The sequence below is a fragment of the Coffea arabica genome, chromosome 5c (assembly GCF_036785885.1).
Source record: "Coffea arabica cultivar ET-39 chromosome 5c, Coffea Arabica ET-39 HiFi, whole genome shotgun sequence".
Taxonomy (NCBI): Eukaryota; Viridiplantae; Streptophyta; class Magnoliopsida; order Gentianales; family Rubiaceae; genus Coffea; species Coffea arabica.
This window is the reverse complement of record NC_092319.1, coordinates 8,450,687-8,522,775: the sequence shown is the minus strand read 5'-3', so window position 1 is coordinate 8,522,775 and position 72,089 is coordinate 8,450,687. Positions and strand designations below refer to the sequence as shown.

At 35.7% G+C, this 72,089-nt stretch overlaps 1 long non-coding RNA gene across 1 annotated transcript; it reads left to right on the top strand.

Moving 5' to 3' along the window:
- The first annotated feature begins 55,863 nt into the window (after positions 1-55,863).
- On the top strand, positions 55,864-60,087 carry LOC113689970 (uncharacterized). Its single transcript, XR_011814971.1, has 3 exons — positions 55,864-56,348; positions 58,978-59,033; positions 59,855-60,087. It is a non-coding gene; the product is annotated as an uncharacterized lncRNA (long non-coding RNA).
- The last annotated feature ends 12,002 nt before the right edge of the window (positions 60,088-72,089 follow it).

Genomic DNA, 72,089 nt, shown 5'->3' with positions numbered 1-72,089 from the left:
CGTGAATTAACTTTTCTTAGTCTATTATTAATCATTCTTAATTCTCCAAAATTATTACACTCTCGGATCAAATACTGCTTCTAAAAATGTGTACTCGCTATTTCTCACTAAACGAGCCTCCGAAAAATTAAATTTGCTAACGGAACGTTTTAAAAATATAAGTGAGACATCGTTCTATGTAAATGGATTTAAAATGGTTGAAATAAATTATTCGAAAAAAACGGGTGAATAAATAATTAAATAACCCAGTAAAATAAGATAAAAAAAATAAAAAAATTTTCGGGTCCTCATATCCATCCCCCCTTAAAAGAATTTCGTCCTCGAAATTCATATCTTGGTCTAGGAACAAACTCCGGATATTTCTTCTGAATTATTTCGTCTACTTCCTAAGCCGCTTTTCCCCATTTCATGATTTCTCCATAAGACCTTCACTAGGGGTTTTGCTTGCGTCTTAACTCCTTCACTTTTCGAGCAAAAATCTTTACCAGTCTTTCTTTATATAACAATTCTCATCAAGTCCTACTTCTCCCATTCAAACTCACACTTATAGACCGTAACAAAAGTTGGTGCTCTCTCAAAATTTTCAAAATTATCCTCAGGTGCCGTTGATGATCTTATAACAGGTCTAAAAGTGTGGAACAACAAATTAAATAAACATATATGCGGTAAAATCAATTAAAGCAAAGTGGATTTTTCATATATTATAAAATATCATAATAGTTACATCGAGTTAGGATAGTTTTATCAAATCATTCCAAAAGAAAGGGAAAACAATAAGATCATAGGAAAACGTGCTATGTCGCAATATGCAAAACAACAAAAGAATATCATCTCCTATACAAAAGATTACAGCCTCTAAAAGTGCCTGTCTAACTTAGGGTAAAACTACAATCCCTATTTATCGAGTGGGGTCAAATCCATCCCTACTCGTAGAGTTTCCACTACTAGGATCTCTCTTACAATCATTAGTTTTAATCACTCCTTCAGGCACTCAGCTGATTTGCAGCGGACCTAGCAGGTTGTTGAGAATTTTCTCCTCCCTTAGAAGCTCTAATGCAATTCGAAAACTTATACTCGGTACTACCATACCTCAGACATTTTCCTTGATTTCTTTAGTACTCGGCCTTAGTATGGTTAATCTTGCCACAGTATTCACAAGGTACGTGAGGAGTCACGACTTGACCAATTTGAGAATTTTTCTTTTGTTGACCTCGCCTACCCTGATTTCCTTTTGGCGGGGCATCGCTTGATGGAGTTTCTCCAGGTTTTTCAGGCATTTTCATTCCTCCAGCCCCTTTTCCCATTTTAAGGGGTTGGGTAGATCTCTCTGACTGCTCAGGGGTATTGCTTGATTTACCCCTCTTTCTAGCATGAAAGACCTTAAATTGAGACTTAGCATTCTATACCCTCTGTGCCTTATCCAAGGCATCCGTAAAAATGGTAATCTGGGCGGCTGCTACATATTTTTGGATTTCTATTTAATTCTTGAATAAATCTCCTTATTCTTTTGCGCTCCGTGATCACTAGCTCAGGATTAAATTTGAAAAGTTTAGTGAACCGCTCCTCATACTCTGCCACACTTAGTAATCCTTGTTTCAATTTAATAAAGTCATCCTTCCTCTTTTCTTGTATAATTGGCAGGATGAACTTGACATTAAATTCCCTCTCAAATCCAAATCCAAGGTGTTTGTTCTCTTTTCCATTTTGCCCTTACAATATTCCACCACGAGCGTGCCGCTGCTCCCTCAAACTGGAAAATAGCAAAATTCACTTGTCTTTTCTCGGCATAATCTAAAGCAGCAAAAATCTCAACCATCCTCTCAAACCAATTTTCTGCTACCTCGAAATTAGACCCTCCTTGAAACCTAGGTGAAGTAAATTCCAAGAATCGCTATAGGGCTCTATCCTCACCTCTCTTTTGATTCCTAGACTGGTTAACTGGCTCTGGGTCTTGGCGCTCAACTAAGTGCTCGAAAACATCAATTATGCGGTTAAGGGCCGTAGCCACTTGGTCATTCCCTTCATTCCTAGAGTTTTGATTTAGTCCAATCGCAGATCCCTCAGCTCTCTTGGGAGTGCGGGATTGTCGAAACCCACGCCCATGTCCCCGTTCACGTCCTCGCTGATCCATTTAATAGGATTCTAAACACATAATAAAAGATGAAAATATAAGCGCATAAATTGAAAAATATGTACACATTGCATGAGCACTTTAAATCAAAGCGTAGATATTTACATAAGTTAGAAGCCAAAGTGCATACAACGAGTTAATAGTATCAAATACAGGGTATAGGCAACTATGTACCACAAAATATAGGAGTACATATGAGCAATATATAAAAAGTCTCACGGCGTGCACCACCCCTACTATCTTAGGCGGGATCAAAAAAAGAAATCATAAGCCTAGGTAGGGACAGAATTAGAAGAATCCACGATACCAAACCCCATCATTCGTTAAAACATCAAGCACTTCACTTTAATTAAACACAAACACTTCAATATTACTCGCTAAAACATCAAGCACTAAGGTCATATTGCACTTAATACATAATCAAATCCCACAGTCCGGCATCTTAAACTTTTAAACCTAAGATACACTACAAAGATGTGAAATCTAAGTTCTGATACTAACTGTGATGACCCCACCTCCCCATAAGGCGAACCAAAGAGTTCAGCGAACCGCCTGCCCAACTCTCGCCGGAACTCACTCCAATCCTTAAATGAAAAATAGACCAGTTCTAATGATTACATCTAAAATGCCAAAATAATACGACTATAATATTTAATTGCACAAGTACATCCAAGGGTACAAATCTCAAGTCAACTACATCGAGTTCCAAATCTCACAATTCCCAAAGGTCAATTACAAAATACCAAACTATACAAAAGACTAGCCTTCACTAGTTTCTTCCAATCGCTTCTTTCACGTCACTCTCATTTTAAAGAATAACAAATGGAATGGGATGAGCTAACGCTCAGTGAGACTAAGAAAAACATGCAAACACATAATCAAGTAGCAATAACACTTATGAGAGAAATAAAGCTATAATATTCAAGCAATTCACAATTTAAAATATACACACTCAATAAGGTTACGGGAGGTTTCGCCGGCTCAAGTTACACGGTTGGCCAATGGATCGGGACACCTCCCAGAAGTATAAGTGGTCGATAAGATATCGCTCCCATCGATTTAAAATTTTTTTTTACAGTTCTGAGTTGACATAAGAATTACCTCCCACCCGAAGCGGTGCGGTACATGCTATCGTTCTGAGAACTAATTATTGCACTGAGACGGTATGAGATGCACCTCCCACCCGAATAGGGTGTGCTACATACATCCGCTCAGAGTTCACAAGTAAAACATATTCATGTACAATTACCAATTATATGTATAATTACCAATCATTGTTTATGGTTCTGAGCCGACTCGAATTGGTGTGCTACATGCTACTGCTCAGAGGACCGATTATAGCGTTGAGACGGTATGAGAGGTACCTCCCACTTGAATTGGTGTGGTACATACATCCATTCAGAATTGTTTATGGTTCTAAGTCGACATAAGAGGTATCTCTCACCCGAATTGGAGTGGTACATGCTATCATTTAGAGAACCATTTATAGCACTGAGATGGTATGAGAGATACCTCCCACCCGAATTGGTATGGTACATGCATCCACTCAAAACTCACAAGTTAAACATATTCATGTACAAGTTTTAAATATATGTATTCATGTAACAAGTATCACGCAATTAAAAGAGAGAGAGGACGAGGGCGATAAAGTACACTCTCGCATCGGCGAGTTTACGTATCATGTATAACACTTGTACAATTAACATTTCAATCACGTAAGCATTTTACATGCACTTGACACTCACCACAAGTCTAGGGCAAGTTAAGAGTGAAGCGAGTTGTTGAACGAGCTCTTCAGCATCTTCGTGACCACCTGAGACATGTGCAATCATAATTACCTAGGTGCTCGACTAAGGTTACAATGAAAGACATTTTCTCGCTACTCACTCTCCAAACCAATTTTCTGCTACCTCGGAATCAGACCCTCCGTGAAACCTAGGTGTAGTGAATTTCAAGAATCGCTCTAGGACTCTATCCTCACCCCTCTCTTGATTCCTAGACTGGTTAACTGGCTCTGGGCCTTGGCGCTCAGCTAAGCGCTCGAAAACATCGGTTATGCGGTTAAGGGCCGTAGCCATTTGATCATTCCCTTCATTCCTAGAGTTTTAGGTTGCCGAAACCCAAGCCCATGCCCCCGCTCATGTTCTCACCGATCCATTTAGTAGGATTCTAAACGCGTAGTAAAAGATGAAAATATAAGCGCATGAATTGAAAAATATGTACACATTGCATGAATACTTTAAATCAAAGCATAGATACTTACATAAGTTAGAAGTCATGTCACATGTCAAGGTGCATACAACGAGTTAATAGTATCAAATATAGGGTATAGGCAACTAAGTGCCACAAAATATAGGAGTACATACTAGCAATTATGAAAGGTCTCACGGCGTGCACCACCCCTACTATCTTAGGCGGGATAAAAAAAAAGAAATCATAAGCCTAGTTAGGGACAGAATTAGAAGAATCCACGATACCAAATCCCATCATTCGCTAAAACATCAAGCACTTCACTTTAATTAAACACAAACACTTCAATATTACACGCTAAAACATCAAGCACTAAGGTCATATTGCACTTAATACACAATCAAATCCCACAGTCCGGCATCCTAAACTTTTAAGTTTAAGATACACTACAAAGATCTGAAATCTAAGCTCTGATACTAACTGTGACGACCCCACCTCCCCATAAGGCGAACCAAAGAGTTTGGCGGACTACCTGCCCAACTCTCGCCGAGACTCACTACAATCCTTAAATGATAAACAAACCAGATCCAATGATTACATCTAAAATGCCAAAATAATACGACTATAATATTTCATTGCACAAGTACATCCAAGGGTACAAATCTCAAGTCAATTACATCGAATTCCAAATCTCACAATTCCCAAAGGTCAATTACAAAATATCAAACTATAGAAAAGACTGGCCTTCACTAGTTTCTCCCAATCGTTTCTTTCACATCACTCTCCTGTTAAAGAATAACAAATGGAATGGGATGAACTAACGCTCAGTGAGGCCAAGAAAAACATGCAAACACATAATCAAGTAGCAATAGCACTTATGCGAGAAATAAAGCTATAACATTTAAGCAATTCACAATTTAAAATATACACACTCAATAAGGTTACGGGAGGTCTCGTCGGCTCGAGTTACATAGTTGGCCAATGGATTGGGACATCCCCCAAAAGTATAAGTGGTCGAGAAGACATCGCTCCAATCAATTTAGAATTTGTTTTATAGTTCTGAGTCGACATGAGAGGTACCTCCCACCCGAATCGGTGTGATACATGCTATCGTTCTGAGAACTAATTATTGCACTGAGACGGTATGAGACGCACCTCTCACTCGAACAGGGTGTGCTACATACATTCACTCAAAGTTCACAAGTAAAACATATTCATGTACAATTACCAATTATATATAAAATAACCAATCATTGTTTATGGTTCTGAGTCGACATGAGAGGTATCTCCCATCCGAATTGGTGTGCTACATGCTACCGCTCAGAGGACCGATTATAGCACTGAGACGGTATGAGAGGTACCTCCCACCTGAATTGGTGTGGTACATATATCAGTTCAGAATTATTCATAGTTCTAAGTCGACATAAGAGGTATCTCCCACTCGAATTGGGGTGGTACATGCTATCGTTTAGAGAACCGCTTATAGCATTGAGATGGTATGAGAGGTACCTCTCACCTGAATTGGTGTGGTACATGCATTCACTCAGAGCTCACAAGTTAAACATATCCATGTACAATTTTCAAACATATGTATTCATGTAACAAGTATCACGTAATTAAAAGAGAGAGAGGACGATGGCGATAAAGTACACCCTCGCCTCACTTGTATAATTAACATCTCAATCACGTAAGCATTTAACATTCACTTGATACTCATCACAAGTCAAGGGCAAGTTAAGAGTGAAGCGAGTTGTCGGACGAGCTCTTCGGCATCTTCGTGACCACTTGAGACATGTGCAATCATAATTACCTAGGTGCTCGACTAAAGTTACAACGAAAGACATTTTCTCGCTACTCACTCTCCAAGTCACAAGTTCGAGCTAAATTAAAGAAGATTTTCTAGCTAAATCGTTAAAATAATGTTCAAGAGAGATCAAAGGTGGTCTTTGATTCAATTCGTGATAAGAAATCTCAAATCCAAAGATAGCACCGTTTTCACTTTCGGCACGAAAATCGAGAAAAAGAAGTAAATGGTTCTCGTTTTTTCCAAAAGTTTAAATCTCGTGTCCAAACTTTGTAAAGTAAAGAGTATTCACATTTTTCCAAGCTAATGAAGTCAGGCATATCCAAAACTTCACTCATTTCATAGAAAAAATATCAAAGCTAAGATTCTAAGGCTCAAGTATAAAATAAGGTGTCATTAACCAAGAAAGTGGAATAACCAAGAAAATGCATTTGGAAAGGTTTAACCTTCGAAATGAAGGTTTAAAGTTCTAATGGAATCGTGTATTCCATCATTAAATTGCACCTAAAACCGTCCAACAATTGCAAAGGAGGATGGAAAGTTCTTAAAAGTTTATTTTCTAAGAAATCAAGAATTTCAGCTTTGCGCGACAAAATTGGTAAAATCAGAACTTGAGTTTCGTATGTCCAAAAATGGAAAAATTTATACCATTGGAAACTAGATCCAAAGTATTAAAAGTTCCTTGGAGACACTTTTACATGGTTCTAAACAGAAAGCATTCATTTTTCAACTCCAAGTTACTGATTTGAACAAGCAAGACAGAACCAGTCTTTTTTTTGGCGATATTTGAAAATTCGGAAAAATTCATAGAAAACGAATCAGCCTTTAAAATTCATAACACAATAAGAGTTCCAAACAAGGTTTCAAACACAATAAACGGAACTAAATTCAGAGTTTTGAGCAACAAGATATAACAGTTCAAAGTCGGTTGGTTTTCACTACATGAACAGTGAATTTTCAGATTTGAAGAGCCATCTTTGGGGCATTATTTGGGTATCGACCCACCAAATTTGGTACACTTAAATATCCATAAGTGGACTACCTCTCCATCAAATTTCACACAAAAACTCATGTGGGAAGGCAGTTAACAAAACTACCAAAGTTCGAAAAATGTTTCAAGGACAATCTGCCTTCTTGCTTTTATTTCTTTTCCAAACATTTTGCACAATGAAATCAGTCCAAATTCGATCCATTTTTGAAACCAAGGTCCTAGAAACCTTTAATAAACATTGATGGTTGATTGACATCAAAATTTTCTAAATAAAACATCCCACGATGACTAGACCAGTCGGCCAGCTAGAAGGAAAAGCTTTCCAGTTTTCCAGCTTTATCGCACTTTCAAAATCAGGCCATATCTCACTCAATACAACTTGAAATTGAGAATAGTTGGTGGCATTGAAAACTAGGTTCAAAATAATTCATTTCATCAGAAAAATTCGGGCCAAATTGGCCGAAATCTTGCTAGAACCCCATTTTTCAAACTTTAAAACCTGGATCTTTATATATACACAAAACGCATGATGTTACGAACTCAAATAAACATCAAACAAGGTCCCAAAAGCCAAATATTCTAAAAAAAATATAGATCCAAGTTTCTTGAACATAAACTCTCATAAACACACTCAAATCTCTTGCATGAACGTTGAATAGGGTAAGAAAAAGTCATGGGAATACCTGAGGATGATTTTGGATCAGATTATAACATGAGAAATGTGAGGGAAGCAAATTTGTTGAAACTTCAAGCAAAATTGCAGCAAGCACAGTGACAGAGTGGCAGCAACTTTGGGGCCGAATTTGAGGCTTTCTAGATGTTTTTTGTGAAATGTTTCTAAATGAAATTGCTCTCCCAACTTCCTAGATTGTGCAGAAATCGAAAGCTTGTCAAATGAAGCTATATTGAAGAAGCAAATTAGGTCGAAAAAGGGTTGAAGAGTCAACCTTTTCCGAAAAAATGTTGCAGAAAAATTTCCTTTCCTCTCCTCTGTTTTTCTTTCTTTTTGCTGTCTCTTCCTTTCTGCCGTTTTTTCTTACCCTCCTCTCCTCCTTAAGACTCCTTCAAATGGAACAAAATTGACCAAAACCCTCAAAGGAAAGGCTGAGATGATCTGGGTTTTGTGGCCACATTTTTGGTCCCTAGGATCAATTTTTCTGCTATTCTCTGGATAAGAATTTGAGACTGAGATGTTCGAATAAAGCTTGAAAGGCAAGAAAAATCCGAAGCCAAAGTGGATTTGGATCTCTCAAAACCCAGCTAGTATCTTGTATTATTGCTTTGGTTTTGGTACGAATGAGAAAAAGATAACGCGCGCGTGCTGAAGCAGCAAAAAAATATTTTTTTTTTTTGAAAAAACTACATGTTCTTCATTTTGTTTTTCCTTTTTTTCCTTTTAGATTTTCCTACAAAAACCAATTAAATAAAAATCAAATAAGATAAAATGATTTTTTTAGAAAATGAAATAGAAATAAATAATAAATAAATAAAAATAAAAGAAAATAATAAAATGAATTAATTAAATTTTTTTTTTGTGTCTACAGTGATAAGTGAATAGTTTATCACTTATTTTTAGGAGCAAATTTTGCCTACAAAATTCAGTGCCACTTAATTAATTCAGATGTTCAATTTTTTGTTATTAAACGTATCTGAACATATTAAGATATGAATCTATTAAGGTTAAGTGCTAAATTAAGTTATAAAATAGGGCCTAAGAATGAATAACATACGTTAGCATGGATATTAAATCATCCACTCGAAAGGTTGATTTAGGAGAATAGTTAAACTGAATGACAGACAGTGGAAGTTGTTTACCTCTGTAACAGTCCAAATTTTAGCAATATGTTCCCGACAAAGATATATTTGAGCAGAACAAAATCAAGAATTATCACCACAACAAACACCAAATTTTTAAAAATTCAAAACTAAGGAGCAAACCACGAAGCATACACATTCAGTGTCTGCCTCATGAGCTTCATCCATTATAATTATTAATTACTGAATATTGATTCAACTTTTGGGTGAATGAATTTGAAAAAAGAGAGTCCACCGTTTAAGTATCTGCACATACCAAAGCCTTCTATTTTATGATTACTAGTACTTGATACATTTTTATTATAGTACCCAATAAAACCAAAAATCTGGGAAATCTCGCATTTCTATGGAGAGTGGGTTTTCTTTGGGTATGATGCAGAATTGGCGTTTTCCACAAATTGTAGACAATTGCAATGGCTTGAAACAATTCAATAATCACGATTAAAATTTGCCAATACTTGATATATTTAAACGGACATTTAGGTGGACAGTACATATTATAGCTGAAAATTGTTTTCATGTTTATATTTATAGCTGGTTTTTATATAATCACCTATAATCGATATTAACAATTATTGATGCAATGGATCGCAAAAGGTTTATAGCAACATTGGTAGACGTGATTCTATCATTTTACAAGTAGGAAAATTTTACGGTCTCTTCTAGAAACTGTTTCTTAGATTTGTATCCTTGATGTTAAAGGCGATTTATATTTTAAATGATTGAAATTATCATCTTATAAAAAAAGGGTAAAATACCAAAAAAACTCCTTGTGGTTTGATAAATGTTCAATTAAACTCCCTCTAATTTGAAAATCTACACTATAACTCCCTGTGGTGTTGAATAAATTGAAAATTGGACAGAAAGCATCCAATCTGACGGTTGTGAGAAATATCAATATTATCCCTACTATATGTTAAGATGTTTTCCATTCAATTCTCAATTTAGTCGAAATCACAGGGAGTTATAGTGCAATTTTTCAAACTAGAAGGAGTTAAATTGAACATCCGACAAATCATAGGGAATTCATTTATATAGGGGCAATAGTGATATTTCACATATAACCATTAGATTGGATGTTTTCCGTCCAATTTTCAAATTAGTTGAAACCACAGGGAGTTACAGTGTAGGTTTCCAAATCAAAAGGAGTTAAATTAAACGGGAAAAATCCACTTTTCATCCTCAAACTTTGTAACGAAGACACATTTGGTCCCTAAACTTTTCGTCAGAACACATTGATGTAGACACCAAATTTTGGTGTAATTTCATTTACCGTTTATTTTTAGCTTTTTATTTGTCGTGTTAGCTTTGTTCGTTTTTTAGTTTTTAGTTTCTAGTTTTATTTTTATTTTTAAGTTTTAACATAGAATTTCTTGAAAAAAAAAAGAGAAAAAAAAAACATTCAAAAAAATATGATTTAGTCGTTTGTAATTTAAATTCAATGATTTCTTGAAAGTGAAAAAATAAAAAAAAAAGTGAAAAAATGATGAAAAATGAAAAATGAAAGGAAAAGATTGAAAATAGCAATTTTGTTGTTTTAGTTTGTTTATTGTTTTTTATTTATTTATTTATTTATTTTATTATTATTACTTAGTTTTTATTATCATTTTTGTTAAATTACTTTATAAAAAAAAAAAAAAAGGAAAAAAGGGATAGCCGCGGCAAGCTGCATTTGTAGCAGCTTGCAAGGAAAGTTTGGGACGGCTCCTTGGGCTGCAAATACAGAAGATGGCTGGGAGTGTTTAGGGTTGTGAGGTTTCTGGTATAAAAAGCAAAGGAGAAAGCCAGCCGCAAGGGAGAGATTTTTTTGGAAAGAGGAGAGTTACGGGAGAGAGTTACAAAAAAACAAACAAGGAGAGGGGACCAAAAGACTGGCGGCGGGATGTTTCTGGGCAGCAAGAAAGAAAGGGAAAGAGAGCTGGGTAGAGTAGTGGCTGAAATCTGGGAGGAACGAGGGAGTGAAACAGAGGTGAAAGGGGAGATAGAAAGCTGAAGGATTGGAGCTAGGAGCAAAGAGGCAAACGGAAGAAATTGCTGGTAGCTGTCGGTTGTCTTCCTGAGGAGCGGCTGTTTTTTTACTGAGAAGCTGTCGGCGCTCCACCACGTTTTGCTAACCCAGACCATTGATAAAAGGACTGTCACCGTAAGCCCTTTTCCCCTCCAAACTTTGATTGCAAGTGCTGATTCTTTAAGATTGAAAATTTCTGAACCCAAAACTGTTAAATTTCATGCTATCTGGTTCGTTGTTAGCTTCAAAATTCGTTCCTTATGTGTCTGCTGTGGTCTTGTATGATCAGTGGGGAAAGTTTGAAGCCCATTTGGGTTTTGTTGCTAGACTGAAATTCAATAGCAATTTACTAACATTTGCAAAGGAAGGATTTTCTGGCCTGTTCGTTTAATTTGTGAAGTACAATCGTGAAAGTTTCCTGTCTGTGTTGTGTTTTTTTTTTTTTTTTTTTTTGTTGTTTAGTTCATATGTTCACATGTTTGCCCTGACCAAAATTCGGATGTTTAGTTCCAGTTGATGAGATGCAAAGAGGGCCACGGCAGTTTTTGTTTTTGCAGAAAATGTCGTGTGATATCTTGCCAAATTTCTGGTCACTAGATCGTGATTACTATGAATTTTATTGCTCAGTTTAAGGTTGTAATTTTGAGATGAAATATCTAATCAAAGCTGTGCATTGGAGTCAAAAATCTGGTCTTCATGATGAAGGATGGAAAGAAAGGCTATGACTGAAATTTTGTTGCAAGCTTCATTCGTTTCTTTTGCTGCATTTATGTTCCGTTGTTTAGACTGGATTTTCTGAAAAAGTTTGAAGCTCTGTATCATGACTTTAGGTTATTAACATGATAGTTTCTGTCTAAGTTGTTTCACATAGGACTTTTGGGTAATGAAGTTCATTTCAAAGAAAACCCAAGACTGGATTAATTTGTTGTCACGGCACTTGTCTCCCATCAGTTTCTTCATATGCTTTCCTTCATTTGATCTTTAATAGTTCATGGTACATACCTGGATTTTGTGAGTGAAGTTGTTTACATGTTAAGTGGTGTTGAATGATAGTTTTGCTAGCTCATGTCCAAATGTCTACGGCCAAAGCTGATGCATCCACTTATCTTAATTTCCTTTCCCGTGGCTGACCTCCCAGCATTTACATGACATGTTTCCCAGCATTGGCAATGTTTGTTTTTCTTCTCTGTTTCGATTTGTTGGAAGGTCTAAGTTATGCATTGTGTTTGTTTGACTCAGAGCTTGAGTTTTGATTTGAGAGAACTTGTCCAAAGTGTGCGTTAGTTTTCTTGTCGAAACCTGGTTGAAAGTAAAGCTTGCAGCAGTTTCATGTTTGTTTTTTTTTTTTTTTTTTTCTTCTTCTTTTCCAGATTTTTGCATGAGATCTTTCCTAAGTTTTTGCATGTTTGGATGATGACAACAATGTAATTGGTTATTTAGTTTAAAAGTTGTGAATTCGTATTTAAATTGCTGCTCCTGAATAGCAAGTGGTATGTTTGAGATTTGGGTTTCGGTTGGTGAAAGAATAGCAGAAACATTACAGAGACGTGTTTTTTTCGTGAGATTGCATGCATTTGCATGAAAATGTTTTCCAGAAATTGCACTTTGACCCCCCAAGTCTACCCTTATGCCACTATGGCCCAAGTAATTGGAACATTTAATCAATTTGATCCCTCTAAGTTTCTCTTTGTGCCGCAATAGCCCAAGCATGTTTTAGTATCTTGTAATTAAGTCCTAAAATCATTGCAACTTCAATCATTGTTTGGCTCTTTCTTTATTTTTGGAATCTTTGAAGTGCTTAAACGATTTATTTGGACTTGAATGTTTGAGTAATGCTTGTTTTGGGTCATTAGTAGATGCTATATTTAGAAATTGAACGGGTTATTCCGCTTTCTTGGTCTTTAAGCATTTTTTGAGCTCATTCAAGTTGCAATTAGGTGGGTTTTGATGTTTTTGCTTATACTTTACTTTTAAATTGATACCTTGACCCCTTTATTGTTTTGAAGCCATTTTCCCTCATTTGCTTACCATTAGGGGAAGGTATAATTTCTTTTATCTTTTTAGTCTCTCCTATGTGATCCAATGTGCTAAGTGAATTGCATGACTACTTTGCTTTCTTTACATTTCTTAAATTCCTTTCATTCCTTTCATTTACTTTTTGCTTTATTAAGTTTTTTCTTTTATGGGGTATGTGTACACCTCTTGGCTTGTAATAGATAGGGTTTGAAGGAGCATTCGATGAAGAGCTGTTGAAGACTTGTGCCTAGCTAGCAAATGTAATAGTTAGGGCCTTAATCACCTTATGTGTCTTGCATGTCTATGTGCTATATGTTTAATCGTTTTCTTAGGTTTTGGCATTTAGATATGCATGCTAAGTGTTATGTGCTATGTGATCGACATGTCTACTCGCTTTCCATATCCTTGAATGAATGTGATGAATGTACGTTTCCACTAGTCCAACGCTAGTCGGAATTCATAGAATGGGCTAGTCCAAAGCTAGACCCTTAGGGATTTTCCTCGTTAGTATATCATTTGCTTGTTCACCACATATCACGCATTTTCCTTAGTTTTATCATTTGGCATGATCCTCAAACCCCTTCCCCTTCACTTTAGGACTTGCATCTCATGCTAGTTAGGGTTCATTTGCGTGAAAATCCCCTCTTGATAAGGGAAACGAGCGAGTGTGGCTACTCGATAGCCTTAGCACGCTAGTTTTACCTTCTAATCCGAGGGAAAATCGAAGTCGAAAAGTTAGGAGTCAACCCCCGTACCCGACCTGATGCATTCCTTTAGGTTCATTCATTCTCAATTTTTCACTTACTTTTTCAATTCACATTTCCTCATTACTTTTCCTTTCTTTATTGTTCAATTTTGGTTTCCACTTCACAAAATTGCACTTAATTACGATCTATATACACTTATCACTATATTTCATACACTTGCACACAAACACTTGGATTTCCATACAATTGCACACATGCACCTTTTTATACACTTGCACACTTGCACTTGAATCATCATTTGCATTAATCGACCTCTATAAGGTTTTCTTTCATTGGCCGTCACAATTCATGTGGTTGGGACCAAAAACCTTACAAGAGACATTTTAGAATTTAGGTTTGCATTTTTTCTTTCTTTTGCATTCATGTAGTGCATCCAAATGTAATAAATTCTTTGGTTAAAACAAGAAAATCTTTGATTAAATCATGCAACTAGCCTTGGCTAGGTCGAAGGGGTGCCTTGGATTTTTATCCTTGCCTTCCCCTTCGTCAAATGTGACTCCCGAACCTTTTTCATTGGTTTACGTGGACTAGGAGTCGTTTAAAAGGGGTTTCTTATAATTTTTTCCTAAAAAATTCATTTTTAGGTGACTTGGTACACCTTAACTCATTACCAAGTGGCGACTCCGATTTTGATTTCAAAAACCCTTTTTAAACTACATTTTGGGTCAAATCGTCGCATTCTCAAAACCCCATTTAGACCCATTTTTCTTTTAAATCTCAATTCATTTTTCAATCATCACAAAATCCATTTTTCAAACCATTTATTTATTTCATCAAAAAATGGGGCGCGACAGTTGGCGACTCCACTGGTGAATTTCGAGAGTCCGAGCAAATTTGATTTAATCAACCTTTTTCTTCTTTTAACCTTTTCATATATCACATTTGGGTGTTTAGGGTTGCATTTTTTTTCTTTTTTAGGATTTTGCATTTCACGCGTATCCAACTAATCCCTCGACTCATGAATGCATGTTTGAATGAATGTTTACTTGTTATCTCGCGCTTGCATTGCATTTTGGGAGGTATGGGTCACCCTAGAGCCTCGCGTTGGTTCTTGATCCCTCCCCTCCAAACGAGCACTAGCATACGCGCATACGCTTTATTATTCATCCCTCTTTATTTTTCTTTTAGTGGCTTGTCACGCCACTCCACCCTGTTAGGATTAGGAGACCCACTTGGACGTGTGATCGTGACACGACGTGTGCGTAGCACGATCCAATGGGTCACTCACTCTTCCGCTTTAAACTTTGGGTTAATATCCTTAGTTTTTAGTCGAAGGTTGAGGTTTTTCATAAATTCACTCAAACATGCGGCCGTGACACGACGTGTGCGTAGCGGTGTTTGGGGAATCGCTCGAGCCACCGACAAAGGGCCATGGAATTGATGACCCTTGGCCCTAAGTCTGAAGGCTTGGGGACCTGAGCTTATCGAGTTAGATGCATTAGTGAACCCTAACCTCATGCATCCATATAGTTCACCTAGGGTAGAGTCTGCCTTACCCTATTAGGGACACCATTCACGAGGGGAGGGATCCCATCCTTTTCCCTATTTACTTTTCCTGTTTTTTATCATTTAATTGTCCAACGTGTTATGTGATTATATGTGGAACTAACTTTCCTTGTTTCTTGTTTTTGCATTCACAACCCTAGCAAATAAGAGGTCTGGCATGACCTTCATTTAAAAAGCCTACCCGTGTAGATAGGATATGGCACGTTTAAGAAGTTTTTGTATATTTTTGTGCATAAATAATAATGTCATGTCATTTTAGGCCTACCCTGGCAAATCAAGGGTCCTTTAGGTCATATTGCATATTTTACTGCTTTAATAAATGGCATCACGCATAAACCATAGAAAGGGAATGCCACATAGGGAATCCCGTTTTAGGAATAAACCACCTCTTGTCTCGGATACTTAATCCAAAGAGACTTGCACGTTTACCTTTTTCGTACCATCCAAAGGGGTAGTGCATAAGGTAAGGTAAGGATCCGATCCTTTTGAAGAGAATAAAGCAATTTTTGCACATTAGAATATGAGCGTCTAGAAATCACTTTTTGGCCATTTTATCAAAATTGGTAAAATTCTCTTGCGTAAAAGGACATTAATTTGAAGAAATTCACAAATAATTCCTCACTATTGAGATGATAAATTGAGGCCAAATCGTGATTTTAGAAGGCTCATAGATTAATTTTTTTTAAACTACCCAATAGGTAGATAATTCAATCATTTTTGAATAAATCATTAAAATCATCAATTCATTTGACCAATTTACCCTTTTAGGGTGATTTGGCCAATTTTTGAATAAATCATTAGCTTCATTTCATTCATTTGATCAATTTACCCTTTTTAGGGTCATCCGGTCGATTTTTGGATAAATCAACTTCATTTGACCAATTTACCCTTTTTAGGGTCGTCCGGTCGGGTTTTGAATAATCATCAATTCATTTGATCAATTTACCCTCTTTTAGGGTTATCCGGTCGATTTTTGAATAAATCATCAATTTCATTCAATTCATATGACCAATTCACTTTTTTTTAGGGTCACGTAGTCGATTTTGACCAACTTACCCTTTCTAGGGTCATCCGATCGATTTTTGAATAAATCGTCGATTCATTTGACCAATTTGACCTTTTTTTTTAGGGTGATTTGGCCGATTTTGAATAAATCATGTACATTTCATTCATTTGGCCAAAATTTTCAAATTATTTTTCACTCAATAAGTTGGTTGGATCCGTCAGGTATTGTATAGTGCATGCTCTGGAGGACTGCATTTTCATTCTAGGCCTACTCTTGGCACAAAAAGGGCTCCCTCAATAGGACATGCATCCGAATTTTTTGGATATTTACTAACTCTTGTCTTTTTCTTTTTTCTTTTTCTTTTTTCTTTATTCTTTTGGAAAAAGCTAAGCGAGGGCTAAAATCTAAAAGCAAGTCATCTCATATTTTCAGGTAATATTTAAATATAGCTACCCGAAAAAGCCCCGTTATCACTCGATCACGTAGCCGAGCTTCAAGAGATAGTGTAAACATGAGTACCCATCCAGAGTCATCTGATAGGCCTGCAACCACATCACCGTTTGACTTGGCGAATCTGGGAGCTCAGCTGAGTGAAGTTTTCAGCCGATTTAATGAGCTGAGCGTTGAAATGATGACCCAACGGCGCGTAATCGATCAATTGGTCACTGGAGGGGCTAGCGGTGAGCAGCAACATGAATCCTTACCCCTGGCCCAATCTGAACCAATACTTTTACCTTATGCTCAAATCTCTGTTACTTCACAAGCTATGAATCCACCTGAAGAAGCCTTTACATATCCCACTCATGGCCCACCACCTATTTATGCACCCAACATCCAAATTAACCCTCCTCATGTCCAAATTCCCCAAAATTATCCGCCAATTACTATGAGCATGCCATTCGAATCACAGGGACCTCATTATTATCCCACCGCTGAGCCATTCATCCTCAATACCGCCGCTCAAGGAAAAGTTGAAGTTGGGGAGTCATCTGTACCGATGGACAAGAACTTGCTAAAGAGATTAGATCGATTTGAGGAGTTTATAAGGAAAAGCCAAGGTGTGAGCAAGCAAGGAGGTCTAGACTACAGCGAACTATGCTTGTTTCCGGATATGCAATTGCCGGTGGGTTTCAAAGCGCCCAAATTTAGCAAGTACGATGGAAATGGCAATCCCAAAACACACCTTCGGATGTTTGCAAACAAGCTAGGGAAGCCGATAGATGATGAGAATCTACCTGTGCGCCTATTTCCCGAGAGTCTAGAAGGTGACGCGTTGGATTGGTACTCCAATTTGAAGCCTGAGGATATGAAATCTTGGATGGATTTGTCAACCGTTTTTATGAGGCAGTATGAATACAATTGCGAGCTTGCTCCAACGAGGTCCACACTTGAGGGAACCAAAAGGAAGCCATCGGAGGACCACAAGACGTATGCAAAAAGATGGAGAAAATTGGCTGCCAAAGTAGAGCCTCCCATGACTGAAAATGAGATTATTCGCACGTTCATCAAAGCTCATGACCCGCCCTATTTTGAGGAAATTTTTCGAATGACTGGGTGTTCCTTTGCAGAGATTGTCAATAAATTGGAAGAATATGACGAGTTTATAAAAGCAGGGAAAATTGTTAATGTTTTAGCTTTGAAGTCACAAGTGGAAGCAATGCAAAGTCAAGATAGCAATAACAAGAAATCCCAGTTCAAAAAGAGAGAAGAGGAAGCTTCGTTTGTCTCGAGTCGAGGCCCTGCTTTCCGACCTAGATTCCAGCAATCTCCCACCTATTCACCTCATTATCCACACCGACCATACCTTCAACCTGCTTATCATACCACTATTAACCATCCTCGACCTCGGCCAAATTACCCAAATACACCCACTACACCATATCATACTTTTCCACCTAACTTTCAAACCAGACCTCGCCCTCCTTATCCTCCAAAATCCACTTTACCCGTCAACCCGAACTACAACTATCATCAAGCCACTGGCACCCAAGACCCGGCCCGATATAGAACTTTTACCAATCTAGGTCGGCCCCTTGATCAACTATATGAGCAGCTCGAGGCCGCGGGGAAAATTGGTGCAATACCTCCCAAAGTTTATACTAAAGGAGTTCCCCCCAGTTATGATCCCCAATCTTTTTGTGCCTATCATTCTGGAGCTCCTGGACATTCTACTGCCAATTGTTGGGTTCTTAAACATAAAATCCAAGACATGATTGAGGCCGGAGACATAATTTTGAGAGGGAGAGGAGAACAAGGCCCAAGTGTTAGCAAAAACCCTTTTCCTGCGTACAAAGATACTGCAGAGACTATTATCACTGATGAAGAGTTTTGAGAAATATATCAAGTACACTGTGAGGGAGAATGGAATAATCCAGAAGCCTTTTTCGCGCTTGGAAGTTATCTAAAAGTGGATTGCAAGTTACATTCCCTTCTGAAGGGAATTTTGGTAAATCTAGGGGATTGCCATTGATTATGAATTATGGGAGAAATCATTTTGCATTGTTCATGTTGCATTTTCATTTTTGTAAATAGTTTTAACTCCAACGTCTTTTTAATGCAAATTTTTATGATTAAATAGCGTGTTTTTTGTCCTTATGACGTTTTGTCATTCTTTTGAAAATACACAGTTTCATATATACTGTATTACTTACCCATTCTTTTCAGATGGCCGAGAATAAAATCCTCTGACTCTTTGGATATCACTGTTCCGAAGTTTGATTTCAAAATGAGGGGAATAGCGAAAAGACATCAGTGAATGTTTCAAAGGAACACAAATGATATAAAGAGAAACTCAAGCTGAAATGGGATAACGATTTCAATAGTCACTTGATAAGAAACCTCTGAATGCCATTTGCTATTGTCAGTGCTATCAAAAGAGAATGGCCCAAAGAAATAAAGCATTGAGGTAATTTGTGTCGGTATGAGAAAAAAAAAGAAAAAGAAAAGAAAAAGGAGAGGTTTCACCGTGAATGAGCAAGGTTCTTTTACCATCAAGAAGGTGTCGCATGGCAGAGTACTAGTTCTCACGTGAAGTGGAGTGGGCAAATTTTCCCTCAGCCGATCAATTCGGATATGTGTAAGAAATTCTTCATCTGAAAAACGAAAGTTTCCTTTCAAGGGTTAATGCAAAGAACGGAATAAAAGTCAGGCCCTCTTCTTTTCCCTTTGAGACATTTTATCCTTAGTTATCCCTTTTGAGCCTTCAGAATAAAATATTTCGTTTGGCAACCCCTGAGAATCGCAAACCCCACACTGGGGCAAGTTTGAGTTGAAAAAGGAAAGAAAAGACCCAAGAGGTGAAAAGTGCTAAAACAACAGAAAGCAAAAGACAGAAAAGAAAGAACCTCGGTTAAACATAAACTGGGGCAAATTTTCAAAAATTTCAAAGGAATGGCAAAAAGCCAAAGGAAAAATCAATCAAAAAAGAAAAAAAAAAGAGAGCCTCAAATTGAGAATAACTGGGGCGAATTTGGTTTAACCCTAAAAAAAGGGGGGTTTGCAATAATGCGATCTCAGGTCATTTAAACCACTTTGAAAAATCCGCTTTCAAGCCTTAACTTTTCTAAGCACCTCACCAGACTCCATTACAAAAGCCAAAAAGTCCTGGCTTCCGTTCTTTGACATCACCTCTTTTAAGGAAATTTTCTAAGTCACATGGCAAATGAGGTCAGTACGCCTTCACTTATTTTGTAAGGGAAGGGTTGTCGCACTGATGCCATTATTTCTTTAAACACATTTTTTGAGTTGATAAAGGCTATTGGCAAGATTTGTTCATCAGGTGGAAATTCGAAAAGGGGCACTTTTGAAAAAAAAAAAAGAAAAAAAAAAAGGAAAAAAGAAAAAATGAAAAGAAAGAAAGTGGAAGTAGCCTTAGTGAAAACCTGAAAGGGGCGATAAGGTAGAGTTTCATGAGGAAAAGTGAGGTTGGGTTTAGAAAGCTGGTGATTCGGTTCATTTGGGATTCCTCCTCGCATGGTGATTTTTCCTATTGCCGACATTGAACTCCAGGCGGATGATATCTAAAGGGTCAAACGTGGCATTTTTATTTGAAGTCGGAACACTTTGGTTTCTCAAGCATAAATTGTCAAATTCATAGATTCATTGCTTTAAAATAAATTTTCTTTCAAAATAAATGATTGTTTTCATGTTACAGAAGTTTTTATCATGTTGTTGTGTAAATAGAATATTCTTTCATGAGTTTCATACTTTTATTTATCTCTTTGGGTTCATTAGAGGGCAATCCCCCTGATTTATTGAAAATCCCTGGATACTAAGGGCCTTATTAGCGTGCGAAGTCAATGGAATTTGATTAGATCGCAGAGCAAAGTTGAGATTCGGAATATCAAGGGCAAAACATCAAAGTACTCATGTTTACACATTTCTTGAAGAAGGAATTGATCGGATGGTGGTGGCATTATTTGTTTATTTCTTTTGCAGGTCCATGTTCGTTTCAAATAACGAAACCGGGGCAAATTTGGAGCTATGAGATGTCATTCAAGAATTCAATATGCATGGTTTGAGCTGAAGAAAAGGGACTGAATCAAAATTTTGAGAAAAACAGTAATACCCTAAAACAGATCGGAAGATCGGTGACACAATATTTGAAATTGGGGCAAATTGTTTTTAGAAATTTTTCAAAAATAAAGAAAATCAGGAAAAATCAAGCAGAAAAATCAGAGAAAGAAAAAAAGAGAGAGAGAGAAAGAAGAAGAAGAAAAATCAATTAATCAAATCAAGCTCATTTCGGCAGGACCGGGTCTTATCCCGCTGACCGCTCATTTCGGCAGGACCGGGTCTTATCCCGCTGACCGCTTATTTCGGCAGGACCGGGTTTTATCCCGCAGACCGCTTTTATCAAATTGGGACCGGGTTTCATCCCGCCAATCACGGCAGGACCGGGTTTAATCCCGCTGACCGCTTTTATCAAATTGGGACCGGGTTTCATCCCGCCAATGAACGGCAGGACCGGGTTTTATCCCGCCGACCGCTTATTTCGGCAGGACCGGGTTTTATCCCGCTGACCGCTTTTATCAAATTGGGACCGGGTTTCATCCCGCCAATCACGGCAGGACCGGGTTTAATCCCGCTGACCGCTTTTATCAAATTGGGACCGGGTTTCATCCCGCCAATCACGGCAGGACCGGGTATAATCCCGCTGACCGCTTTTATCAAATTGGGACCGGGTTTCATCCCGCAAATGAATGGCAGGACCGGGTATAATCCCGCTAACCAAAGGAATGGCAGGACCGGGTATAATCCCGCTGACCAAAGGAATGGCAGGACCGGGTCTAATCCCGCTGACCAAATGAAAGGCAGGCTCGGGTTTAATCCCACTGACCAATTCATCACACTGGGGCAAATTATTTCGACAAGTCTCTCTCAGTCAGGAAAAATCAAAAAAAAAAAAATCATAAATCAAAAAATCAAAAAATCAAAAAATCAAAAAAAAATCAAATCAAGTTCATCATGGCAGGCTCGGGTTTAATCTCACTGTCCGATTGTCAAACATTTCATTTTCACAGCCACTGGAGCGTGAGGTTAGTCCCGCCAGTGAGCATTTCATTTCTATGCCACTAGCCGTTGGATCAATCCCACTAGTGCGCATTCCATTTTCGTCTGCCACTAGCCGTGGGTCAGTCCCATTAGTGAGCACTCCCCGATTTAAATTTTCTGTTTGGGTCTATCCCATTTAAATTTCTGTCTGGGTCTATCCCGTGGGTCTATCCCATTTACATTCCTGTCCGGGTCAGTCCCGTTTTCAATCCATGTTCGGGTCAGTCCCGTTTTAAATTCCTGTTCGGGTCAGTCCCGCTTTAAGTTCCTGTTTGGGCCAGTCCCGTCCTTAAATTTCGTTCGGATCAATCCCGCTTTAAATCTCCTGTCTAAGTCAATTCCATTTTAAAAAGTTTTGTCAAAAGGGGTCAGCCCTTATTTCTAAAACGTCCCCCGTTCGTGACGTTTGCCCCCGAATAAAGCAGGTAAGTATTTGGTGTCTACTTTTTTGTCTCAAGTTTTTCCAAAACTCAGACAAAGAGGGGCAAACTGTAGACACCAAATTTTGGTGTAATTTCATTTACCGTTTATTTTTAGCTTTTTATTTGCCGTGTTAGCTTTGTTCGTTTTTTAGTTTTTAGTTTCTAGTTTTATTTTTATTTTTAAGTTTTAACATAGAATTTCTTGAAAAAAAAAAAAGAGAAAAAAAAACATTCAAAAAAATATGATTTAGTCGTTTGTAATTTAAATTCAATGATTTCTTGAAAGTGAAAAAATAAAAAAAAAAGTGAAAAAATGATGAAAAATGAAAAATGAAAGGAAAAGATTGAAAATAGCAATTTTGTTGTTTTAGTTTGTTTATTGTTTTTTTTTATTTATTTATTTATTTTATTATTATTACTTAGTTTTTATTATCATTTTTGTTAAATTACTTTATAAAAAAAAAAAAAAGGAAAAAAGGGATAGCCGCGGCAAGCTGCATTTGTAGCAGCTTGCAAGGAAAGTTTGGGACGGCTCCTTGGGCTGCAAATACAGAAGATGGCTGGGAGTGTTTAGGGTTGTGAGGTTTCTGGTATAAAAAGCAAAGAAGAAAGCCAGCCGCAAGGGAGAGATTTTTTTGGAAAGAGGAGAGTTACGGGAGAGAGTTACAAAAAAACAAACAAGGAGAGGGGACCAAAAGACTGGCGGCGGGATGTTTCTGGGCAGCAAGAAAGAAAGGGAAAGAGAGCTGGGTAGAGTAGTGGCTGAAATCTGGGAGGAACGAGGGAGTGAAACAGAGGTGAAAGGGGAGATAGAAAGCTGAAGGATTGGAGCTAGGAGCAAAGAGGCAAACGGAAGAAATTGCTGGTAGCTGTCGGTTGTCTTCCTGAGGAGCGGCTGTTTTTTTACTGAGAAGCTGTCGGCGCTCCACCACGTTTTGCTAACCCAGACCATTGATAAAAGGACTGTCACCGTAAGCCCTTTTCCCCTCCAAACTTTGATTGCAAGTGCTGATTCTTTAAGATTGAAAATTTCTGAACCCAAAACTGTTAAATTTCATGCTATCTGGTTCGTTGTTAGCTTCAAAATTCGTTCCTTATGTGTCTGCTGTGGTCTTGTATGATCAGTGGGGAAAGTTTGAAGCCCATTTGGGTTTTGTTGCTAGACTGAAATTCAATAGCAATTTACTAACATTTGCAAAGGAAGGATTTTCTGGCCTGTTCGTTTAATTTGTGAAGTACAATCGTGAAAGTTTCCTGTCTGTGTTGTGTTTTTTTTTTTTTTTTTTTTTTGTTGTTTAGTTCATATGTTCACATGTTTGCCCAGACCAAAATTCGGATGTTTAGTTCCAGTTGATGAGATGCAAAGAGGGCCACGGCAGTTTTTGTTTTTGCAGAAAATGTCGTGTGATATCTTGCCAAATTTCTGGTCACTAGATCGTGATTACTATGAATTTTATTGCTCAGTTTAAGGTTGTAATTTTGAGATGAAATATCTAATCAAAGCTGTGCATTGGAGTCAAAAATCTGGTCTTCATGATGAAGGATGGAAAGAAAGGCTATGACTGAAATTTTGTTGCAAGCTTCATTCGTTTCTTTTGCTGCATTTATGTTCCGTTGTTTAGACTGGATTTTCTGAAAAAGTTTGAAGCTCTGTATCATGACTTTAGGTTATTAACATGATAGTTTCTGTCTAAGTTGTTTCACATAGGACTTTTGGGTAATGAAGTTCATTTCAAAGAAAACCCAAGACTGGATTAATTTGTTGTCACGGCACTTGTCTCCCATTAGTTTCTTCATATGCTTTCCTTCATTTGATCTTTAATAGTTCATGGTACATACCTGGATTTTGTGAGTGAAGTTGTTTACATGTTAAGTGGTGTTGAATGATAGTTTTGCTAGCTCATGTCCAAATGTCTACGGCCAAAGCTGATGCATCCACTTATCTTAATTTCCTTTCCCGTGGCTGACCTCCCAGCATTTACATGACATGTTTCCCAGCATTGGCAATGTTTGTTTTTCTTCTCTGTTTCGATTTGTTGGAAGGTCTAAGTTATGCATTGTGTTTGTTTGACTCAGAGCTTGAGTTTTGATTTGAGAGAACTTGTCCAAAGTGTGCGTTAGTTTTCTTGTCGAAACCTGGTTGAAAGTAAAGCTTGCAGCAGTTTCATGTTTGTTTTTTTTTTTTTTTTTCTTCTTCTTTTCCAGATTTTTGCATGAGATCTTTCCTAAGTTTTTGCATGTTTGGATGATGACAACAATGTAATTGGTTATTTAGTTTAAAAGTTGTGAATTCGTATTTAAATTGCTGCTCCTGAATAGCAAGTGGTATGTTTGAGATTTGGGTTTCGGTTGGTGAAAGAATAGCAGAAACATTACAGAGACGTGTTTTTTTCGTGAGATTGCATGCATTTGCATGAAAATGTTTTCCAGAAATTGCACTTTGACCCCCCAAGTCTACCCTTATGCCACTATGGCCCAAGTAATTGGAACATTTAATCAATTTGATCCCTCTAAGTTTCTCTTTGTGCCGCAATAGCCCAAGCATGTTTTAGTATCTTGTAATTAAGTCCTAAAATCATTGCAACTTCAATCATTGTTTGGCTCTTTCTTTATTTTTGGAATCTTTGAAGTGCTTAAACGATTTATTTGGACTTGAATGTTTGAGTAATGCTTGTTTTGGGTCATTAGTAGATGCTATATTTAGAAATTGAACGGGTTATTCCGCTTTCTTGGTCTTTAAGCATTTTTTGAGCTCATTCAAGTTGCAATTAGGTGGGTTTTGATGTTTTTGCTTATACTTTACTTTTAAATTGATGCCTTGACCCCTTTATTGTTTTGAAGCCATTTTCCCTCATTTGCTTACCATTAGGGGAAGGTATAATTTCTTTTATCTTTTTAGTCTCTCCTATGTGATTCAATGTGCTAAGTGAATTGCATGACTACTTTGCTTTCTTTACATTTCTTAAATTCCTTTCATTCCTTTCATTTACTTTTTGCTTTATTAAGTTTTTTCTTTTATGGGGTATGTGTACACCTCTTGGCTTGTAATAGATAGGGTTTGAAGGAGCATTCGATGAAGAGCTGTTGAAGACTTGTGCCTAGCTAGCAAATGTAATAGTTAGGGCCTTAATCACCTTATGTGTCTTGCATGTCTATGTGCTATATGTTTAATCGTTTTCTTAGGTTTTGGCATTTAGATATGCATGCTAAGTGTTATGTGCTATGTGATCGACATGTCTACTCGCTTTCCATATCCTTGAATGAATGTGATGAATGTACGTTTCCACTAGTCCAACGCTAGTCGGAATTCATAGAATGGGCTAGTCCAACGCTAGACCCTTAGGGATTTTCCTCATTAGTATATCATTTGCTTGTTCACCACATATCACGCATTTTCCTTAGTTTTATCATTTGGCATGATCCTCAAACCCCTTCCCCTTCACTTTAGGACTTGCATCTCATGCTAGTTAGGGTTCATTTGCGTGAAAATCCCCTCTTGATAAGGGAAACGAGCGAGTGTGGCTACTCGATAGCCTTAGCACGCTAGTTTTACCTTCTAATCCGAGGGAAAATCGAAGTCGAAAAGTTAGGAGTCAACCCCCGTACCCGACCTGATGCATTCCTTTAGGTTCATTCATTCTCAATTTTTCACTTACTTTTTCAATTCACATTTCCTCATTACTTTTCCTTTCTTTATTGTTCAATTTTGGTTTCCACTTCACAAAATTGCACTTAATTACGATCTATATACACTTATCACTATATTTCATACACTTGCACACAAACACTTGGATTTCCATACAATTGCACACATGCACCTTTTTATACACTTGCACACTTGCACTTGAATCATCATTTGCATTAATCGACCTCTATAAGGTTTTCTTTCATTGGCCGTCACAATTCATGTGGTTGGGACCAAAAACCTTACAAGAGACATTTTAGAATTTAGGTTTGCATTTTTTCTTTCTTTTGCATTCATGTAGTGCATCCAAATGTAATAAATTCTTTGGTTAAAACAAGAAAATCTTTGATTAAATCATGCAACTAGCCTTGGCTAGGTCGAAGGGGTGCCTTGGATTTTTATCCTTGCCTTCCCCTTCGTCAAATGTGACTCCCGAACCTTTTTCATTGGTTTACGTGGACTAGGAGTCGTTTAAAAGGGGTTTCTTATAATTTTTTCCTAAAAAATTCATTTTTAGGTGACTTGGTACACCTTAACTCATTATCAAGTGGCGACTCCGATTTTGATTTCAAAAACCCTTTTTAAACTACATTTTGGGTCAAATCGTCGCATTCTCAAAACCCCATTTAGACCCATTTTTCTTTTAAATCTCAATTCATTTTTCAATCATCACAAAATCCATTTTTCAAACCATTTATTTATTTCATCAAAAAATGGGGCGCGACAATTGAGTACATGATTTAACGATTTTTTGCCACATTTAGTCAAAAAACGCGAATTTACTCAATTTGGACGGTAAAGGCCACGTCGCTGTTAACAAATGTCCAAATATCGAGAAAACCAACACAAGTCAAACACAAGTCCACACTTGACTCTCTCTCTAACCCATTGCTTTTCTTCTCCAAGTTTCCCCCTTTCCCGCCGAGTTAATGAAGTGAAAAGCTGCTTGAGATTAGCAGAGTTAATGGAGTGATTCAGCAAAGCTTTTCCAATCCGGTAGAGTTAATGGAGTGATCCACCATATCAGGCAACAAAACTTCATCTTCAATTCATACTTGTCAGCAAAATGAGGTCACGAAACTCAAAATCGTCGATTTCATCATATAGCAGTACCCGTGTGTGTAGGTATGATTAAGACGAGTAAATTTCCAAAAAGAGGGAGTTTTTAAATTAACTTTTCAAATGGTGGCGATTTTTGAGTCTCTTCCCAAAGGGTGAAAAACGCATCCAAGGAATGCGTTCTTCTAAATAAAAACGCAATTTTCAAATACGTTATTTTAATTTTTATAAATTTATTTTAATAGGGAAAAATGGTTAAATAACGCATTAGTTAAATGCGCAATTTTGAAAAAGTCTCATGTCATGAATGCGTTTTTTGGCCTAAAAACCTATTTCCGAAATGCGTTTAATAATAAAAAAAACTCATTTAGAAAATGAGTTTTTTAGCATATCTAGGAGTTTATCTACTCCCCGGTGCTAAGAGCTTCATCAGGGGCCTACAAACTCATTTCCTCTCAATCCCTCTTAATCTCTTTCTACCATAACTTCTTCAAGGGCCAAACATAACATACCACCCATTCAATATTTTCGTACATCTTATCCCACATTCGCAGCCAACGTAAGAGCAAGGGTGGTGATTGGGAGACTGCTGAGCTAATTAGGCATATTGTCAGGTAATACTTAAAATTTTGAATTTAGGGTTTATGAAATGGATGCATTTAATTAAGTAACTAATTAAATTACCTGCGAGTATTACTATCACATAATTAATTTATGTTAAATACAAAACCGGCCAGTTTTCCTTTCGTAAAAATATGAGTGTAATACTTTTCAATTTTAATTACAACCATTTGTATATTTAATATAAATTAAATGATTCAGAGTAAAATGCTCATAAATAGCTATTACTTTGTTCATGTAATAGAGGAAACCCATAAAGTGCTGATATGTTATGGTCAATTTCTTTTTTTTTTTTTTTACTTTCACGTATTTAATTTATGTTAAATACAAAACTTACTAGTTTTCCTTTCGTAAAAATATTAGTATATCACTTTTTAAATTTTATTTACAAACATTTATGTATTTAACATAAATTATATGGTTCAGAGTAAAATGCCTATAAATAGCTAGTACTTTATTCATATTATAAAAGAAACTTGTAAAGAGCTAGTAAAAAGTGGTTAATTTCTTTTTTTACTTTCACTTATTTAATTTATGTTAAATACAAAACCTACTAGTTTCCCTTTTGTAATAATATTAGTGTAACACTTTTTGAATTTCACTTATAAACATTTATGTATTTAATATAAAGTAAATGATTCGAAGTAAAATACTCATAAATAGCTAGTACTTTATTCATACAATGGAAGAAACTCGTAAAGAACTGGTATGTTATAGACAATTTTTTTTACTTTCAAATACTTCATTTATATTAAATACAAAACATGCTAGTTTTTCTTTTGTAAAAATATTTGTGTAACGGCTTTTGAATTTTATTTGCAAATATTTATGTATTTAACATAAATTAAATGATTCAGAATAAAATGCCCATAAAATCCTGGTACTTGGTTCATGTAATAGAGAAAAGCTATAAAGAGTTGGTACTTTATGGGATATTTCTTTTTTTAAAAATATTTAATTTTCTCCATGTTTGGTGGTCTTCAATCACCGAACTGGAAAGCTCCACTCTGAGGTTGGGAAAGCTCCACCCTAAGGATAGAAATATTTCAACTAGTAGGAAAGTGGAAAGGGGGAAACTTGGAGAAGAAAAGCAGCGGGATAGAGATAGAGAGTGGAACTTTAGTCAACATTTTGTGTTTGACTTGTGTTGGTTTTCCCGATATTTGGACATTCGTTAGTAGCCACGTGGTCTTCACCATCCAAATTGAGTAAATTCCCATTTTTTTGACTAAATGTGGCAAAAAAATCGTTAATTCATGTACTCAATGTGTTCTGACAAAAAAGTTTGGGGACCAAATGTGTCTTTGTCACAAAGTTTGAGGATGAAAAGTGGATTTTTCCCTAAATTAAACATTTGGTAAACCACAAGGAATTTTTTGGTATTTTACCCTAAGAAAACAATTATTTCACTATTCAATGGTAATCTAGCATATGGTACGATATTTTTAAAAATACTGTAGAAAATCCCTTAAAAAAATGGTCGGAAATTGAAAGTAAACAAAAATTTTGAAACTATGGAGAGGCCTGCAGGTAACCAATTCACTTTACAGCAATATTGGTTGTCTACATTGGCAAATGTTGTTTACATCTATAATTTTAGTAGTTATACTTCTTGTTTTAGTGTCTACATAGTCTGAAATTTCTATTAACAATTGTTAGTAGTAATATTTTTTGGTTTAGTGTCTACATAGTGATTGGAATTTCTATTAGAGTAAATGGTAAAAATCGTCACTAAACTATCTAAACGGTACAGACTTGTCATCAACTTTTTTTTTGGTTAAATAGGTCACTTAATTCCTTAAAATGGGCCTTTAGAATTATCTCGTCCAATTTAGCAAATAAACGAGTCAAAAAAACATATTTGACCTGCTATTATAGGTTTTCAAGAAAAAAAATACTTAGAATTCAGGTTATTTCCAGTTGATTTAGAAGAGAGTGACCCTAAGTGCCCGTCTTTAGGGTTATTTTCAGTTTCAAATAGCCCTAAATTATTGCCTTTATCTGGTTTTGTCCCCTCAATTCTAAATTGTCACAAATAAGCGCTTGAACAAAAAAAAATCTTAGTTTAAGGACTTCCATTAATTTTGGCCGTTAGAGGTGACAAAATTATGGGTAAAACTGGCAAACAAAAAATCAACCCACGGAAACAGCCTAAAAGGCCTTGTTGACTAATTAGTTTATCAAATTAAAGCTAGAGAAGATGGAAAATGAAAGAAGAGGTAAAAAATATTAAATTCCGTGTTATTAGTTGAAAATAATATAGTTGGATTTTACTCAAATTGTGGGTTGGTTTTCTATTTGATCGGTTTCGTCCCTAATTCCGTTATATTTAATGCCCAAAATTGACAGAAATCCTCAAACTAAGCATTTTTTTGTATAAGGGTTTATTTGTGACAATTTATAATTGAGATGTCAAAACTGTGCAAAGTGAATAGTTTAGGGGCTTGCAAAAAAGTTTCCTCTTCATTTTCTAATTAGTAATCAAAGCAAAGTTTACTCATAGATGAAGCCAATCAAGATCCCTGCCACGCTTGAGAAGTTTGGTATGTACTCCTTAAAGGCTCTTGGTAAAGCCCAAAAATTTCCACCATAAAACTCTAGGAGTTAAATGTCACAAAATCAATGTATTAGGAAAGACAATTTACACACACAAGAATATATGGGGAGAAAAAGAATAATATCAACAATAATATATCAATCGAGTACCATAATAACAAGGCTATCAAATTTCACTCATTATTCTTCTCACCTGACGACAATAATAAGAGTAATAAGACTTCCTACTTATAAACTAGATGACTTGATAAACAAGTCTTGATAACCATAATAAATTGCCTTATGAAATACGAATTTCTAAATAATAAAACTATCATAATTTGACTCAAATAAACTATTAAAAACTTGACTATAATATTACTAATAAACAACAACATAGAAATTTTTTGGCTTAACATGCCCATATTGCCTCTGTTAAATCAAATTTTCCTATGAATTAGGTTCATTGCAATCACAAATAATAATATACTTTGTAAAATTGGGCAATAACTCTTTGTACTGGTTGTTCATCTTCAAACACTTTTCTCATTGTAATAATCTACTCACTTGGATAGACTTTTCTTGCATAATTTGATGACAATTCATTGACAATTCAGTTCATAATTTTAATAATAACAATTTAACAAACAGGATTTTTCTTCTATCTCAATTGTCGCACTAACAATCAATCTAACAATTCTCCGAACCAATCTTATGATCCAATCTTCACTGACTGAATTATCTAGAACCAACCTAGTGGTCTTACTCGATCAACTAACTTCTTTGTGGCAGCTTTTAGGCTCTATTTCTAATAGCAGAAATTATTTTAGACTAATCTTGTAGTGGAGATAATTCTTTAGTGTTCAAAGGCACCCCAAGATCAAGTTTTTGAACTTAGTGATCTAATACTAGATATTTACATAAAAAATTGCATGGAAGGATTTTCTGCCCACCTAAAATTTTAACTAATGAACGCTATAAGTCCTCAAAATTGACCAAAATAAGGCATATTTTCAAATATAGCTCTAAGTTTTGTCAGCATCATGTTTGAAACTTCATTTGACTGAAATTGATTTACAACTAGATATTAGCAAAATATGAGATCCAAATTAGGAAAATTTCGATTAGGAAAACACAAGAAAGTTCGAAATGAAGTGACTTGCTTTTAGAGAATTTATAATTGACTTATTCGATATCAAGTTTTTTTAAAACAAAATTGTAGTTAGTTTGGACGAATGATCCTATTCTCCTTTAACTTTTACCAATTTTCCTATTTATCCATACTAGTACAGTGGAGAAATTGACTAACTTATAAACTTGGGAATGGCCAAACTAAACAGTAAACTAGATCTTAGTGAAAAACATGAAAATTGTCTTAATTGGTATTGAACTTAGTGACCAATTAAAACCCAATCCAAAAGTTTGAATACCTAATGGACACTTTTAAATTAGTCAACTATTAAATACTTACCCAAAGCTGCTAAATAGGTATGATCTTCCCTATTTTTAATGTTAAACACTAAATCAAACCTCAGTGGGGGAGTAAAGTGAAAATTGCCTACTTAGGCTTTTCTTGAAGGGACCACTTAGAATCAAATTTATAAGGTGATGACTGTAATGGCCAACTCTTAAAAGTTGAGGGACTAAGTAAGTAAAAGTCATCAACTATAGGACTCATTTACCCAATTAGTTTGTGAGATGTTTGAGTCAAGTCTTCACGGTTAACAAGATGAAGGATACCTTTATGGTAGGAACGGCTTTGATCGTGCCTATGATAGGAAGGCCTGCAGAGAGCAACACGTGTTGGAGCTGACTGTAGTACAAACAGAGACGTTAAGTTGTGATATTAGCTCGTGGAGAGCAAACATCCATGCACCGTCTGCGAATGCAAGCAAAAAAGCACACGGAACGGACTTCCGTTTTCCAATGTTGTAGGTTGGGCCAGGGAAGGGTAATTGCTCTATAGAACCACTGGCATTTATGCACTTGCAAATGCACCCATTAGCAGTGGAAAATGCTGCAAATGCATTCAACAAAAAAATGTGTGTAAAGAAGGTACCGAAATTTTAACAAATACTAAATGTAAATGTCACACGTGTGGGGGATAATAATTTGGAAGGAGAAAAAGTGGAGTAGAGGTAAACGTAGTAGTTCAGAGGCAACTCATAACACAAAGGGATTGAAGGCTTCATTATATATTTATATACATATATAAATTTAGTACCCAAGTGTTCAGCGTAAGCATCCGGGAAAATGGTGGAGTAACTATCGTTATGGTAAAAAAACAGTTTTAGACATGATATAATAGGTTATAAAAATTTTAGCGACCATTTGATTGCCTGTTGGACCTATCCACTTGAATAGGATTATGGGTAAAAATAAGGAGGTAAGTTTCTCATCTAAAATAGTAACTTAACGTAATAAATTAGTAACTTTTGCATTCCAAAAGGTAAATTGAAAGTAATATGAAACATACTTTTGAAAGAGATAAATTACTATTTTATATTCCAAATATACTTTTGAGGGAGTAGGTATATCTGAATTAATAGTATTTGTTTGTATACAAAAATAGTGATTTATACTAATAACATAGTAAATTTGATTAATGACAAAAACATGCTAATTTACGGCAAAAATAATCTAATATGCATAAAAAAATTATACCAAGCCCATATTTTAGTGTTATTTGAAATAACAGTAAAATGTTTTATTATTGATTAAAACTGAGTACCTTACTCAGTAAGTACTGATAATATACTTGTATACATACTTGATCGTATGTGAATGTATTAGTATTTTTGGAATTTGTAGGGAAATAAATTGTTTCTATTGCAGTTAAAAAAAAAGGTAAGGGAAAATAATTTTCCAAGAGCAAAAAATCTAGAAGTCAAAATAGAAGCTGTAAAAGGGAAAGAAACATCCGAATATCATTGTTTAAAGTACTAAAGAAATAGATGTAAAATGGTCATTAAAAGCAGGTACTTTGACATATAATAAAGGAAAGCCATAAAGAGCAGGCCATTTACGGGAAAAGTTATCATTTAGAGAAAGAGCAGGTCTTCACGGTTGTCTTACCAGTCGTCCAACGGATGAGCAAAGTGGCAATAATTAAAATAGTATTTGTTCCCATTTTTACATAAGCAACTGTTTTTTTTTTTTTTTGCATTTTAAAAAAAAATTAATGAAAATCTTTTAGCAGAAAGCACATAAGTCAAAACGAATCGTCTAAAAGGGAAAGGAATAGCAGATACGTAGAGTACTTGTAGTTCCCGTTTGAAGGACTGCAGTGCTGTTTTTGAAAAATACACCGAAAAAAATGTAATCCAAACGGAACCGAATCTTCATTATTTCTGCATGACCAAATCTGTGATTGTGTTTAACTGTTATGTATTGGTATCCTAAAGTATCATTTTCCCATCAAATATCACCTCTTTAACACCCATTTTTCCGTAAATAAATTTATTTATCAGATAAAAAGAAAATAAGCTCGTTTTCTAATAAAACACTAGCTCTTTATGGATTTCGTCCATGATAAGAAAAGAGTATCTATTTTCCCATAAACAAATTTATTTATCGAAATAAAATAAAGATAAAACCATTTTCCAATAAAACACCAGCTATTTATGACTTTCCTCCATAAATTATCCATTTTCCCTTTTTTTATGAGCTAATTTATTAGTTGGGTAAAATAAGAATAAAATTGTGTTGAATGGCAAACTACCCTTTACAATAGAATGGAAAACAGGAAAGTAACATGTAGCAAGTTTAAACACCGTTTCCACTACAAAGATATGCAGAAAATTGTTTTTGCAAACTGAAGACACCAAATTTATAAAGTCGAAAGGAACCTTTACAACCGTCATACAAAGCAACTTGTTCATTCTAAAATTTTAGCATCCATTTGATTACCTTTTGGACGTATCAACGTGAATAAGAAAATATGTATTTTCTGGTACATAAGACATAATAAGAATTAAACTTGTATCAATGTAGACCTAACAAAAATGAGAGAAGTAGCGTAACAATTAATACACTAATAAGAATAATAGATTTGGTATAACAAAATTAGTATAATATGAAATGTTATTTTCGTGTGCAGATAGTTCATGAATATAAGATTGAACCACTAAAAAGAATGACATGCATATGTAATCTAAAACTAAATATAAAACAAATGTAGTTGGGTTTGTTTGGATAGTAAACTTATCCCAAATAATATTTTGCTTGCATCATAAACATATTTTCCAACCCACCATTTTATATTTTCAACCACCTTTTTATCTCACATACATCACATCACAAAAAGTGCTACAGTAATTATTCCAAATAATATTTCAAATAATACTCTATTCAAACAAACCTATTGTGTCATCCGGTATTCGGGTCCATAGTGCAAGCCGGAGTTTATTTGGATGATTTATTTGAGATTTATTACTGTAACACTTTTTGTGATGTGATGTATGTGAAATAAAAAAGTGATTGAAAAGGTAAAAAAGTGATTGGAATTTGTGAAGTAAATTATTTTACTTCAAATATTGTTTGTCCAAACACATGCCAAAGTTGAAACTTACTTCAGACACCATCGGCAAGAAGTGGGGTCACAAAATATTTGGTACAAAGGAAAGACCCGGAGCAGAAACACAAGCGAAACTTTTGCAGTAAATGGAGGGAAAATGAAATGAAGCTATGCAAATGGCGGGAAAAGCGATGAAAGCTGGGACAGTCCCACACCGTTCTTGCCAAAAACGCGTGGTAGGGGACCGATTTGTTGAAAAAGAAGCATAGACGTAAGGACTGTGCAGTCCATTTACACCGTGCTTGACTTCATCCCTGAAACCGGACACACAACAGGGGAATTGTGGTTGCAGAGGTCGTTTGGTTGTGCACCGTTCATTGCTATCTTGGAAGCCTCAGTAAGCATGTAAGTATTTCAACTTTTTAGAATACGTGCTTGTATATTTTCAGTTTTCACCCATGTGCATATGCTTACCATAATCGATGTAAATAGTTGTAGTAAATGTTGCTACAATAATCAATGGTGAACACCATAAATAAGGGGAATTTACAGCCACCACAGTTGTCCGGCATAAGCACAATAAAGACATGCATTAAGCGTGTAGGTAGAACTATTTAACCGCGTCTTCTTAGGTGCGTAACTTTTTGTCTGGTGAGAAGCGGACACGGTAAAGTTGAAAATGATCGAAAGTAAGCGGCAACTACTTCTTTGTTTGTTGGTAGCACAGGCCTAGTCATGGACCACCAACAAATTGTTATTTTTTTATTGGTCCAGATAGGTAGTGAAGAACAACATTTTGAATTGTGCACACCCAATGACAAAATTAGGAGATATATATATGTACATATATAGCCACACACACCTATATATATATGTACAACACTTAGAGCAGCAAAACTGGTTTGAGGCCAAATCACTAAGTTAGCAAGGCAACCCATAAACCCACTTGATAAATTTTTTGGTAGGATTCTTGTTTTGGGGGTTCCTGTGTAGGGGATGAAATGTTTGTGCATCTGGAGGCGCTGTGTTCATTACAGCATATTTTGCCAATTGCGGCTTGCATCTCATGGATCTTGTCCGCCTGTGCAACTGTAAAATGCAGGGACGACGAAGATGGGAGTATGGACTGGAAGGTGTTGCTGTCCCCTTACTCCAGTTCATCCACAACTCCATTACGGTGCACAGAGGGGAAAAATTGCGCAGGGACTGTCGAAGGTGGCGCTAGTGTGTCAACGGATCTTGTTTACTTGTTGAGGTGTAGTCCGATGGGAGGAATATCTAACAATCTCAATTAGCGTTTGTCACAGGTCGAAGGTAGTGCAGGGTGGGCAATGCAGGTGAGTCAAGTAGGTATATAGCGCCCAGTGTTTGCAGCTTATGCATATGTTTTAAAAGCTACCATGCGTCGCCACTTTGCATGTACTAACTTCCTTAGCCATGGATTCTTGTAGGGAAGTGTGTTGACAAGTCCAACGAATTTGATGAATGTGAAGGAAATGATTGATTGGCTGACAACGGACCAAAGACAAGTTGTATGTGGCTGTGGTTTCACTAGCATTCTTGAATTTATGCCTTTTACACTGGATCTACAAATGTTGTCATGGATTATTAACAATTTCAACACCGAAAGTGATTGTGTGAGTGTCCACGGCCACTTTGTGCCAGTCACCACATCAGATGTTGTGGCATGTTTTGGAGTCTCGCAAGGCAGCAGGGATGTATCCAATGGTTTACGTAGCATAGGCATTAGTGCAGCAGTTGAAGATGAGCTCCACATCCCAGTTGTAGAAGGATGTATTCTGTACAGTGAAGTGCATCGAAGCCTTCAAAATCTTCAAAGTTGAGGCACAGAATTTAGGTTTAAATTCTTTCTACGTTTGATGTACGACCTGCTGTGCCCTGGGGAAAGTGACGGTTTCTATAGGGAGTTTGCGTTGTTTGTTGTGCGGGCAGGGAAATTGGCAGAGTACGACTAGAGCAAATTTGTATATGATAAGCTTATGTTCGGGATAAGGACAGCACAAGCCTTAGCAGTGCGTGAGGTGTGTGAATGTGTGACGCTTCTTATGGTAAGTTGTAAGATTTATGTCATCGTCAAGATCTACATTACAGCATAATAATTGGTGAAATAATGATTACAGCCGATGCGTGCATGTTTGTAGATAATGTACTTTGGCTGGTTTGGCTTGGGAGATAATTGTTTGCAATCCAAAGATGTTGCTGCAATCCCATGGATTAGGCAGTGGCGGCAGGTTGACATTGATTTGGGCATGACAAGGTTGAAGTTTGTCGGCGTCTTTGACAGACAGATGAATTACCCGGTAAGTAGAGGCTATGTTTGTGTGGGTGGGTAAATAGTTATCGAAGTATTGGTTTAAAGTTACCCAACTCTTTTGTTAATCCACCGTGTTGCGAGGGATTAATTGGTTTCCTGGCAGGTAAAATTGACCATGAAGACACATGCGGAACGTGAAGAATGTTCAACTGCTATTCAACCTTCTCCGTCAGTAGATCGCAGGCTCACTCTTCTTGAGAAAAGCAACAACGAGTTAAAAGCGCACCTAATAGCTATAAGAGAAACGACGAGCAGCATGGGGCGGTCGTTAGATTTGGTGAGGGAAGCATTGGTGAGAGGGGATGAAAGGACTTGTGTAGCAGAGGGCGACACTACAATTAGGTGTCGACGCAGAGGTGATGCCCATCTCCTCCCACCAAAGGGTGCCGACAGCAGTCGAGGGTGTGCCAACCGTGCTGCAAATCTGGCCATGCTGAACGCCACTTCCGTTGTTCAGCTGTCGTCGTCTGGTGGCGGATACCAGCCTTAGTATGCAGATGTGCAGGATTCTGGACATAGGCTGAACCCTTTACATATTCAGGATTCGGACAGTGGCCAATCAAATGATATAACCTCCCCGATAAAGGATAGTAATGTGAACGTTACCAATGGTACGAAACCTAGGTGCATGAAAGCACTGTGCCCCTCATCTACTACACCAAGTGATGCAATTCGCCTTACTCCCATTGCATTGAGGGAGAGCTCTCAAATGTCGTTCACAGCCTCGAAAAAACTTCGGCCCGTTGGAATGAAAAAGTGTAAAGGTTTGAAAAGGTCAGCAACCTGTAAGCTGAGAGGCAAGCTACAGACATCAGCGCGGCGTCGGCAAAAGGTGGCTATTATATAGTGTCCGTGCTTGCTCATGTTACACTATATGACATACCTCAAATCCCTTATTTCCAGTGGTGTAATTCATAACTATGATGTGCACGCACGCGTCTGTGTGACAGATGGCGTACATTATGCTAACATGTTCATAATGTGTAGGGTAAGTTTCGTGGAGTGAGTCCACCCTCACAACCAGAAGCATCATCGCTTAACCAAATATTTAAGATTGGAGTAAGTTATAGCTATTTGTATGTGTATAAGTGTTTGTGGACTGAATACTTCACAATAACCCCTATCTTACGTGTTCTTGTCCCCAACGCTGTCTTCTGCCGCACTAATCATAGGACAACAATGGAGTAGATTGCGGATACTTACCACTTCACACGTTTGCCCAGGTCATTGACTTCATCTTTCACAACCGGCATATGCAAAGGTATTACTGTTACTTTCGTGTACCATTGTTTTCATACGTACACATGTTCACGCATTCGTATTGTAACATGCAGTGAAACGCTGCTCCTGATGTTGGATTAGATTGCATGTCGAGACCATTTAATGAGTCTGTCTCCCGGAATTTGGATAAGTTTCGAGGTATTATGCTAATTAATACATTCTAACTTGAAATGCGATCCCAGTAATACGTGTGCCAATTACAATAAAACTGAATTACATCACTCATGTTGTGCTGTAGGTCATCAACTGTTATGCTATTTAGCTAACTTGTCGATTTCGGCGACTCAACCCATTTGCCACGGCAGCAACTTGGTTTCTCCTTGCAGTTGTTTAGGTACGCATAAGCCTTTTTTGGGCTGTGTTTGCATAAGTTAGGTTATACAGATACCAGTTATTGAACATATGCATGAACATGTTTTGGGTGTACTTAAGCAGGAAGTTGAAGGTCCTCTTCAACTTTGTGCTTACCCAAATATTCGTTGCCCAACACATTTATTTGCAGAGTCAATTGTGCGTCTTATGTTGTGCACATGCTATTCGACATTCCACCTAGTCAGCCTTCAAGTGTGTGTAATAAGCATGTGTCACCATCTAGTCTGCTTTGAAGCATACATGAATAGCATATCCATGAAGTTTACATAAGGCATGTCCACCCACAAAAGTACCGTTTCTATCTTGTCTCATCAACTAACATTTTCTTCCACTGAATAGCACTTGGTATTGTCAACAAATGTGGCTGCCGAGACATTATATATGGACTACCTAATAGTGGCATCTTTTGGCGGACCTGTGTATACCTGCAGCAAGGTATGGCGTACAAGTGACATAGGCATTTGTTCTCTCTGTTGGATGGTTCTTGAGTTACAGCAGACTTGATACTTTCACATACGATTGTCTGTATGGTGTAATCATAACATGTTTTGTTTCTTGCATTTGTGGCTTGAAGATTTGTGTCCCAATGAACCATTGATGCGAGCATTGGTTCCTCTGCATCGTAGACATGACCGAGGACAGAGTACTTATATACGACAGTTTGCCTGATAAAGAACAAAATGCTGGCCGCGAGACAATTACACGATTTGTGGTCAGTTTGTCAGCACTCATCCACTCACCCATCTCAACATAGTATTGTTTGACATTAAGATGTACCTCTTCATCTTCAAGCCATCTGATACGGGCCTAGTTTAGTCAGACATCATAAGTCCTGCCTTTGCCCTTTCTCCAGCCCACCCCAACTAATGTAATCTATACATATGTTTACTTATAAGCCAGCAGATAAGATCGTAATCCTTTTTTCTTGCTTTCACTCCATGTAGTTGCGCAAAATTCACGAGGCTCTACTGTTCGGTTTTGGACCACGGTACAAGCAGAACATATGGCAGTTTTCCATTGAAAGAGTATCGTGGTGTCCTCGCCAAACCAACACGTTACGACTTTAACCTTACACTTCATATGGTTTCCCAGTCCAACCTCCCTCACCCATTGCTTACTGTGTTTCAGATTTGACTGCGGACTATACGTCATGAAGTTCATGGAGCACATTAATGAGTTTTCCCCGGAATTGAATCTAGAGGTTTGACACAACAATAACTGCGCCTTATACAAATGTCTCATTTGCTACCTTTCAAAACATTAATGCACTATTTATGTCACCGTAGTTGATGTCAAGCCAGGAACAGTTCAAGATAGCCGTTAACATGTTCCTCTTCGAATGCAACGCAACAATGAGGGTGGTGGTGCTAAAAGGCATGCTGGAATTCGATCATCTTCTTCGTGTTGCACTTCCCGAGCCACCAATATGAATGGCAAGATTTTGGTTAATCTGGCACTGTATGTAGGGGGAACAGTAATTCAATGCAACTTATATGTTAATGGCAGTGGGTGAACAGTATTTTGGGAGGCAATGTCTTCAAGTGGTTGTTGTGCGAATGCTAACAGCGCAAAACAACTGAAGAAGCAATGCACGTACGTAAGCGGTAGGTTTTTTTATGTTGGCCATAATATTAGCGATTACAATGTTGCCAAAACAATTATATAAATATAATACAAATTATATTGTTATTTAAGTGTAACTTTATTTTTAATTGTATTATTGTTATCTGTGAATCTGTTTTAACTGTTATTCATTGGTATCCTACATTTATGAAAGGTAAATGGGTGGATTATACATTTACCGTCAATTAAATACGTAAAAGTAAATCACCCGTAAAGAGTGGGTGGTTTGTTCATATGTTGGAGGAGTGCCATAACAAGCATGTATGTTATGGTAAATTGGACACTTCATGCAGCAAAGCTATAAATTGGTAGCATTTGTATGATGAATAAATGGAAAACGAGTATAATAGTGGATGTTGCTGCGGTATGTTTATTAGTCAAAGAAGAGGTGTGGAAAGGTTGGGGAATAGGAGGAGTAAGTCATTGAGTCCACAAACAGGTAGGGAAAGTGTGTTGGATGGCCACAAATGGGTACTCTGTGACTATAATGTAGGAAAGCCATAAAGAGTAGGTTTTTTATTCATCAACAGGTTAATTTTTGTTTGGTATACATAATTTTATCATTTACAGCACCTTGGGTCCTACGTCCTTGTAATGGAGTCTAGCTATAAAGAGTTGGTTTTTTATTGAACAACGGGTTTATTTTCACTCTATCCGATAACTAAATTTTAATTTAACAAAAATGAGTAATCTGCTGTCGTACTAGATGAAAGCCACAAAGAGCTAGCTTTTATTGGAATTTCTCTTTTCCTTTCATTTTTTCCGGTGTTTAAATTTGGGCTTAAGGAACAGGGGTGCGCTGTTGTTATAGTGTAGGAAAGCCATAAAGAGTCGGTCTTCTATTCAACAATGGATTTAATTTTAATTAGCTTCTACTTAAAACATCATTTACGGAACCTTAGGTACAACATCCTTATAGTTAACAAAAGCCATAACAAGCAGGTTTTTTAGTCAACAACAGGTTCATTTTCACTCACTCCGATAACTTAGTTTTACTTTAAGGAAAATGGGTACTCTGTTGTTATATCGGAGGAAAGCCACAAAAAGTTGGCCTTTTATTGGAATTTCCCTTTTCCTTTCATTTTTTTCGGTGTTCAATTTTTTACTTAAGGAACACGGGTACTATGTCCTTGTAATTGAGAAATACCATAAAGAGCTGGTTTTTTCTGGCATTTCTGGGTTAACTTTCATCCTATCCGATAACTAAATACTCATTTAACGAAACTGGGTACTCTACTGTTATAATGGAGGAATTTTACGTATGACATGGTCTTTTATTCAGCCACTGTGGTATTTTTCCAAGTGTATGTGATTCGGTTTGTGTGAACACTGTAACACACTGTACGCAGCCTTGGCACTTACAAAATTTTGGTTTTCAAGGTTGTATCGTTTTCATTTTCGATACAGGTGTTTGGACCCAAACATAAAAAGGGTAACAAACAGAGACTATGGCGTAACCAAATAGAGACTTGTTGGGCGGCAGTAGAACGGGTGGGGAATTTTTCCACACCCAGAAGGAAGGGCCCCCCTCCCCATAAAGAGCCGGTTTTTTATTCAACAACGGGTTCATTTTCACTATATCCGATAACCAAATTTCTATCTGACGAAAATGGGTACTCTATTGTTATAATGGAGGAAAGCCACAAAGAGCTGGGTATATAATTGCAATTAAAATCTGGTTTAAAACCAAAAATACATCTGTAATACAACGAAATAATTATACTCATGAAGTGAGATAAATAAACTCATGAAAATAAGATTAAAGTCTACTACGAAGGTTTTTCCTTCTCTTAACACGAACAAGGCAATACATCTTCAATCTTGTAGCTAATTATGGTCACTAGATATGCTAATTAGTTGTTAGCTTGCTCAGATTTTGCTTTCCATACATAACTTTTTTTTTAAAAATTTAATCTAACACCATTACTTATGTATTTAATATACTTCTAACTTCACTCGCGTAACCATTCATGTTGATCACTGGTTACGATTTTCCTCTGTAGCTTGTAAATATTATGTTTTATTCTTCACTTTCATACACCTTTGACTATTTTGGTGTTTTGTTGATTTTGCATACGGATGAAGTACTAACGTTAAGTGGTTTTACGTATATATGTAGATTGCTAAATATAGACCGTAACGAGCCTTGCAGACTACCGTGCAATGTCCTCCGAAGGCATCAAAAACCAATCCAATACGATACTTCTCACCTTTTGTTGAATCACCGGATTTTTAGAAATTCGTGAACTAACTTCATGAATGATTCCATCAACTCCACAACAACCTTGATCAAGGGGCAAAAGTAGCTAATTACATTTTCAATCATTTATATCAAAAGAGTGAAAGTAGCTGTTAATTTAGTTCCTAAACATAGTCTAATGCAGTTGGTTACAAATTTGTGCATAAAATCGATTTGCAAACATTGAAACTTAGAGATGAAATTGAGCTAAGGCATCACAAATTGATGCAATTTTTTCAGCACAAGCGCAGCCTTCACATGTACTCTCCTCTTCGTCAATTTCATCCATAAGCCAACCTCTTTTTCTGTTATGTTGCATGGCACAACAAATGGACCTTTGGCTTAGAACCAAAGAATTTTTTACCCAAATCATCTTCAGAATCCTTGGCAAATTGTCACGGCAATGTTTCACTCTCCGTTTCTGAATCCTTGATTTCTTCATGGCGCTAAGCAGAGTCGTACCTTTCCACTTTAGATTGTCCCCACCAAAGAGGAAAATTATTCCCAAGGCATAGGCAGCTTCGTCATGGCCTAATTTCGCAGCTTCTTCTAGGCATTCCAATGCTGATTCCAAATTCTTACCTATAAAATAATCAACCTAAGCAGTTCAAGGTTGAAAGTACAATGTTACCTAAAACTGATTAAAATATTTACAAGACAATGAAAATGGGTTAACTGCATGCGGAACATCATTAGCACATAAAGTTTAAAAAAAATCATCAGGACACAAGCTGATTTTCCAAAGTTACCAATCAAGACATAGAATTATGGATTTTTATGAACAAAAGGGCACTGATAGTGTTCGTGTATGGTTAGAAGACTAATGTACGTGACATAAGCAGATCTTTTATTTTTTTCCTTCGATAAGACATTACTATACTTCAGCTATGAATAAACAATTTCATTTCTTTGAAGCCAATCAATCCATGGTCTCTTTTGTTTCTTGCTTCTTATGTTCCAAAGAAACCAAAGTTTTCCTAATGTTGAGCTGGAATTATAATGTCAAAGACTAAATTGTTCATTCCTAGCTTGAAGTCAAAAGGCAGAATATTCAAAATTAACAAAAAACCATGATGATTACCACCCCTTTTCGATACAAGGCTTCTGAATTTTTGCTTCGTCTGCACTTGTTCAAAAACATGGAAACTTTATGATTTTTACGCCATGGAACGATTTCAAACTTGTCGAGGGACACACGCTGGTAAATATACTTTTCTTCCGAAACTTCGGAAAACACCTTACAACTACAACATAAGAATTGCGATCCATGAAACTGAAAAGAAAATCGCATGTAAAAAAAATTAAAGTTGCTCATGTTTGTATCATTAATAGCTGATTGTACCATATTTTTGCCCAGAAAAGATCAATGGATAAAGAAACTGTGACACGTGCAAGAACCTTTGATACCACTTTTTTGGGAAGGAAGGAGATGGAGGTTATTGTCTGCAAATTATCTGCGTTGGCCATGTCCGGTTGCTTCCTTTTCTTGGCTGCAGACAATCCCGGACAGCCCCAACAATGAAGTCAAATTTTAGCAACCACTATTTTATACTCAAATAAAATAATGATTGATCTGGTACAACAACCTAAATTTCGCTTGTTTGTGGATAACACTCTGGTTTGTGAGCTTGCATGGCTTCAAGTTTCAAAACATGCTCCAAGTTACGTAATGTCGTATCAGGAAAGTATGCTTCATAAGTTTTGCAATTAATTTCCAAAACGGATTAGGATTAACACTGTCAAATAGGGTGTGAAATTTTTCTATTTTTTCTATGTGGATTAATTAACGAATCTTCTACAAACAAAACAAACAGAAAAGGAATTTGATGAGGCGGCGGAGCGGGAAATTTATCACTGCATTAGTGCAACTACAGTGCATATTTTGACAACTACGTTATTTCTTCTTTCCACGATAGAAAGTGGTCAGACATAATTTTGGGGAGCGTCTCACCATAGCAATAAACCAACACTAATGGGAAAATGGCGATTTGTACTAAAGACGAAATACCAAAAGCACATGAAAAAACATTCATCCCAAACGTGCAAACAACACAGCAATCTAACTCCGATTTGGTGAAATTTTGAAGAAACGGAACCATACAGCGATAGCAAATACGAAAACAGTATTGAAGTGTAGTTATATGTAAAACGTGCAGAAACAAGCAAAGCAGGTGCCATATTGATAACTAACTAGAATGAGCACGTACCTGCAATCGATCGTCAAACCATACTAAAAAATACAGTAGCATCGCTTTGGCAGACTAGGCCCGTCCGATCCAGGTAAAGCAGAAAGTCACGTTTCCTCACGATTTGCCTGCCTGACTCCTCAGCTACTGCCACGTCCGTCCTAATTGGTACCCAAAAGCCATAAACCCCCCCCACATAGTTGAAATTAGCAATTACAGGAAATTTTATTATGATGGCATAATGACACTTTACCCCCTCAAATTGGTATATGACATGTAGTATTTTGAGAATGGGGGAATGGAAAAGCAACAACATATTGATGGAAAAATTAGGGTACTGCACATGTTAAAGGGAAAAGCGTGCAGAACGTCTTATTAAACGGAGTCATGACTTTTTCGTCTCTTACTTTTAAAAGTGTAATTTTACATCCCTTACAAATTAACATTGGTAAATGTTGGTCCCTATCTACTTTTTCCACCAACTTTCGCTGAAATCTACTACATGTCTTGTACATGATCGTTTTCGTGGTTTAAAATGATCAAATTCATTTCACATAATCTGATCCATTGTTCCTCACATTGCAGGAATGTGAGGAATTTTTTCGTCGCCCACATTTTATAAAATAAATTTTTTCACCGCTCACAAATGTTTCCATGACTCACAATACGTTGGTGCTAGGTTTATCCAATATTATACACAGGCCGTTAATACAAATGTTATTAATGCTAAAAAAAAGCAGGAAACGAGAGCAGAAACACCACGGGAAAAAAAACAAACAAACAAGAGGGAAGGCTTAACACCTTCGCATTTCAACCTCGAAGGATTGGAACGAAATTTGGCCAACTTCGGGTCCGCATGGGGTCCAATTGTACAGGCATTCATTAGTCTAAGCAACCGTTTGGTAAAGCAGTTTGGAATGGGGAGCGGTTTCATTCTATAACTAATATTTTTATAATTATGTATTTATTTTATAACATTTGTATATGTACATTGGACTAAAATATTTCATTTACTAAGTTACACACAATTAATAATATTATTATTAATTATATAGAATTATATAATGTATATTAATGTACGCAATATAATTGATATTATCAATTATACAAATAATTAATAATGTTTATTGATGCAAATTACAAATTCGTTTTAATCAATTTAGTAATACATTTTATACAAATATGTTTAATGAGTGAAAATTTCTTATATCCAGTTCCAAAGAGCCAATGAACAACATATCAACTATAGTAAAGATAAAAATTCATCACACCGAACCAAACAAGAATATTGTAATGATTGATTCCATTCCAAATTCAAGATGAATGTTATGATTCAGAGTAAAATTGGCATAAATAGCTGCTATTTGTTGATGTAATGCATCAAACCCATAAGGAGCTGGTATGTTATGGCCAATATCTTTTATTTTCAAAATTTGACATTTAAAGTTTGTTAATTTTAAAATCTGCCAGTTTCTTTTTGATACCAAACCATTAGTGTGACACTCTTTCAATTTTAGTTACGAACATTTATGTATTTAACAGAAATTAGATGTTTCACAGTAATCGGCCCTTGCAGGGCCGAAAATGTGTTCATGTAACGGAACAAAGTGATAAAGAGTTAATACTTTATAGACCATTTCTTTTTACAAAACTTTTTTATTTATATTAAATAGATAACCTACCCGTTTCAATTTGTAGGAATATTATTGTAACACTTTTTATATGTTACTTACAAACATTGATGTATTTGTCATAAATTAAATGTTTGACAGTGCAATGGCCATAAAGAGCTGGTATTTCGAATAGCTAATGCCCTTTTCCATATAAACCCCAACTCTTGAAGTTTATTAATCCCCTGCGGGGCAAGTGTCCGCCCAAATGCTGTTGATAAATAGCTGTAGTTGGTTTCGGTGTTATTTAGCATGGGTTTAAGTGGAAATGTACACACAAAGTCCATACAAATACACTGGAATCACAATACAACCGGGACAATCAAAGGGAATCCACTGTTCCTCAGCCTTGGACGCTCCATGTAAAGTACAGATATGTGTATTCAATTAAATGTGAAACAGGCAATAATCTGTCTTCCCATGAACCCAGTTTCCACAACTTTTAATATTTTACTAAAATAACAATTCAAATCATTTTCAGTATTCGAAATTGAGTAGGTTTCATTAATGTTGTTAGAAAAGGCAGAAACCAACACAAAAACAACTCCAATTTATTAACATTCGAAAAAGGATTCAGCACTTCAGCTGTACAAGTCCCCTAAACCGTCTACATATTACAACATGTAAAATCAAATTAGATTACATAATTACAACATTTGTGTTTGCCCTCCAAAAACAAGGGAACTCTTTCGTTAGAATGGAGGAAAGCCATAAAGAGGTGATGTTTTATTCAAAAACACCATTTTTTGGTAATTGTATCCGATAAGTGAATATGCTTTTTGCTCCAAAATGGGTACAAAATCGTTGGAATGGCAGGAAAGCAATAAATTTGCTGGTGCTTTATTGCGAAACACAAATATTTGTTTCCTTGTAAAAAAATTTGTTTTTGGGGTCCGAAAACAAGGGAACTCTTTTGTTGTATTGGAGGAAAGCCATAAAGAGTTGGTATTTTATTCGAGGACACCACTTTTTTAAATTTTATCGGATAAGTGAATATGTTTTTTTATTCCAAAAAAAATGGGCACACTTTTGTCGGAATGGCAGGAAAGCTATAAATTTGCTAGTGCTGTAGTGGAAAACACAAAATTTTTTTTCCGACCTCCAAAAACAGGGGAAGTCTTTCATTATAATGGAGGAAAACCATAAACAGGTGTTGTTTTATTCGAAAACACCATTTTTGTAATTGTATCCAATAAGTGAATATGTTTTTTGCTCCAAAATGGGTACAAAGTCGTTGGAATGGCAGGAACGCTATAAATTTGCTAGTGCTTTATTGCAAAACACAATCTTTTTTTTTTTGCTTTAAAAAAAGTTTGTTTTTGGGGTCAGAAAAAAAATTTGTTTTTAGGGAACTCTTTTGTTGTATTGGAGGAAAGCCATAAAGAGCTAGTGTTTTATTCTAAGACACCAATTTTTTAAATTTTATCCGATAAGTGAACATGTTTTTCGCTCCAAAATGGGCAAACTTTTGTTGCAGTGGCAGGAAAGCTATAAATTTGCGGGTGCTGTAGTGGAAAACACAAATTTGTTTTTTCGACCTCGCAAAACAGGGGTGGTCTTTTGTTAAAATGGAGGAAAACCAAAAAGAGGTGGTGGTTTATTCAAAAACACCATTTTTTTGTAATTGTACCCGATAAGTGAATATATTTTTTGGTCCAAAATGGGCACAAAGTCATTGGAATGGCAGGAAAGCTATAAATTTGCTAGTGCTTTATTGCAAAACACAAATATTTTTTTGGTTTAAAAAAAATTATTTTTGGGGTCCGAAACAAGGGAACTTTTTTGTTGTATTGGACGAAAGCCATAAAGAGTTGGTGTTTTATTCAAGGACACCACTTTTTTAAAATTTTATCCGACAAGTGAATATGTTTTTTCGCTCCAAAATGGGCAGACTTTTGTTGGAATGGCAGGAAAGTTATAAATTTACGGGTGCTGTAGTGGAAAACACAAATTGTTTTTTTTGGCCTCGAAAAACAGGGGAAGTCTTTTGTTAGAATGGAGGATAGCCATAAACAGGTGGTGTTTTATTCAAAAACACCATTTTTTGTAATTGTATCCGATAAGTGAATATGGTTTTCGCTCCAAAACGGGTACGAATTCATTGGAATGGCAGGAAAGCTATAAATTTGCTGGTGCTTTATTGCAAAACACAATTATTTTTTCCTTTTAAAAAATTTTGTTTCTGCCATCCGAAAACAGGGGAACTCTCTTGTTGTAATGGAGGAAAGCCATAAAGAGCTGGTGTTTTATTCTAAAATACCATTTTTGCCATTTTTTATGGCTAAATAAATCTGTTTTTTCCTCAAAAGTGGGTACAGTTTTACTGTAAGGGGAAAAGCCATAAATTTGCTAGTGCTTTATTGGAAAACACCATTTTTTTTCTAAAAAAAAATTTTTTTCTTGTTGTAATGGAGGAAAACCATAAAGAGCTGGTGTTTTATTCTAAAACACCATTTTTGTCATTTTTTAAGGCTAAATAAATATGTTTTTTCCTCGAAAGTGGGTACAATTTTACTGTAAGGGGAAAAGCCGTAAATTTGTTGGTGCTTTATTGGAAAACAGCATTTTTTTTCAAAAAAAAAAATTTTTTTTTGGCCTCCAACATTGGTAAAATTCTTTGTCATAATAGAGGCTGGTCATAAACAGTTGATGTTTTATTGGAAAACACCATTTTTTTTCCTCCATTACAACAAATTTATTTTTCGCCCCCAAAATGGGTACTATTTTGCTGTAATTGGAGAAAGGCATAAAGAGCTGATGTTTTGTTGGAAAAATAATTTTTTAAAATTTTATTCGATAAATAAATCTGTTTTCGTCGTCCAAAGTGGGTACACTTTGGTGTAATGGAGAAAAGCCATAAATGGGTTGGTGCTTTATTTGCAAAAAGGCTTTGTTTTCAAATTTATCCATCAATACATTTGTGTTTTTCACTCTGAAATGGGTACACTTTTTTAAGAATGGCGGAAAGCCGTAAAAAAATTGGTGTTTATCGTCTGAAAACCATGGCCAATACACGCCATTTCAAAAATTTTTTAACAAATTTTATTTAAGACAAATGGATACTTTTTGCTTATGACGAAAGAAAACCATAAAGAGTTGGTTTTTTATGGCAAACTCATGCAACAAAGTAGGCGACCACGATTTGTTATATCCCAAAAAATATTTAAAAATTTATTTGTTTTATTTTGAAACTTGTATAACCGTCGTTAAATTTAAAATTTCCCTTCCTTACACTTCAAAATGATGTCCACCCAAACACACACTCCAAACCCCTCCGTCTCTCTCCTTTCCTTCGACATGAAATACCAGCTCTTTATCGGTTTCCTAAATCGAATTAAACGTACCAGCTTTTTATGCGCATGATTTTCCAAAATGGAAACCATCAACACTTTTTCAGATATCCTTTGTGTACTGAATTTGCCATGACAAAGGTTAAATTTGCCATGATACTGTCAATGTTGTCATAATTTAATCCGTGATGACAAGCACAGAATCAACCGTGTACAGCAAAAGATGTATGACTTACAGCCCAACAAATTCCACATTTTGGAATCAGGCCTGGTGCGACAAAAAAAGTATATGTTCGGTTGACTGTAGAATATGATGCTTTGGACATGGCAAACAAGAGCTGGCTTCATATGAATTCAGTCATTGTGTACAGCTACGTAGAACTTACAGTGAATAACAGAAACAATAAGGTGTTTTATTGTAAAAATTTCTGGATGAAATTGAATGGAAACACAACCCAACTCCAATACCACCATCAGTCCTGCTTTACAACATGTATCAATTAAACCATCACAGTTGTCTATACAAATTTGGGAGAGTGTTCACTGTTCAAAAGCAGTAAAATGGGGAGGTATCATACAATACAGGCTCCAACTGCAAGACTTGTATAATCTATTCATAAACAAACTCAGCGCTTGGCCTTTGCAATCAAAGCACAACTAAGGCCACACCTGGAACTCCCCATTAAGTTTCACCTGTTCCAATATGAATTCAAAATTACACATTGTTTTATTCATGCAAGACAACCTTCCAGCCTCAACTCAGAAGCAGAAACAACAACTTGTTTATTAGAAGTTCAAGCAGCAGTTACCTGTTCCGTCAAACCATTTGCATCATGAGATCCATGTGCACCAGCTGCATGGATTCCTGCAGTAACATCTCCCAAATTCTGTTCCACTAATCCATCCACAAAGGTGTCTTTTGTACTGCAAGTTGTCCAAGGTTGTCACCAGCAGAGACATTCCCGTCTTTGAATCCAACATCCCCACTTCGTCTGCCAGTAGCTAATTTTTCCTATCCAATGACATATTAAATCAATGGATTAGCTAAAGCAATAGAGTTCATACACACTTCCATTTCTGAACACGTTCTACACTCACAGCATTGCATCTATCCGACAGAGGCACCAGATGGACAGATGGAGTGACTGGCATTTACGATTGTCTTAGACAACACAAGATGCTAACACACAAAAAGAATATGCTGACACGGAATACTTATAACATTTGAACTTATAAGGATGGAGTAAAACAATTGCAGCCCACATATATAAGCAATAAAAGGCACAATCCTAAAAGATACAGCGGACAATGGAAACATACAATATATTTGGGAATAAACTCAAGAGCCACAACAATAGCAAAAATGTTGGGGATAAATTAATTTTTATTTGGGGAAATTGAGTACTCTGTCCTTGTAATGGAGGAAATGCATAAAGAGCTGGTGTTTTAGTGGAAAACGGGTTCAATTTAAATTTATGCCATCAACTAATTTTGGCGCGCTAACAACATGGGTAGTCTGTTCTATAATGGAGGAAAGGTATAAAAAACTGGTGTTTTATTGTAAAATGGGTTTAATTTAAATGTAGCTGATGAATTAATCTGTATTTCAATAAATTGGGTACTTTATTCTTGTAATGGAGGAAAGCCATAAAGAGCTGTGCCTTTATTGGAAAGCGTGTTTAATTTAACTTCATGCCGTAAAGTAATTTTGGGCAGAAAGCAAAATGGGTACTCTGTTCTTGTAATGGAGGACAGCCATAAAAAGTTGGTGGTTTAGTGCAAAACGGATTCAGCAACAATTTATCCGAAGAATAAATTTGTATATATGTCAATTGGGTATTCTGTTCTTATAATGGAGGAAAGCCATATAGAGGTGCTGTTTGATGCAAAACGTAGATTTTTTTGTGTCCACAATTGATTTTTTTGTAGGGATAATGGGTACACAGTCTTGTTATAATTTATGGGGCCATATAGAGCTTGTGTTTTATCAAAAACAGGTTTATTGTTTTTTCAGTTAACCAAAAAATGGTTTATAGGAAAATGGACACTCTGTTGTTATGAAAACGGAAAGCCATACACAGCTGGTGTTTTACAGTGAAACGGATTAACTTTTTTTGTGATCCGATAAATTAAATTTATTTTGGAAAAATGGGTGCTCAGTTGTTATAATGGAGGAAAGGTATATAGAGCTGGTCTTTTATGAACACACAGTCTGCTGCTATATTATTTATAGAAGTCCTAATAAATGTATGTCTTTAACGGAAAATGGGAACTCTGTTCTTATAATGGAGGAAAGCCATAAAGCACCATTTACGGTACAACTTTGGGAATTTGTAAGAATTTAACATTTGTTTCAGATATTTTATAATGAATTTGAACCTCCATCTCCGCCGCCGCCCACTGCCACCCCCTCCTTCTCCTCTCTCTCCCTCTCTCTTTGTCTCTTTCTTTCAATTATTTCTTCCTCTTTCATGATGCTCTCTTTTCCCCGTCATTGCTCCCTTTTATTTAGTCCATATCAATATTTCTTGTGCCTGCCACCACCCAGTACCCACAGCCACTGCCACTCCCATCCCAATTGCCGCTCTTTTCGTTTGTCTCTTTCTGTCTCTGCACATCTCCCTCTCTCTCTTTCTCTCCCTCTCTCTATGTTTGTTTCTCTCTCCCTGTTCTTTCTTCATCTTTCCCTCTCCTCGTTTCCCCTCCCCTTTCTTCCCCCTCCAACAAGCACCCCAGCCACCACCCATTGCCACCACCACCCTTTCTCTCTCTCTCTCTCCCTCTCTTTTCTTGTCTCCCTCCGTGCTTCAATTTTATCCCTCTCCGGTCTTCTCCATCTCCTTTCTCCCCTTTCTTCTCTGTCCCACCACCACCCTCCTCCTCATCTCTCTCTGTCTCGCTAATTCTATGTCTCATTTCTTCCTCTTTCCGTATCCTCTCTTCTCCATCTTGTTCCTCCCCTTTCTTCTCTTTGTCACCACCACCGTCGCCACCATACACCGCCACTGCCACAACCGTATCCTTCTCTTTTCGCCTCTCTCGCTCTCTCACTCTTTATTTGTCTCCTTTCTTCCTTTCTCCCTCTTGTATCCATCCTCCCGTTCACAAAGTAGATTTAACATCATAGCGCAACAGTTGCCATTGGCCAACATCTCTGTGGTTGTACAAAGGAAATGCGAATTCCCTGGTACTGAACCCCCATTCATTGTAAACCACAGCTACATTTCACATGGCGACATTTGCAGCTACAAATGAAGACTCTACCGCGAGATCGGAACTGCGATGTCGCTGTGGATTGGTTGCCCGTATACAAACTTCTTTCACGCACGGCAACCCAGGCTGTACATTTGCAGCATGCAACAATTACCCGGTTTGTTCCCTATTGTCATTTAAAGTTTATAGATAACTCATCTACTTATGCAATTATATTGGAGGGTCCACAAACCCCCTTTGAATGTAGCCACACAGATGCTCTTTTTTCAAGTGGGTCGATGTTGATAGTTGCTACAACAGGGGAAGATCGCTTGCTAGGCTAGCAGCTGAGAAGATATGTACACTAAAGGAAGCCAATTCGGCTCTGCAGGCGATGAAACGTCCATGCCATAGACTGGAATCAATGTTTGACGCGTAGGGTGGCAGAATTGGAAAAGGAGAATGAAGGTTTGCGAATGGTTGTGCAAGAATGCGGAGAGAAGCAACAGTTGCTGTACAGGAAGCTATGGTGTTACAACAAGTGCTTCTTGGTAGTAAGTGTGCTGTATGTGGGTGTCACTGCATTGGCCTACTATTGGAATGCACAACATTTGCCAAAAGTTGGGAACTTGCATTATCTAATGCCATCACACAGACAATCCCCACGATAGAACATTTTGTTAATGAAAGGTTTGGACAGTTAGCTACCACGGTTATTTTATTCGGTGCTTGTCCCCTGTTTTGTAAATATAGTTCAACTTTGCACATTACAAATGACCCAACACAAACAGTAGTATACATGTATATTTAGATTCACACATCAGTACACAACAACCAACCTACTTTTGTCCACCACAAACAAGTAGTGAACGGTGCACATTCACACAGAAAATCAACTACCAATTCAATGTACCCAAAACAACATGCTTCACCAATCAGCAATGTCGGTCGATGGTGGTACAAAGGCATCAGCAGGTCCACCTGGTAGTTGATCAACCTGCCTAACCTGGCCACAAAGTATGCAAATTACCTCGTACCGAACACAGTTACAGATTGCTTACACATCTGCCCACTATATGGCCAAAAATTTAAAAAACATTACAATGTGCACGAATACCTGATACGAGGAAGGGCGTGGTGAATGCAGGATGAAGCCATAAAACCCATCCACACTGCCCGGTCCTTCCTAATCCAATTCAAATAATGGTGGTCAGTTAAAAAAATGCATTGACATGCAACACGAACGACTCATTATGCAGTAAACTAAGACACCAATGCATGCTACTATAGTAATTACCTATTCCATTGCTTTCCCCTGCCGTACGCCATCTGCCCCTCCCACATCCATGTCCTGCAACCAGTTACACATCCCATATTAACACACGCGCTAGTATATGGGTACACAGGGTTTCAAGCTAACATTTAAAGGACATAATGTGTTCTCCTTGAAATACCTTACAGGTGTCACTTAGTGCCACCGAACTATACAAATTATACCTAACATCAATTTTAGTGATATTATGTTCATTTCAGTATTTTACTTCCTACATTATCAAAATAAGTCAACAATTTGTCAACTATGTGACCATTCAACGAGAAGATGTACGCATTAGTTAGGAGGGCGTGAAATGGGTTTAATTGTACGCAGAACATAGTAGCAAAGGTAGCGAGGGCTGTATACAGACCATAGTCCATATGTTGCACATAAAATTCATGCCAACCTAAATCCGTACAACGGGCTCCATTGGTCGCTAGTGCCCCATTTTTTAAGGCACAATGATTCGGCCAACGGGTGTCGTCCCCGTATTGCTTAGTTGTGCATGAGCAGTAGAACTACAATTTGCATGACTAACATCGTTGTCTATGGATCTGCGCTTTGATGACGCGTTTGGCCCACTTCCTTTTCCCCTGCATTAGTAACAAAACAAATCGGACTAAACTGCACACTTACCCTTTTGTGTTCCATAGCAAGTAACATATGTTATGTATGCCTATATATGTATACACAGTTGCATTGTGTGCCGAAGTGCACTATCATGAGATGTTCCAGTAATACGCCATAGATATTGTTATCTACCTCGCCTTCCCTCGACACAGGACTCGTGCTGCAATGAATTCGGGGTCCTTAACCCAATCCCTTTGACCTCCTGTTTCATTGGTCAATTGTACAGCTGCACAGCCCTCGCCTCTGTGCCTCTTGCATTGCAGCTCTTTAGCTCGAACTGACTCATTGTGGAATAGTTCCAATGCATTTGTGTATCCTTCTGACGCATTGCACGTATTCCTACATACATCATTTGTGTGAGAACCCTGAAAATATACATATAAATATCAGTGCATATTTCATTTGCATTTTAATTCTTTAATAAATTTTAGCACTAAATCTAATTGTTTTTAAATAAGTACGTGTAAATAAACGTTATGTGCAAAATAAAAGAATTGTGCGAAACTATTAAACTTCTTAGTTTTGTTACATTAAACTTATATTTCGATGGTAAATTATTTCATTGATTTAACAATTAATTTCTTTGAATTCTAGTATTGTAATTAATTGTTTTGAAATAAAGTGTAAAGATAATTTTATGTAACAAATAATATGATTGTGCCCAATATTGAATTATTTGGTATTGCTCTACTAAAGTAATAACTCCTGAGTTATAGTAAGTTTACTCTTTAAAAATAAATTCCTTTATGCTTAATTAATGACACTTGAGTCGATAACCTTACTATCTTAAAACAAATTATTTAAATTCCTATGACTAACTCCCATTAGTTGCTAACCTTAAGTGTTAATAAGGATTGAGCTAATGAATATCAAGAATGTTAAAGTTATATCAAGGTCAAACTTGATTTTTATAGTTTAATTAATGAAGTAAGAATGTTAGGATTTACTAGGAACCTTAATATTAAATTGTAATCGATAAATATTCGATAAAAAACGGTTTAAGTATACTAGTGTTTTATTAGGCGTTCAAATCACCCTTGAGGATAAATTTGAGAAATTAAGTTGAGATTAGGAAACCAAGTGAAAAGACTAACTGACCCTTACAATTCCATGCGAAACCAAACGACCCTTATGACAAATTCCCATCACCGCAACTTCGACCAATTGCATTTTAACCAATTCGATACGCAACCTTTCGTAAACCGCGGCACCACAAAACCACTTGATCAAATTCACACTACATCTCACAACCATTTCAGCCGACTCTTTCTCTGCACAAACCAAAGTCGAAATCAATTTCACTCCAAATACCACTCTACTCTTTCATTCTTGATTCACAACAAAACCTCATTTCTTCCCTGCCTTGACCGAGAGCACCGAGAGAGGGAGAGAGCTGCCGGAAACTTCTTGGATTCAGCCGTGAGTTGGAGCAAAGCCAGGGAAGGGAATCTGCCGGAAGCTTCACCAATTCTACCTTCATCCACAACCCTTTTCAGCCGCAACTCCAAACCAGAATCACCATCTGCACTTGGCCGAGAGCTAGGAAGGAAATTTCTGGAATTTCGTGTGAAAGATTGGTTGCTAGCTGAGGTAATTTCTGGTCTAAAATAGGTTGATTATTAGTTGATCAAGCTATATCAGAGATTACATGTTTAGATTATACAATCGGATGCTGAAATCAAAACCTTAGGAAAATTTCTGTTTTGAGAAATTGTTGCTACCGAGACTTGAGGTGTTATTGCAGCTCCAATTTTGTTTTGTGTGATAATCTGAACACCCAAATGTCTTTAGCTGAGTAAGAACTGGAAGATTAAGACCATGTATGATGAATTGGGCATTCGAATGAAGTGTTAAAGCAGAGATAAATTTCTGGGTTAGTTTGGGGTAAGAAAATTCTGCCGAGAGCCTAGCTTAATTATTACAGCTTAACTTGGTTCAATTTGGTTGCTATCAAACTGATTTCTGGTCTGGATATAATAGCTAGTTAAATTCAGCAGTTGTGCATGTGAAATTAAGTGCAAAATACAGGAATAAACCGTAGAAAAAAATGGTTTGTGACTAAACAAATGCTGGAAGAATTTCTGGTTTGGCCGAGAGCTTAGCTTAAAGCTTTGCAACCTGATTTGGTTTAGTGTTGTTGTTTAAACTTATAACCATGATTAGATGACTAATAACAAGTTAATTAGGCCCTGCATGTAGTTGATTAGTAAGTTTTAAATCAGAGAAATAAAGGTTAAGAGTACATTCTGCTTCAAGGCATGATCATCCGAGCCCAAGCAGGAAAATTTCTGGAAATTTTGATGTTAATAATGATAGTTTGAACTCAATTTTGAAAGTGGAAAATTTTAGTAACTAGCTAGGGGTTTAAAATGTTGAAATTGAGTAACTAACACCATGTTTAAACCAAGGAAATTTGAACTAAAGTTGAATTGTTTGCTGGAAAATCTTTGAAGCCGCAAGCAAGGTTGAACCAGAAATTTCAGTTTGCCTTTAGAAAGTTTAAATGGTTTTCGAACATTTATTTTATTGTTTCCTTGGACTATGATGGTCTTGAGCTACATAAGAGATGCAAAATTTAAGTGGTTTGGCGAGGAAATATTTAATATATTGAAGGATTGAATTAAAGAGGTTAGTATACAAATGCTGGAATTTCCTTTGTGATGGCCGAAGGTTGAGTTGGAAGCTCAACTTAGTTTCGAAAATTTTCTTCAAATCATGAGGGATGGAAATGCCTGGAATATGTTGTTTTGGAATTATATAAGAAATGTATGGATGGTTTGAATAAAAACATTTTGGTGCAAAAAGAGAAAAAGGAGTTTTTCACATGTGAAAAATGACATTTCAGATTTTTGGATGTCCCTGACCAATTTCAGTAAAATGCTTATATCTTGGTGTAGAAAAATCCGTTTAAGGTGCCGTCAGTGGCATTTGAAACTAGAAACATGGGCCTTGGTTCTGTAGAAATTTTATATTTTTCCTCCATGTGTACGGCTGTACGTGACTCCTCAAAGTAGGCTGTCTTGACTTAATGTCCTGTTTCTTCAGGAAAATGAATTTTGACTTGAATCGAATGTTGGGCCTATCTGTGATTTGAATTTCTGAATTTCAAGTGAAGCTTACATGCTAAAATTTTCTGGTATGTGAATGGCATTGAGCCTAGTAAAATGCTATGGTGGTAATCTGAATTTCTCGAGTTATTTAAGCGTTAAATTAGCCGTGACTTTACTCCTTGTTTCTAGTTGAAATTTTGGTTTGAAAGTGATTGGTTGCTATCAAGAGCTAATGATTGATGAAGCTCTTGGCCATTTGAATGATTTTCTAAGTACTACAGGGTGACGAAAGTTAATTGCTGGAATGTCTTGGAGGCTTTACCTTTATTTTATTTTTAGTTGCTTATGATGGGCTTGCTGAAACCAAGTGCTAATGATTGATGAAGCCTTGGTTGATCATTTTATTTTATTCAGAAATGCACTTGTTGAAATCTAGGGCTAATGATTGACGAAACCCTAGTAATTTGCTATGTGATTTTTGTCATATTTTGATCCATATTATAATTTCGAAACGGAATCGGAGATGTGGAAGTTGTATCGACCTTGCGAACTCGAGTAGCTGTGATCAAATTAATCAAAAATATTTTCCAGCTAGTATTATATTATAAAACTCCATATCTAGTGTTTTGCCTAAAACTTTCCAACTCGATAATTTCCTTTAGCTCAAACTAGCCTTGATAGCTATGGCAAATAAGTTCTATAGCTTTTGGAAACTCTAAGTCTTATGATTAATTCTTTTTCTTTCTTTAAGCTTTGCACTTGGATAGTTAACTATAGGAAAAGTTCCAAAATATGAGCTTTACTAATTTTAGTGAAAAGCTTGGGAGACTTGCTCGGCAAGAAACCCTATTTTTTTTAGAAAAATAGTCTTTAAGGATAATTTTTGCAAAAGCTGTAACTTTAGAGAAATGTTCAAAGTAACTTTCTAACATTGTTGTTAAGAGATTTATCGACTTATTTCAAGAAAATAATACTAGTTACCCTTTTGTAAGGATAAGTATCTTAAGGAAAACTATAATAAACATTTCTTCTAAGTTTGTCAAGTTTCAACCTAAGGAGATTCCTAATTTTTTCTAAAGGTAGTAAACTAGTAGTATATTAAGGATACCTCAACTTGTATAAGCTTAGAAACTGAATACAAACTTATAGTTTCAATATTTGGTATTTAGGATTTTGCGAGGACGCGGGATTCGATTCTCAACTTGATATCTGAACTCCACTCTTGGTGAGTGTCCCTGCTTGTTTTATGCCTACGTGGTTAAGTGCTTTATCAACTCACTATGTGATAATTGTCAAAATGCAATAAATGGTTTCTGATCCATCGAAGTGAGCAGTGTATACTTTATTGCACTAGCCGTTCGAGTGGTGACTTGTGTGAAACATTTTCTAATGAATCCGTGAATCTAGACGTAAAGTCGTTGGGTGAATCCCTCGACGAGTCAATAATAATGAATCAAGTGCTAGACGTAAAGTCGTTGGGTGAATCCCTCGACGAGTCAATAATAATGAATCAAGTGCTAGACGTAAAGTCGTTGGGTGAATCCCTCGACGAGTCAATAATAATATTAAATCAAGTGCTAGACGTAAAGTCGTTGGGTGAATCCCTCGACGAGTCAATAATAATATTAAATCAAGTGCTAGACGTAAAGTCGTTGGGTGAATCCCTCGACGAGTCAATAATAATATTAAATCAAGTGCTAGACGTAAAGTCGTTGGGTGAATCCCTCGACGAGTGAATAATAATATTAAATCAAGTGCTAGACGTAAAGTCGTTGGGTGAATCCCTCGACGAGTCAATAATAATAAATCAAGTGCTAGACGTAAAGTCGTTGGGTGAATCCCTCGACGAGTCTATAAAAAAATAAGTGTTGGACGTAAAGTCGTTGGGTGAATCCCTCGACCAGTCTAAGGTACACTCGGGTATTATCACCTTCCTATTTGTTTACTTCAGTCGAATCAATAAGTGTTAATTTTTTTAATTGATTGCATGTTTTTGGGGCACCACTGAGCTTTAGCTCACCCCACGTTTATTATTTTCCTTAACAGGTTCTGGATACTGAAAGCAGGATGCTTATTTATGTTTTTCTTTTGGATTGTATTTGAATATTATAACTTGTTATGTGGACTGTAATATGTTATTAGAGATAATGCACTTTTCCTTTGGATTGCCACTTGAAGCTGGAAAATGTGTAACCGTAATTCGATTACTTGGCTTGTAAGTTGTATTATGGATCTATGCTTTTATCTATCCGGTTCGTGATGACTTTGTACTTTGGTAAGTAGCACATAGGACGTTTAAGAGCCTCGACTGGCGATTTTATCATCGCTATCTTTGAAGATAATGTGGCTTTAAGGATGATTCCATTCGAGAAAACTTGTTTTTGTAATAAATTAAGTTATCCTTCGAAAGGTTCGGGTTAGATTGCTCGCGTGAGTCCTGGCGAGAGTTGGGCAGACGGCCCGCCAACCCTTTGGTTCGCCTCAGGGGGAAGTGGGGTCGCCACAATTTGCTGCCGACAGTAGTGTAGAATATCTGGATATCTCTATGAGGTGAGGGCTGCTTGTTTGAGCCGCCTCGTCATTTATTACGCCTTCCTTTTCTAGTCGAGTCCACCTCTTCATGATGCAGTTTGGAGGGATCCTTTTTAGTTCCTCGAATAGCATTGCACGAAACATGCGACAACAAGGCAGCCCATGTGTTTCCATTTTCAAGCAGGAGCACTTCATATGCCCCGTGGATCTATTATACATCACAGTATAATACGAGTAATTGTACGGATGCTTCATGAAGTGGACAACGGTGATTCCATCATCCGTGCCATTAATCCTACAAAATAGCCCCTGCTTCTTCATTTCCTCCCATACCACAATGAAAGTTGACCTAATAAACACTTCACCACCATGTTTTTTCAGTGCCTGTAGATGTGTCACTTCAACAAGGGTACTGTGCTCTGTCACAGCCCTTTAACGCCTCTCTTCATGTCCCAAACGGCCCACGGCCAAGTCATATGTTTGAAGGCACTCAAAAAGTTTCAACTTCGGGGTGAGATGTAATGTTAAAACTTGATGCATTTTTTCATACTGTCGGATACTCCGCACTCTCCAAAAAAGTTGCCTCTTAGAAAAGCCATAGCCCACAGCTCCCTATTTCGGTACATTTTCTTAACCCATTCGTTATTTTCAAGTCCAAAACGTCTCACAACCCCTACCCACCTCGTTTCAAAATGTATCGCTGTACAATTCATAAACATGCAGGTCTTGAATGTCTACAGGAACTCTTTGTCCCTTACATTTGTGGCTGCATTCATTTCCAAATGAAAGCTGCAAAGTCTATGCTTAGCTGTAAGCATCAAATTTTTAATGCACTTTCGCATTGACTTGTCCCCATCTATCACAACTGCTATCGGTTTCCTCCCATGCATTGCTTCTAAGAATGTACTTATAACCCAATTGTATCCCTTATCTCCTTCATGAACGATAAAAGTACATGCAAAGATACGTGTGGAATAGTGATTGTTAACCCCACACAACACAACCAATGGAAATCTGTACTGGTTTGTACTATACGTGCTGTCAAACACCAGCACATCACCAAAATATCTATAGTCGTCTCTACACACTGAATCAGCCCAAAGCAGGCGATTCAGATGGCCATGGGCATCTACAGAATATTTGAAAAATAAATTCGGATCACCTCGTTGCTTGCCTAACAAGAATGCAATTGCCGAATCGCTGTCCCCATCACCAACTGCTACCTGCCTCTCTCGATTTAGCGCATTGTACATATCAGTTTCATGAAAGCCCAAGTTGTGGTATCCTCTAGCCTGTACAGCTAGTAGTCTCATAATATGACTTGTTCTTATGCCTGCTTGTTGCATAACTACTGCCTGTTGCAGGTCCGACTTCCCAACCTTTCTATGAGGCCTCATGAAACTAACACATTCAGGACTGCACAAAACGATGGCATTGTGCACTAACAAATTCTACAACAACGTACTTCTGTTTCGCCTCTTCGAATCGAATCTTCAAACGTGCTTGACACTTCACTCTTGTTACTACCTTCGGTTCCCTTATTCGATCGACTCTGTTCAGGTGCTTTTCAAGTCTTTCGCCTTCCTTATTACAAAGCCATGACCTCACTCGGACATACCCTTTCTTATCTTTTCTCTTGCACCCTTTTCGCACCCAAAATCGGTAGCTCTTGCATACATTATATAGAATGATTCTGCCTCTTCAGTACTCTCAAACTTCAGTACTCTCAAACTCCATGCTACCTATATCTATATCATCAATACGTTCGAATGCAGCGTTTACATTTGCGCCATCTTCACCAACATGCTCTCCTACAGTCCCCTACCCTCTTATTCCTTCTGTTCTGCAATTCGTTGTTGAATGGACAATTTTTAATTTGTTAGCACTTTCTTCCACTTCGGCATGCGCGGCAACATACCGTCTGCTGGATGGATGCCCTTCCACCATTTCTATTTGCAGCCCCGATGTTACCTAGCATTCAAACACACTGTATACCATGTCGCCATTTGACTCAGTGACGGCAAATGACCTCAGAAACCTAAAATAAGGGATGAAAATAATCATTCAATGCCATCATAGGTGACGAACAATTTTCTGATGTACACAATGTTCTTGCAGGTAAATATTATTACATGATAATCCCCTCAAAGTGGGGTAAAGATGCCCTTTGTGACAATCAATGTAGGTTACACAACAGATAACTTCATCTTTACAATCTTGTTCTTGTAATTTCATGATGAAATATGACACAGAATTTTTGTCGAACATAAACGGAATCGCAACATAAAGACATACCAATACGCTTCCTCATTTGATACTCTCCACTGCTGCCTTCTATCCACAAGAAGCCACGCCGCAGAGGGGAATACGACACACTTCCAATACCTCGTTCTCTGCACAGTGTTTCCATTCACATTTGCAGGTATTAATTAATTACAAAGCAAATCTCCGGAAAATACGAAAAACAACCAACGCACTTTTGTCGCACTGTTGAAGAACACAATTGATGTTCAATACTGCAGTGTCACTGTACCTCGACTAACTTTGTTGGAGATTCACAACAAATGACGGTGAGGCTATGTACAAATTTTTCCTCGATTCAGTCCTGTTTTGGGGGTACACTGAAAGTAAACAAGCTATAGTGCCCAGAGTCCATTACCTTTATTTCTGGCTTAGTTTTCCAAAGCAGTTGTGGCGCTTCTTTTTTTGCCCCTCTGTTCTTCACAATTTGTTATTCACTATATGTACAAACGTGCATGACGTATGAGCAGAGTGGCAATAATTAAAATAATATTTTTTCGATGTATACATATTTCATTCCTTTTTTTTTTGCATTTAAACAAAATGAATGAAAATCTTTTACAAAAAAGCACATAAGTTAAAAGTAATGGTCTAAAAGGGAAAAGAATAGCAGATACGTATAGTACTTGTAGCTCATGTTCGAAGGACTATAGTGCTGTTTTTTGAAAAATACCCTGAAAAATTTCTAATCCAAACGGAACCGATTCTTCATTATTTAAAATGTCAAATCTGCGATTGTGTTTTAATTGTTATCCATTGGTATCGTAAAGTATCATTTTCCCATCAAATACCACTTCTTTAATACCCATTTTTCCATAAATAAATTTGTTTTATCGGATAAAATACATACAAATTCGTTTCTCAATAAAACACTAACTCTTTATGGCTTTCCTCTATTATAAGAACAGAGTACCCATATTTCCATAAACAAATTTATTTATCGGATAAAATAAAAATAAATCCATTTTTCAATAAAACACTAACTCTTTATGACTTTCCTCCATTATAAAAGTAGAGTACCCATTTTCGAGTGAATTAATATCTATAATCAGTTATTATGTAGGTATATTACCAGTACTTACCCCCATGAGGTACTTGCAGCCTTAATGACTAATAAAACCTCTTATCATTAATTAATATAAACTTCAAAATATTAGTTTGAGAACAGTTTTTAATGTAAAACTATACATGTATTGCAAAAATCAGTAAGTGTTAATCGTCAATAAAATTTACCATGTTACTACTAAGATTTAGTATCAATGAATAAAAACCTAATGTTAGTTGAAGTAAACGTACTCTCCAATAGTTTAAAGTATGACAAAATTTGTAGATCACTTAAGAATTGCATTTCTGTGGAAGATGGATCTTAAAATAATAATAAAGATTTTTATTACAAAACGAATGATATATGGATACAAATGAATGTTTTGAGCAGTTCATACTATCAAAAAATGTTCAGTGATACCTGTATTTTTTTGAAGTGAATTTGCTAAACCTTTTTAAAACATTTTAGTGCAATCACCATAATGTAAAATTCGTTTTGTGATCAGTTATTTTTTCCTTTGTAATCTTGCAAGTTTGGAATTAAGTTGCCATTGAAATCATGTTTGGAGCCAATAGGGGCTAATAGGGGACATAGCTCCCCCCTCCCCCAAGTTTTACAAATTGTAATTCATATTGTGTAAAAACGAAGTAAGCCCTCCTAATTTTTATAATTTTAGTTTATATTATAAGAATGTATATATATATATATATATATATATATATATATGTGCGTGTGTCTTTGTGTGAATTAACTACTTTCGAATTAATTTTTTCTTAAAAAGTTATTTATTTTTTACATCTCTTTATAATTAAAATTAATATTTGATTTTTTTAAATGTCATATATTTAAATAGATGAAAATTATTTTCAACATAACACATAAAAATAATTTCATGATACTACAAAAACGTATTCAGTGAGACCTGTATTTCTTAGAAGTGAACTTGTTGAACCTTCATCAAATATTTGAGTGGGATCACCATAGTATAAATTCATTTTATGATTAGTTGTTTTCTCCTTTGTAATCTTGCTGATATGAAATTAAGATGCCATTGAGTTCAATGATGGAACCAATAGGGACTAATGGGGCAATAGCTCCATTCTCCCCCAAATTTTAAAAATTTTGTCTCACATTTGTAATTATTTGTATAAAACGAAGTTAGCCTTCCTAAGTTTTTACAATTTTAGCCCCTCTAGAAAAATTTTAGGCCCTCTAGAAAAAAAATTCTTGGCTTTGTCACTGACTGAAATGTTTGTAATTGAGATTTATCCATGGTGAATGTATGCTACATAATTTTTTCACTGTATTGCATTTATATGATGCCATCTGAAATGGGTCAATTGGATTAGTGAGCATCAGTTTTGTGAATGATTATGAGAGTAAACTATATTATGACAATAAAATACGTTGAATTGTGAAAATTATAATTTAAACATGCTCCTAAATTTTGGACATGTGACTTTTGTAATTGCGAATTTCTTAAATTAACAGTTAGTTATTACTATGAGTCATGTGGTAAGTGTGAGATATGAATGTCAGTAATAACTGTTACTTATTGTTATCAGTAAAGTCAGCAGTAAATGTGAGACGTTAATTGGAATTTGCAGATATCATTTTACATGGGTGGTCATTAACTGTTAGTTAAAATTTAGGAGTTTTAATTCTATGGGTTAGTGGGGAAAACGTGAGAGAAATGTGGCAAAAACATGACCATGATTATACGATTTGTATGAGCAGTTATAGGATTAGTTGTGAGATAAAAATTTCTTAATTTTAGAAATGTAAAATTCTAATAAAATAGTATTAAAACTTTTGACAATTTGGAAAGCTCCTTATCCAAAATTCCCTCTGCAATACATATACATAGATATAGATGTCTGTTTTTTAGTGGTTAAATCTCATATTCGTGAACTATCTGCAGAAAAAAATAAAATTCTAGACTATACTAATTTTGTTATACCAACTCTACTATTCTTATTATTGCATTAATTGTTATGCTATTTCTCCAATTTTGTTAGGTCTACATTAATACAATTTTAATTCTTATTATGTCTCGTGTCCCAGAAAATACATATTATCCCATTCAGGTGGATACGTCCAACAGATAATCAAATTGATGCTAAAAATTTAGAATGAATAAGTTGCTTTTGCATAACAGTTGCAAAGGTTTCTTCAGACTTTACGAATTAGGTGTCTTGCGTTTGCAAAAAGAATGTCTAGCATATTTTTGTATTGGAAATGGAGTTAAAACTTGCTATAGGTTACTTTCCTGTATTTCAATTTTATCCTAAAGGGTAATTTGCTGTTCAACCTAATTTTATTTTGATTTTATCCAACTAATAAATTAATTTATGAAAATAGATAATTTATGGAGGAAAGCCATAAGTAGCTGGTGCTTTATTGAAAAATGAATTTATTTTTATTTTATCCAATAAATAAATTTGTTTATGAAAAATGGATACTCTGTTCTTATAATGGAGGAAAGCCATAAAGAGCTAATGTTTTATTGGAAGGCAGATTTTTTTTATCCGATAAATAATTTGTTTTTGAAAAAATGGGTATTCTGTTATTATAATAGAGGAAAGTCATAAAGAGCTACTGTTTTATTGAAAAATGTGTTTATTTTTATTTTATCCGATAAATAAATTTATTTATGAGAAAATGGATACTTTGTTCTTATAATAGAGAAAAGTCATAAAGATCTAATGTTTTATTGAAAAACGGGTTTATTTTATTTTTATCCGATAAATAAATTCTTTTACAAAAAAATGGGTACTCTGTTCTTATAATGGAGTAAGTCATAAAGAGATAGTGTTTTATTAGAAAATGGGTTTATTTTTATTTTATTCAATAAATAAATTTTTTTATGGGAAAATGGGTACTCTGTTCTTATAATGGAGGAAAACCTTAAAGAACTATTGTTTTATTGGAAAACGGATTTATTTTTATTTTATCCGATAAATAAATTTTTCTATGCAAAAATGGGTACTCTGTTCTTATAATGGAAGAAAGCCATAAAGAAATAGTGTTTTATTGAAAAACGGGTTCATTTTTATTTTATCCGACAAATAAATTTTTTTAAGGAAAAATGGGTACTCTGTTCTTATAATAGAGGAAAGTTATAAAGAGCTAGTGTTTTATTGCAAAACTGGTTTATTTTTATTTTATGCAATATATAAAATTTTTTAAGGGAAAATGGGTGTTAAAGAGGTGATATTTGATGGAAAAATGATACTTTAGGATACCAATGGATAACATTTAAAACACAATCACAGATTTGGTATTTTAAATAATGAAGAATCGGTTCCGTTTCGATTACATATTTTTTGGGGTATTTTTCAAAAACAGCACTGTAGTCCTTCGAATGTGAAATACAAGTACTGTACATATCTGCTATTCCTTTCCCTTTTAGACTAATCCTTTTGACTTATGTGCTTTCTGATAAAAAATTTTCATTATTTTTTTTAAATGCAAAAAACAAATTAATGCTGTATAAATCGAAAAAATTACTATTTCAATTATTGCCACTTTGCTCATACTTTGGAGGATTGGTAAGAAAGCCATGAAGAGGTGGTATTTTTATTAATGAAAACTTTTTCCGTAAATGGCCTGCTTTTTATAACTTTCCTTTATTATATGTTAAACTACCAGTTTTTAACCAGCATTTTACATTTATTTATTTAGTACTTTAAACAATGATATTCAGCTGTATCTTTCCCTTTCAAACCAACTATTTTGACTTGTTGATTTTTGTACTCTGTACAACAAAAATTTCGTTTACTTTTTTTTTTTAAACTGCAACAAAAAAAGTTTAATTATGTATAAATTTCAAAAATACTAATTTATTCACATACGATCAAGTATTTATACAAGTATATTAACAGTACTTACTAAGTAAGGTATTCAATTTTAATCATTAATAAAACATTTTAGTGTTATTTCAAATAACAATAAAATATGGCCTTGGCATAAGTTTTTTAAGCATAATAGAATATTTTTACCATAAATTAGCATAGTTTTGTCATTAATCAAATTTACTATGTTATAAGTAAATATGATTATTTATGTATAAAAACATACTATTACTTCGAACAAACTTACTCCCTCAAAAGTATATTGAGGATAAGAATTATAATTTATCTCTTTAAAAATTATGTTTCATAAAACTTTCAATTCACCTTTTGGGCTGCAAAAGTAAGTAGTTTATTACGTCAACTTACTATTTTAGATGACAACTTACTTCCTTATTTTTACGCATAACCCTATTCAAGTGGATAAGTCCAACAGGTAATCAAATGGTTGCCAAAATTATTATAACCTATTATATCATGCCTAAAACTGTTTTTTTACCATAATGATAGTTACTACTCCATTTTCCCACATGCTTAAGCTGAACACTTGGTACTAATTTTATATATGTATATAAATGTAATGAAGGCTTGAATCCATTATTTCTTAAAATTTCGGTACCTTCTTTACGCACATTTTTTGTCCAACGCATTTGCAGCATTTTTCCATTGGTAATTGGTACATTAGCAAATACATAAATGCCTCTGGTTTTAACCTGCAATAACACTTCCTGGCCCAACTCGTACGGAAGTCAGTGTGCTTTTCGGTTGCATCTGCAGACGGTTCTCATATATTTTCTCTCCATACGCTCTGCAACAATTCAACGTCTCCGTTTGCACTGTATGCAACTCTAGTACATGTCGCTCTCTGTCAGCCTTCTTACCATAGGCAGGTTCCTACCATAAAGGTATGCCAAGATGAAGAATATTCAGCTAAGTTTGACCACCACGGATTTTTGAATCAAAGCTATTTAATGTAACAATTATTGGAAAGTAAGATTTGAACACTTGACATTTTACCCATTGATGGTGGTAACCAGCAAGCAAAGGTTGGTGGTTATTTTCTCAACCTCCTCCAGCAAGAAAGTACATGAGGACAATGGATCGGACTTTCTTGTATTGTCTTGTAGCGTGATGACAAGTGCTGGACCTTGACTTCAATCAGAGCGAATCGCAACTGGACAAGCAGTAAGTTGTGCCCAATTGGTTGCACTCACTTTTCATTATCACTTTTGATAACATTATCCAAGTCTGAAACGGAGTCTGTTGCTGTTCTTTTGACGGCATTATGGAATAGTACATAGGGAAAAATTCTTTAGGCGACCGTTAGAGAGCAGCCATGTTTGATGTCTCTTTCTACTAATTTGTTGCGGGATTATAGAGAAGGTTTGCATGATTCGGCTGTCCACATGGGACCGCTTTAGCCCTTCTTGGATGAGGCCCATTTGAATTGCTATTTTCTAAATTTTTTTAAAAATATATATATTATAATATTTTGATGCATATGAAGTAAAACTGTGATACATGAATATGTTGTCATATATGTTGGCGTGTTAAATCAAACTTAATAATTGACCAATTTTTGAATTGTCAATTATTTGCAAAAATTTTTAGTTGCATCATAAACATGTTTTATTGAGAGAAAATGCTTTAGTAATGATAGTTATGATAATAAAACAGTTTTTACGTGATATAACATGTTATTACAATTTTAGCGACTATTCGATTACCTGTTAGATCCATTCACCTAAATAGGATAATGCCTAAAAGTAAGAAAGTAAATTTCTAATCTAAAATAGTAAGTCAATGTAGTAAATTAGTAACTTTTATGCCTCAAAAGGTAAATTAGAATAAATATGAAACTTACATTTTAAAAAATTAAATTACTACTTTATATCAAAAGCTTACTTTTTAGAGAATAAGTCTAGTTCAAGTAAAAGAAAGTTTTTATACATAAATAGTAATTTTTATTGATAATATAGTAAATTTGAATAATGGTCAAAACTTACTAATTTATGGCACAAATGTACTATTTTAATTAAAAAAAACTTATCTCAAACTAGTATTGGGAAGTTTATTTGAAATAGTGAGAATTTTTATTAATAATTAAAACTTAGTACCCGAGTTAGTAAGTGCTCATAATAAACCTTTATAATACATGATTGTATATATAATTTAAATTTTTTTGTATTTATATATTTTAAAATACTACGAAAAATATCTTGACTTTTCACATAACCTTGTAAAATATGTAATAGAATTTTGTCGCATTATAATTTTTCATTATTTTTCAATTTTTGAAAAGTTTGAAAGTTTGGAAAACAATAACGACAAATTTTCCTAGTTATATATAGAATATCACTTGTCTATATATCACAATTAATGTAATTTAATACCTATGAATATAATAAGATGATAATGTTTTAATAGATTTAGTGTTTGGACACAAGAATTTATAAGAGTTAAATTTGTATTAATGCAGCCCAAACAAAATAAGAGACATAGTATAACAATTAATATAACTATCAAAATCACAATAATTAATATAACTATCAAAATCACAGAATTAATATAGCAAAATTAGTATGATCTGGACTTTTCTCCTTGGAGATTGTTCATAAAACTGAGATCCAACCATTAAACGAAATTCAAAAGCATATATAATCTATTATATAATTTAAATGAAATTCAGTTCATGTATAAAACTATCCTAAAATAATTAGCACACTATAATACAATGTTATTTTAACAAAAAAATTTTGCCAAAAGTTTCAAATATTCATGGCATATGTATGTGAGATATTTTACCTTATTTTTGTCTCACATCTAATCATTAAGGTTAATTTAAGGAAGAATATTTTTTATAATAGAATCATTTTGTTTTTAATTAACAAGTTGAAATCTTTTTAGAAAATAAAAGTGAAATATTTTGGGAACTTAGTTTTTTATTTTCTCAAAATTAAAAATATTGTTATATTTTAGCAATTGTTGCCATTGACTTTTCATTTTCTAGATTATTTTTTATCAATGTAAAATTAGTTTCATTAACAATAATTAATGTTTCATTTATTTGAGGATTGGCATTTTATTGCTATTGTTTTATATGTAAAAATTTAACCTAGGTAACAAAGTAAATAATAGCTACATAAAAAAAAGGAAATAGGTGCTCAGTTGATTGCGTTCAAACTATGAATTCTGTTAATGCATAACTACTAAAGTATATTTTCATTTGTAGGAAATCAATATTCGTCATATATTGACCAGGATTAAATTACTGATTAATTAAACAAATCATACGTAAACTCATGATGTGATATGTATTGCATTATGTCACCTTTATATTCATGTCATTGTTTCTTTCTATTTATATTTTAAAGGTGTAAAATTCTCTTGATTATGTTAGTGAAAAAGCATAAAATCTTTTATAAAATTTTTCCAATTTATTTACAAGATTTTAGTACTTTTAGAAGAAACTATTTATTATAAGAAGAGAAAAAAGTTCCAATGGCCCTCAAACTTTTAACCACATAAAGTTTTAACCCTTCAACAATTAGGAGGAAACTTTTGGCTATCAATCTATCAATAGTGTAAATTGTTGGCCCTTCTATGAATTCCAGCAGTTTGTGTGTGATGAAAATGAGGACATTTTTGTCTGCGTAGGAATATTAATATATCCATAGAAAATCAAAAGTTCCAATGGATACCTCAGCCAAAATAGACATTAACTCACAAATATACGCTTAACAGCAGGGGAAAAATCCCAAAAATTCCTTTTTCCCCAATCTCTTTTCAATGTATTAACACAATTCGGTGGATCTGAAACCAAACCTTATTTACCTCCTCCTCTGTTCACTTTTCTTCGTATGAAATTGAGTGAGAAAGAAAGATAGTAATAAGATAAATATTCAGCAATGGAGAGAGGAGGAGGTGGCGATGGATCTATGTAATTCATGCTTTCTTCACTATGCTTGCTTTTCTGCTTTCTCATTTTTTGTATCGTGCTACTATCAAGGATGGGTTTCTTCAGAAAAGGAAAAAGATGAAGAAAAGGACCGGTTTCTTAAGAAAGTGAAGGATTTCAATCAAGACGATGGAAAATAGATCAAAGAACTATTGGATTTGGGAAATCCATTGTGGATGTCATTGGACGCATTAGCTATTGTTCTGCTTTTGGTTTGAAGCCATAATGCTTATGGCTTTTACCTTCCAGGGGTCACTCCTAAAGAGTTCCATATGTAAAAATTTAATGATTGTAAATATATTGATTTTATTTGCATTTGTAAGATTCAAAAAAACCCATTTGTTGGTTTTATCAGTTCTGCACGAATCTGTGTTAAAGAGTGACTTTTAGGGTGTAAAAATCTGGGATTTCTTAATTTTTTAATTTTGTCCTTTAAATGGGCTTTCTGGGATTTGTTGCATTTGGATGGCATTGTTAAAGTTGAGTAGAAGTTTGATTTTTCATATTTCATTAGAGAAAATGGTTTTATTTTTTAGCAGGAGTTTGAATTTACTACCTTTTATTCAATTAATATTTTTGCATGGACAAGAATGC